At 32.2% G+C, this 63,640-nt stretch overlaps 7 protein-coding genes and 2 pseudogenes across 13 annotated transcripts; 4 read left to right on the forward strand and 5 right to left on the reverse strand.

The window, feature by feature from the left end:
* Positions 1-1,974: 1,974 nt before the first annotated feature.
* Positions 1,975-14,435, reverse strand: LOC111287771 (pre-mRNA-processing protein 40C-like; annotated as a pseudogene). Its single transcript, XR_016341794.1, has 14 exons — positions 14,293-14,435; positions 12,929-13,552; positions 12,652-12,809; positions 12,103-12,140; positions 10,771-10,849; positions 9,838-10,296; positions 9,636-9,719; positions 8,579-8,721; positions 8,363-8,487; positions 6,803-6,926; positions 6,396-6,533; positions 4,950-5,096; positions 4,044-4,166; positions 1,975-2,823 (listed from the first exon to the last, which is right to left on the reverse strand). The product of XR_016341794.1 is annotated as a pre-mRNA-processing protein 40C-like (transcript).
* Positions 14,436-17,166: 2,731 nt separating this feature from the next.
* On the forward strand, positions 17,167-20,614 carry LOC111287770 (zinc finger CCCH domain-containing protein 17-like). The gene is made up of 3 exons (XM_022878447.2): positions 17,167-17,599; positions 18,157-18,267; positions 18,351-20,614. Exons 1-3 carry the CDS (start codon positions 17,459-17,461, stop codon positions 20,298-20,300), a joined length of 2,202 nt encoding a protein of 733 aa, XP_022734182.2. The 5' UTR covers positions 17,167-17,458; the 3' UTR covers positions 20,301-20,614.
* Positions 20,615-23,122: 2,508 nt separating this feature from the next.
* LOC111287358 (protein SLOW GREEN 1, chloroplastic-like) lies at positions 23,123-24,610 on the forward strand. The gene has a single exon (XM_022877867.2). It carries the CDS (start codon positions 23,336-23,338, stop codon positions 24,338-24,340), a length of 1,005 nt encoding a protein of 334 aa, XP_022733602.2. The 5' UTR covers positions 23,123-23,335; the 3' UTR covers positions 24,341-24,610.
* A 570-nt stretch (positions 24,611-25,180) lies between these two features.
* On the reverse strand, positions 25,181-30,736 carry LOC111288146 (zinc ion binding protein). Of its 2 annotated transcripts, XR_016341795.1 has the most exons (12): positions 30,391-30,718; positions 30,170-30,283; positions 29,944-30,062; positions 29,304-29,353; positions 29,125-29,225; positions 28,547-28,631; positions 28,022-28,130; positions 27,496-27,667; positions 27,284-27,355; positions 26,993-27,106; positions 26,654-26,836; positions 25,181-26,189 (listed from the first exon to the last, which is right to left on the reverse strand). XR_016341795.1 is itself a non-coding variant. In XM_089760046.1 (11 exons), the coding sequence occupies exons 1-11, from the start codon at positions 30,490-30,492 to the stop codon at positions 26,744-26,746; spliced, it is 1,131 nt and encodes a 376-aa protein (XP_089616172.1). In that variant the 5' UTR covers positions 30,493-30,736; the 3' UTR covers positions 26,272-26,743. The 2 variants fall into 2 exon arrangements, 1 of the variants encoding a protein (XP_089616172.1); XM_089760046.1 differs by lacking the exon at positions 25,181-26,189 and having other exon boundaries at positions 26,272-26,836; positions 30,391-30,736.
* On the forward strand, positions 25,615-26,151 carry LOC111288147 (cell wall / vacuolar inhibitor of fructosidase 2-like). Its single transcript, XM_022878918.2, has one exon. It carries the CDS (start codon positions 25,615-25,617, stop codon positions 26,149-26,151), a length of 537 nt encoding a protein of 178 aa, XP_022734653.2.
* Positions 30,737-31,862: 1,126 nt separating the features above from the next.
* On the reverse strand, positions 31,863-33,553 carry LOC111287764 (lignin-forming anionic peroxidase-like; annotated as a pseudogene). Its single transcript, XR_016341288.1, has 4 exons — positions 33,019-33,553; positions 32,737-32,929; positions 32,452-32,617; positions 31,863-32,360 (listed from the first exon to the last, which is right to left on the reverse strand). The product of XR_016341288.1 is annotated as a lignin-forming anionic peroxidase-like (transcript).
* Positions 33,554-35,854: 2,301 nt separating this feature from the next.
* LOC111287608 (lignin-forming anionic peroxidase-like) lies at positions 35,855-37,344 on the reverse strand. The gene is made up of 4 exons (XM_022878261.2): positions 37,012-37,344; positions 36,732-36,923; positions 36,443-36,608; positions 35,855-36,369 (listed from the first exon to the last, which is right to left on the reverse strand). Exons 1-4 carry the CDS (start codon positions 37,246-37,248, stop codon positions 35,975-35,977), a joined length of 990 nt encoding a protein of 329 aa, XP_022733996.2. The 5' UTR covers positions 37,249-37,344; the 3' UTR covers positions 35,855-35,974.
* Positions 37,345-37,937: 593 nt separating this feature from the next.
* LOC111288057 (plant UBX domain-containing protein 7-like) lies at positions 37,938-43,012 on the reverse strand. Of its 2 annotated transcripts, none has more exons than XM_089760050.1 (10): positions 42,742-43,012; positions 42,231-42,358; positions 42,026-42,133; positions 41,587-41,782; positions 40,684-40,761; positions 40,495-40,563; positions 39,818-39,961; positions 39,544-39,646; positions 38,918-39,093; positions 37,938-38,270 (listed from the first exon to the last, which is right to left on the reverse strand). In XM_089760050.1, the coding sequence occupies exons 1-10, from the start codon at positions 42,841-42,843 to the stop codon at positions 38,106-38,108; spliced, it is 1,269 nt and encodes a 422-aa protein (XP_089616176.1). In that variant the 5' UTR covers positions 42,844-43,012; the 3' UTR covers positions 37,938-38,105. The 2 variants fall into 2 exon arrangements, with proteins under 2 accessions (XP_089616176.1, XP_089616175.1); XM_089760049.1 differs by having other exon boundaries at positions 38,918-39,183.
* Positions 43,013-44,145: 1,133 nt separating this feature from the next.
* LOC111287405 (protein CHROMATIN REMODELING 19-like) lies at positions 44,146-50,805 on the forward strand. Of its 3 annotated transcripts, none has more exons than XM_022877946.2 (12): positions 44,146-44,773; positions 45,171-45,288; positions 45,750-45,841; positions 45,921-46,171; positions 46,289-46,469; positions 47,009-47,194; positions 47,327-47,500; positions 47,601-47,753; positions 49,489-49,566; positions 49,652-49,788; positions 50,012-50,230; positions 50,368-50,805. In XM_022877946.2, the coding sequence occupies exons 1-12, from the start codon at positions 44,276-44,278 to the stop codon at positions 50,528-50,530; spliced, it is 2,250 nt and encodes a 749-aa protein (XP_022733681.1). In that variant the 5' UTR covers positions 44,146-44,275; the 3' UTR covers positions 50,531-50,805. The 3 variants fall into 3 exon arrangements, with proteins under 3 accessions (XP_022733681.1, XP_022733682.1, XP_089616173.1); XM_022877947.2 differs by having other exon boundaries at positions 45,801-45,841; XM_089760047.1 differs by having other exon boundaries at positions 45,801-45,841; positions 45,921-46,469.
* Positions 50,806-63,640: the final 12,835 nt, after the last annotated feature.

Raw genomic sequence — 63,640 nt, forward strand, 5'->3', positions numbered from 1 at the left:
ATTTATAGTCCGAGTCCAAAATCAGGCAATGCAATACAAATACTGAATGCCCATTAGAGAAATCTATATTGTCGTCATTTCTTACGTTGCCATCTAAAGGGACTAAGATTTCAATTGGAATTATTGGACATTTTGGTTAAAAAATTGTAGAGAAATCATTTTGGAATTAATTATTGTTATGTTGTTCTTAGTTCTCATTTAGATTTCATCACTCTTTCAACTTAATGTGATTAAACTCACTGCACCATCAGTTAAATGTAAATATTAATTTCAAAAATGTCAAGTTAACATAAATTTTTCATTAATTTTTTTTTCAATCACAACTATAATAATTTTTTTTAATCGCAACTACAATTATTTTTATATTTTTTTAATCCCAGCTATAATATTTTATTTTTTTAATCGTAATTATAATAATAATTTTTTTTTTTAATTTCACCGTTCATCCGAATGAAACCTTAATCATTTGGTAATTATTATTTAATTAAGCAAGCAAAAACACACCCACAACTTTACTAAACAAATCATACAAACTTTTGCTTAATTATTCTTTATTATGTAGAGTTTTTAATTATCATAAAATAATTATTATTTTATGTAATTCTCAAAAAGTATCACCTAATTTTCAGCAATATATAAATAAATATAAACACTAACTAATAAAGTTGGTTAGTGGAATTAAGACTCATGCCTAGAATTAACCCTCGCCTTTTTTTTTTTTTTATTTAAAAGTTTAGGTTGGAAAAGGCTATTTCATTAAAGTTTTAATAAGGATTTAAATTGAATTTACATATAGTCAATAAAAAAAATTACTTGCAGCAGAAATGAAGCGTAAACCTTATAACTTACGCAATCCAACCAACCCGTTCATGAATTAACCCTTACCTTTGATTAATGAGAAAATTTACAAACAGCAAAGCAATGTTGGATAGGGTTGTATATTCAACTAGTTCGATTAATTTCGAATCAAATTATTTAAAATTAAATTAATCAAATTATGTTATTTTATTTTTGTTAATCAAATAAATTTTTTTAATTTAAAAAATTGACCAATCAAAATTAATTCAATAAGTTCGGTTCTTTTTTTTCGGTTAATCGAATAATAAAACATATTAAATTTTAAATTATTACGTTCTTATATTTAAAATAAATTAAATAAAATCATTCAACAGAAATATTCAAATACCAAAGTATTAAGTTAAAACCTTTGATAACTCGAAATGAAATGGATAATTTCATATATTTTTAGTTATATATATAGGTTTAATTATATTTTGATTAAAATTTTAGTTATTTCAATTAATTCGATTTTCGAATCAAATTAACCAAAAATCAAAATTTTTTTAAAATTATTTTTGATAACTGATTGAATTTAATTCAGTGACCGATTGATTAATCAAATTAAATTAGTTCGATTAGTTAAAATCGAATTATGAACACTCCTAATGTTGGACAGAGGACAACAACTTCCACTTTGTTAGTGGACTTCTTATCTTATTGGTTTTTGTCTAATTCGCCTAATTATTGGTGAATTTTGTTATTATATCGATTGAATTCTTACCTAAAATGTTTGGAAACTATTGTCCCTAATTTGTACTTACTAATTATCAAAACTAACATGCATATACATATTTTATTCAAATTATTAGGAGAAATGAATCAAATGCTCTCCAAATCGAGAAGCAATGCTTGTTTTGGTCACTGCCATGGATCCTGTCTGCATTTTCTTTGGTTGGTTTGGTCCTCTCCTAGGCCTAGACTTGGTTTGCTTTGTGAGCCACCACCACATATCTCATTTCTTTGCTTTTTTTTTTTTTTTTTGGTGCTAGTAACCAAGGAAATTTGCAACACATTGATCACAAGATTAGAATAGTTATGGAATTATTACCAATCCCTGATCATGTTAAGGATTCATGACCCAAAGTTATTTTGCGGATTAATTGGTTAATAACTCTAAAATATTGGAACCATTGGTCTAAGAATGGATTCAAAATTTTATAGACTGATGCACGATCAGGCACATACTAGTATGATTATTTTATACATTGATAAAAAAATTCAAACATTTAAATTAAAATTAAAAAATTTCATCGTCAATGTCATAATATTAAAATGGTACGCTATGGTATATGCATTTAATGGACCATATATAATGAAGATGGGCCTTTGGATCTGATGCAGTGGGCTTGATCTGTTGTTGGCTTAATTTTTAATAGAGTAATTTGATCCATTCAAGCCGGGCTGGTGGGCCGCCGATCGATTTATAAAACCATATTTTCCGGCTACTGTGACTCAACCGAAACTAAACCATGAAAAGGCAACCCCGGTTCGTAAAGCTCTCGTTATGCATGAAGTTCGAGAAATGATCTATTGTACGTAATCTTTTTCCTTACATTTTGTGAGAGGCGTTTCGAATCCGTAACCACCAGGTCACATGGGAAAAACTAAACCATGTATACCAAAAATCAGTAAATTCTGCAAATGCCTAGTTTCCCATGAAAACAAGCTATCTTCGTTCATGAATTTTCCTTGGAACCTGATGAAAATCTTCCCAAATCACCAGAGCTTCTGCCTTTTGCATCAATGTGTCTCTTCCTCTTGATCTAATGCTGACTTCTGCTTCCGCAGCATTTCCTCAGCATATCGGCGCCACGAAGATTCCCTCTCTTTCCTCGGCATCTTGTTATACCTGGGATCAGGCTTTGGCAGACGTTTGGCTGTTGACCATGAATTAAGAACTGTTTTCCCATCTTCTGTCCCTTGAGCAGCTGCATCTTGAGTTATGACTTCAGCTAGTAGAGCTCTGAAATCATGTGCACATCTCTAGAAATGCAAAATAAAAAGGTTATGTCAGACGATTATTCAAATGCTCGTATTCATAGCTGTTGCCCTTGAAGAATAATATATAAATCACTTAAAAGTTACTAACGAATCGAAGTAATGCAATATAGTGGCCAGACTTGAGGTGGGCTACAATTAAATCACATCTTTTCATCTCTAAAATCTATTCTCTGTTGTCCGAAACCGTTTGTTCAACATCAAAAGTAGACAATGGCTATCGTACTCTTTACTCTAAATTATACCAAGAAGACAACAAAAATTGATCGAGTAAAAGGGTGATATTCTACAACAACTTAAGTTCATATCAACTTCCACACAGAAAGAGACCACAAAAAGCCAAGATTCTTTATTCTTTTACAGCCAAGTACCAGCATAAGCAGAAAACAGATGTAGCTGTGACGTAGAATGCCAGGATGAACATAAGAAAGGATAAAATTAGAACTGAATGCATTTGAGAAAAGGTGAGTAATAACACCGATACAGGACAAACGAGAGAGATAGACAAACAGCAAAGGCCTACAAGTACTCCGGTAAGAAGATGAGACTTAACAGATGATAAACATGTCAAGAGAGAAAGGTGGAAGGCTAAAGAAAATATGAGTGGAAACTATAAAAAGGACCTTGGTTTTACTAAGTTTACAGTGGATAAAGTATCGAATAAAGAAGAATGATGCATCATAATCCATAAAGCTGACCTGAAATATCATAATAATATTTCACCAAACTTAGATGACACAAATTATCAACAGATACTAGTAACCCACTTAGGAATGGATGGCTTTATGCATATCTAATAAGGAAACATGCGACCCTCAGCTTCACTGTCAACATGCATCAAAGGTGGTTGTGATTCTCAACAAACCACCAAATAACCAAAATGACTGTGTTTGGAAAAAAAAGATAATGAAAATAGATTTGGATCATACACCACAAAAAAGACAATAGTGGGAAGCTTCTTTGAAACAGCATTCCTTTAAACATCCATCTTCGTCAGACATGCTAGTTCATATATCATCATAGCACACATGCCACTCCTAGGAAAAGGCATAGTCGAAATGAGCTAATCAACATGATACTACTTTGGCCACAGGAACTAGAGCAAAAAAAGCTATCACTTAGCAGTAAATAAAAAAAGGGAGTAGCAGGATTGTATTAATTTTATAATTCATCACCATATTGAAAAGATGTAGTTGCAAAATTACCTCAAACAGCATCTTTATGTGTTCACGGAAAAGCTTCTCCATATCAGATGGATCCAAATCAGGATTCACGGCTCGTCCCTGAGGATCCTTTTCCAACTTAGGTTTTGACTCCGTCCAAGATGCCTAGAAAAATTAATAGAAGCAAGAAGTGAATAACTTGACAAATTCCAAATGAGCCAGTGAAAACCAAGCATAATATTGGTCTTAAAACATATTAGAAGCTTAAAACATAATCTTAAAACCAAAAATGTGGAAATTTTAGTTACATCTGACAGCATTGTAGATGGCAGCCTCATCTATGTTATCAGGAAATATTTTACATACACACATACACACATACATACATACACTAATGAGACCTATTCAAACTGAATATTATTGTAGTTTAGCAATGACATGATAAAAACATGACCATATAGTGGGAAAAGGCTTGGTTATTGTTATCTACTCTTACTTAAATAAAGTCCAGAATCGTTCAACATCATATCATGGCCATATTTCCTGGTATTCTAAAAATTCAGTTTTGGCTTTTCTTGACTCCTTTATCTTTTGCAATGAAACACCAATTAGGAAACTAACGGCTTCCAGACTGAGATAGTTAACTGAACAAATCAACACAGGACAAGTAATTTGAACTTACTACCTAGCACAAAGGATAAATGCTAACATTCTTGCCTATCCAAACTTCAAAATTAACTATATTTCAATTATTTATTTAGCTTATATTGCTGGCAATAAAAAATAAAATAAAAAAGTCATAAAACAGGGAAAGAAAAGCAAATGAGATTACCATAGACCTCTGACTATGGAACCATACAGATGGTTATACATATAAATAGATTCAAAACAATAGTTGTTTTTAGTCTTGTATCATCCAGAAATAAATTGTTAGAGAAAAGTATATACCTGAGGATCTTTAATTGTTTCCACAAGCAAAGCTTGAAAAGATGCAACTGCCTCCTTACTGTGAACTTTTAGACGCACCCTTTCCATTTCTTGTTCTTCTCTCTCTTTCCTTTTCCGCAACTCTCGCTCTCTTTCCTTCAGCTTCTCCTGCAAATGATTAATAAAAGGTCAAAATTTTCAAATACTTCAGGCAATGCTGGATATACATGGATGTCTTTTTTAATATTTGTCAAATACCCTATTAAAACAAATAACAATTCAAAAGTACAAGATTAACAATGACATAGCTATGTTCTAACATTGTCTATAATTACAAAAACAATAAGAATAAGAACAGCCTTCTCCTACATATAAACCGATCTTTCATTTAGGAAGCTTTTGAGGGACAAGTTGTCTAATTTCTTTTGTCTAACTTGTTAAAGTAAAAATCTGTTCTGATATTCCCCACAAACAAAATTTCACGTGGATCCATATGTTCCATGACATATTAATCCATTCTTGAAAGACATTTTAAGCGTTGCTTGGAAGAGGGTGTCAAAATTTCAAAGAAAGTTGAAATGAAGGGAATAAGATATGCAGCGAGCTAGAATTCAAGAAGTGTCTCAAAATTTTTAATTCAATTGTTTGCAGCTCAGCCACTTCATAGATTTGCACACTCATACAACATCATCTAACTGCACTTGTAAGATCATGCCAAACTTCAAACACTATTAAACAATCTCTATAATGTCGAAACAAGAAGCAAACACCACCAGCGGAGCCAAAAATAGGAAGCTACATATGTTTATGTGCAGGAAGAGAGAGAGTGTTACAGCATCAAGATAAATTGCCAAAGATGTGGTAGTGAGAATTGAATAAAAATCTACAGAGGGATAAATGGAAACGAAGCAGCAAATCTGATGTCATGGAAAATCATAGGAGTTAGAAAAGGCTTCAATAGCTTTTGGAAAGAGGACAAAACCATTACCTGGGAATGGTCTACCAAGGGCTAGAAGATCTGTGTTAGAGTTTATCTGTCCCCTTCATCCATTCTAGGACATGTTTCTATTGTTACGTGACACCGCTTTGCACATTATATCAAGTGAGGATGTGAGGTCATAAAATAACAACTCAAAATAACTTTACTAACATGCCAGTTCAATCATCGTTTTGGCTGAAAGAGAATTTGAGATATTATAATTTAAAATTCCTTTAAGAATGAAGTCTCTTCTAAGAACTTCCCAAGCCATACTCTCAATAATTTATCCATCACTCCTTTTATACATGATAAAATATCTATGAAGCAGATAAAAGAACCAATTTTTTTAGTATAAATATGGCAAAACAATTCCACACCTGAAAGAACTAATGGGTTCAAAGGGTTACAGAGAACATGCACAAGTTAAAACATCAAAACCAACTTGCAATACCAGTGTATGCCAGAAAGGAAAGATGGAGAGTCTATACCTCCTTTTTCATTTTTTCATTTCACTCTGCTTTCTCTTCTATAGCTTTTAGTTCAGATATGCACTCATTGAACAAAACCTCTCGATCCTCATGCTTAACAAATTTATACCTCGGATCATCCTTTAAAGTATCCTTAACCTGAAACAACCAAAATAAAAGGAGAGAAGTGGACCATATTTCCCATCATAACAAATAATCATAAAAGATATAACCAATATCTCTCTTTTACATATGTGCACACTCACACACAAATACGAGCAACCCAATGAAGATGCAAAAAAACTCTTCACAAAAAGGGAGGTCTGACCAACAAACTCCAATTCAATAAGACAAAAGGGAAGCAAGATGCTTAATGTTGAAGAAGAGAATAAGCAAAAACCAATAACCTAATTTAAAATTGCACATACCCTGGACCAACGGGAATTAACATTTATATCTCCTTTCTCTTTAAGCATGGACTTAAAACTAGAATCAGCAGCTGTACGTATAGCTTGAGCCTTTTCTTCAGCAGCCCTCTTCAAAAGAAGAATCCTGACAGAAGCAGAGACATTCTGTAACCAGTATGATAAAAGTATATGAAAAAAACCAAGGTATTTACCATTCAAACAAAAAGAGGCCAAGGGCTAAAGGACACACCCAAATTGAATCTGAGAATCTGGTCTCTAGCCTACTACCTGCTGACAAATGTTGCTTTCAAGGTTATGATTAGAACACTTCCTCTGTCTAGGGACAACTGAACAAGGTCAACATAAATTTCAATAAGGATTGGAGTCAAAAGCATATCTTATGCGATTGTAATAGCACAGTGAAGTCTTAACACATGTTGTGCAGGGAGATCAACACAGGAAATTGGATATGAGCAACAGATATGACTAGGTCATTTTTCTTACTTCTACAGTAAAAAGAAAGCAAAAAGGGAAAAGGAAGAAAAGAGTATGTTCTACTCTAACAAGTCTACCAAAAAATCAAAGGGTAAAAGCAAAGATAGTAGTGCAAAAAGGCTAAAAGCTTAGAGTGTCCAGGATGCTGTCCAGCTTGTGAAATGCAGTGCTGATCGATAGAGGTCTTAGATGAATAGCTCTTTCACATTAGTGCCATAGACTCTTTTACTACAGAATCACATTCCACTAATTAATTATAAGCATTATACTTATATAGTTCTAATGTTGTTCTAAATATGGATCCTCACAGCCAGTTCAGCTCAGTTCAGTTCACTACGGTCAAGCTTTTTATTAACTAGTTAACAAACCTGCCTTCTCACCTAATTGTATCTCCCTATACAACATTATCAAATCTGCTTTCTCACCTAATACTGTTCTTAGCAGGGATCTTGTTTCCCTAATTACAATGGTAGAAACACAAGTGCACAATTAGACATGTACACATCTCTCTGAGCATGCATTAGTGTCTTCAAACATGCCTGACAAAGTGTCAGTACAAAGCATTTGTGTGTGTCACATAAGTTTGTGTAAGAACACCAAGCGAGAGAGAGAGAGAGAGAGAGGAGGGGGAAATAAGAGGGACGAAGCAAGGGAGGGAGAAAAAAGCTTGACTACCAAATGTTTACCATCAAATTTGAGAGATCTAAAAGAGAAGGGAGAAAAAGAGGAGGGCAAGGCAAAGTTCAAAAAAGAAAACGGTACTGTCCATCTATATTCTACAACAAACAATTCTAATTCTTTAAGTCACATTTTTAACAAGTTGATTCTTTAAGTCAAATTTTGATAAGTTATTAAAGATTATAGTCCATTAAAACATTCATGAAGACCCAAGCACATGTCGATGCACCTTGGCTGCTATAACCAAGTAGACAGTGCAGGTGATGGCACAACTAGGCAAAGCAGCAGAAATTAAATAGAGAGAGGGAGAGAGGAAGAGAGATAGAGAATAAAACCCAACCAGTATAAACTATAAAGATAACAAGCTGACGAATAATAATGATTATGAGTCGATCTTAGTAACATTACCTTTCAGTTAATAGAAGCTCCCGATCCTTTCGATCCAAAGCCTCAAATCGAGGATCACTTCCCCATTTTCTTTTGAAAGTCTGATAATTGGTGTTGTGATCAATACCGTGTTGAGTGAAAATTGGCTTGCAAGAAATCTACAGTTCAACAATTTCAAAGAAGGATTTTTACCACAGCTAACAAATGATGACATTCTAATCTTGGCAATTAAGGAACCTCTGATGCTTCATCCAGCAACTGCTTAAATCCCTCTATTGCGGCCTTCTGAGCTGTGCTCGTATTTCTCTGCGTTCCTCCTCGGCACGTGTCTTAACATAGCATTCAAACAAGGACCTCCTAGCAGAATGACTTGGAATAGCCTGCAACAGGATGCACTTCAAACAATTAGAATTCCAAATAAACCAGCTAGTCAAAAGTTATTATTATGCTCAATAGGATGATTTCATAATGAAGCACATCAAAGAGGAAATCTTAAATCTATTACCAACTCAAAGAGTGTGACGACAAAGAGAAGGTAATAGTTAATTTAATTATTAACAGCCTAGAAAGCTATAGCGTATAATTAAGCCATCATTTTGTCATAGTTAACACTGACATATGGTTCCATGCTAGTTTGACCCCTTTTTTCTTACCAGTATTTTCATCATGATAACTTTTGCATACTACTTTATTAATCATTATTTTAATCAACCAGATCCTACCACACTCAACTTTGGTTTCACAAAATCTTTCTTCTGACCTTCCCTAGTCCATGACATCTTTTTAGAACGTTGGAATTTTCTTAAAAATTTTGCAAAGTCATTAATGATGTGCTAAAATGATACTAAGCTGATGTTTTCCTGGAAGTACTCTTTTAGTCTGTTCAACTTTTTACCATGGTGAGAAACCTAATAGAAAGGCTTTTGCTTAAACTACATTGTGTGTTTGTAGTAAAAACAAGGACCTTAACAAGGAGAACATCCTCACAAGATAAAAAAACTCCTCTAGGAAGGATCAGAGAGGCTGGTAATTCACATCAAAGAAGCCTTTCATCCAAGGAAACAAATTAAAATAGAGGTTCCATGAAGGGTACCCTCTCAAAAGTGCACTCACCAAAATAGGTCAGCCATTTGAATAGACATACAAAAAGATATATCAGAGTACAGAAATGAGTCCCCACCAAAAGTGAACAAATTCATGAATCCAAGAAATAAGATTTAAGGAATTCCAGCAGCAGGAAAAGCCCCCATAATTATCAAGAAAAAGTAATACATAATCTTTAGTCTCAACAAACCTTGAAACATGGATCAAACACTATCTTTGGCAGTTCCTTTTCCCATTTTGAGAATGGTGCCACTCCCCGTTCTTTGAGCATTTCCTGTAAATTTCACTTGCATGATAAACAAATTGACTCCAGCTACAAAATTGGATTGCAGTAATAAAACCAAGAATAACCATATTTTGGAACATGCAACAAAATATAGCACCACAGATACCTTAAATTGCATAATGCACTCTTCCTTAGAAGGCCCACTGTCTATATCCTCAGAATCTGAAGAGGAATCAGATATGTTACCATCCCCATTAGCATCTTTTAGCTTTTCTTTGCTGTTCTCACTTTGCAAGCTCTTAACATCAACTGCTCTTGAGCCATTTAATGCTTGTGCTGCTGTTACTGGCATAACTGGAACAGAAGAGGAAGAAGGAACTCCAAAGTCCTGCAACTTCTTAATTAAATCCAGGGCAGATGAGGAAACTGGCACCACTGAGGTTCTTAAAGGCATGGCATCACGGCCACCTGTGTTAAAAGCAGGAGCACTCAAACTTATTGGAGTAGATCCTTTTTCTGCTGTTACATCAATATTTGGTATTGGCACTGCATGCTCTTTAGATACATCACTATCCTGTTTCTTTCTCGACTCTGCTACTTCACTAGGGATCTGCCAACAGCTAATCTGATTGACAAAAAAAAAACAATGAAAAGATGGGGAAAATATCAAAACTAGGAAATATAAACAAGTTCAAAGAGTGTTAGCAGTGATGTTAACTATGTTCAATATTTGTTTCCTTGTAAGTTTACTCACCTCCTAAAAGGTAAAAATAAGCACAGCATCAAGAAAAGTAAACAATTTATTAATTGATAACTTTGTAATACGTGGCTTTATAAGCTAGAAAACAATATATAACCTGCCATACACATCGTAAGTGTAAAAGGGAGCTAAAATGAATATGTTATATACACATCAATCTGTCCCATTTGAAAATGCAAAAAGCTTGATGAATGTGGCAATTTATACATAAGTCACCTCATTATTTATTAAGTTTTGTCATCAGATAGCAATATATCTTCCTATTAAAGCAAATATTTTTTAGAACAAGCCCATTAGAGTAAAACAGGCTAGAGATGAGAATTAAACTAGATACAGTACCTTGGTTTTGCTGTTGTAGTAATATTTTTTGCCATCATTTGTGGTAACTAGTGCCCAATCTGTTGCTGCCAATTGCTCCCTATAAAAAGAGACTTCCTCAAAAATAGTGCAAATGAAGAAAAAGAAATCCAAACCAAAAAGAAAATTAAAACCAAGAAATATGGAAAAAGGTTTGACAGTAATATAGTGTTAAAATCCACAGCCCAGCTCAACATTTTTGTACAAGCCTCAGCCTATGAATAATGTTTGAGAGTTTGTTCACTTGTATCATATGTGATACAGCATTTCAAGAAGCCGATGATGAACTAAAAGCACTCAACAGGATACGTGCAAAAAAATGATATGGTAACCACGAGAAGCTTCAGCAATTAGAACATGACATTAAAATATTGTATACTATTTTTTTAATGTTTATAATGATTAAATAATTATACGATTTTTAATATAGTAAATGCTTAATCTATTAATAATGATTAATAAGATTCTAAAGAATAGTAGAATAATATAATATTTTCTTAAATTTCAAAAGAATACTAAAATGTATTATCATATTCTTAAATGATTATATGATATATGATATTAATAATTATTTCTAATGTAAATTATATTGATAAAATTTATACCATATTCCTTTGATAATCATAAACATAAAATACTTTACATAAAAACTAACATACAAAATACAAATATAAGATAACTAGTATAATGAGATAATACTATATATTACTAATATTTTACACTAATAATAATATTATAATTCTAAATAATGTCTAGTAATATAAGGATATATTACAATAATAGTTTAATATATTTTCATAATTACTGATATTTAATTTAGGAAATATTTACAATATTATCCAATAATAAAACAGTAATATAAACGAATATTTTAAAATCTTTATTTACTTATTTACATTTTTAATATTGATGTAATAAATTTCTTTCCCTAGAAGGAAAGAAGAAAAAGAGAGACAAAATATATAAGCAAATTGCTCTTCAAATGTGTATGAAAAAGGGAAATGGTTGAGAATAAAACTTAGAAAAAGGAATTGGAAGCGTATTCTGTAGGTACTGAAATGGAAAATTGAGGGTCCATTTTTCCCTAACAACAACGCATTAAACTGTATAGCACATTCAGCGATGTCAATGTTACAGTGCTGACATAGCCTAGCCACAAAGCAGTTGCTCAACAAGAAAAAAAAAACTAAATAATGGAAAACTGAAGTTTGAAACATCAGGAAGAATAAACATATAATCTAACAAAGCTAGAGATACCAGACAAGATGAAATGGAAAGCACATTATGGAGTGGAGGTGAAAGTAAAGAACTTACACTGAAACTGGTGTTGGCTACATGGTAACTTGGTCAGGCTGCACACATAGGTGAAAGAAAAAAGGTTAAAAATAATCTGGATTAGCATTTAAGAAGCCAACAGAAAATCCACATGCCATGACTAAAACAGTTAAAGCAAATTTTCTACAGACAAGAACTATGGAAACTGATCTTGAACTTCAAAAAGGCAACCCATGGAGAGCTTGAAATTATATCATATACCCCCACAAGTACACACAGATGCTAATATGCAAATATATGAAGTTTTATCCAATATTTCCGTAAGCGTCCAGCCAGTTAAACAACATGGAATCTTAGGATTAATTAACAAAGCATCATATAATTGATGTTTGATACTTCAAAGTTTTCTGGCTGCTTTAAGTGCAGGACATTTCCTGGGCATTATCAAAGATTGCTAATCAGCCGATATTTGGGAAATTTGTTGAATATGTATTGGTCAATTTAAGTGTTTGCAATCTAAAAATGCAAATGGCAGGCACACTAACAAAGTAACTATTGGAAACCATATGCATGCATATTCACATGTACCTCCCTCTTAAATCCGGCTGGTTTTTCATAAGTCGACACTCCTGTCAATGCATTATAGTAATAGACAATCCCCGAATCAGTCTTGTGGGCAGTCCAGACATCAGATTGTTCATTGGCAGCAGCTTCAACTCTATTTCCAACATCATGGGCAAGTTTATCTGCAGAACCCCATGTAACACGGATGAAGAAAAAATTAACTTCATGCTACAGTAATGAAGGTTAAACAGCTCTTACATTGTTAGTTGATCAGTAATCTAGCATTAAACCCTGAGCGTACCAATTCCTTGAGGAGGTAATCCTGTCTGTATTCCTAAAGTAACAAATGACTGGTTGGTTGGAGTAGCTGTAGATGGTGCAAATGGACTCGTTCCCAGAGGACTAAAACCAGGAAGTTGACAATCAGATGAGGGCGCAGGAAGATGCAAACCACTTGATGCTGAAGGAAAGGGTCCAGGATAAATACTAGGATAAGGCACAAATGAAGGCCTGACAAAGCCACCCATTGGAGGATGTTGCATCCAAAATCCATGAGGGGAAGAAGCCATAGAAGGTAAGGATGTATAGGTAGGGTATATTTGTTACTGAACAGATGGATTTAATGAAACAGGAGCACTGGGTCTAGGGACCGCAGAATAGGGAGCATCCACAGCTGCAGAAGCAGTAATCATCTGAACAAACTGTACTAACCCAGGGTTTCCAGGTGTCCTGAAGTACCAGAAGATTCAGTAGACATGGGAAAAGATGGAGTGGTGGGCATCCACGAAGTTACTGGGGCAAAATTGGGATTGGCTGATGCATTCATCGTAAAATCTGAAGAGTTATGGACGGGCAATGGGCCAGACTGAGAAATAGTTAACGCTGATGATGCTGTAAGAGCTTGTGCACTAATAGCTGGTGTATCCTGCAATCAGCAAAAAGGTTAAAATCCTAAGACATTGGCATACAAAAAACTCCATATCAAATTCATTCTGCAGATACATAAGCAATTGCTATACATCATCTTGCAAACAGTAGAGTACTGAATTGGGAACTGGATAAAATAGATTTAAAATGGAGAACATTGCACAGAACTCCAAAGTCCAAAGGCTGGACAGAAACCATGATAGAAAGTTCTGACTTAACGTTAACTAATGCCAAATTACTGCATACAGGATCCAGTCATTGAATATAGATTTGATCACGATAGATGCTGAAATTGAGGCATCCAGTTGCAACTAATTTGGGGCACCTACAAGCATGATTTTATAGACGTATCCTGGACAGTTGTTTATTGCGCTGTAACATAGTCCGAGAATTCATTTTAAGGGTGAAATCATTGCACTGCATACAGCAGCCCAAAAACATTTGTAAAAACAAAAACTTGAAAAAAATAGAATCACAGGTGGATGTTAGTTAGGACCAGGAGGGCCCAACTATTTTCAGGCATAGTTTGGTATCACCTCCTTCTCCACTTAATAAATCTTGGCTCGGCCACTGAATACATTAATTTAAAGCTTTGCAAAATTTCTAACAAAAGCATCTGCACTAACTGAAAGTCCTACTAGCAGTCAACACTTTAACGTTTGATCAAATCATTAACCAAAAATTAATGACCAGAAAAAGCTGCAAAATTATAATTCAGTACTTCTATCATTCTCTTACGGATTTAGAGGGATGCATTTGATCATTATGATTCAACTGAGGATTCGGAGTAAAAGAAAAACTTGCGGAACCCAACAAGGCTCCTTGCGAGACTGGTAAATGAGGCTGCATCATTGGTGTAAGCGCTCTAGGCAGAATTTGAACTATGATATTAAAGAGGAAACCTGGAAGAACGGGCTGGAATTGATAAAATTGCATAAATTAAATCAAAAATGAGGGAAAAAGTAAAAAAATTTCAACCTCTATCGGAAGCCAATCAAGAAATCAGAATAATTAGATTGCGTGATTATTCACTAAAAAATCTTTTTTTTTTCTTTCGGACAATAAGTATGAACATTGAACAAAACAAAAAAAAAAAGTTTCAGGGAACGTGCTTACTTAACAGGAATGCGTCTGAGACTACCGAGTAACCTTCATTTGGTCCGGGCTTTATCAGAGAGAGACTCTTAGGGTTAGGGTTACGAATTTGAAATTTTGGGACTAAACAAGGTGAATGAAAAGTAGTAAAGGGGTGTTTGGATGGGATATTTAGTGGAGGGACTTTCTTTTCAACTATGTAGTATTTTATATAAGATAATCACTTAAAAAATTATAATTATTTATGTACAGAATTATATCATTGTATTTGATAAATACTTGATGATGTGATGATGATCTTAAACCACCGCGAGTAATAAAATCATTGTATTAAAAAATAATTTAATTCTTATTTAAAATAATAATAAAAAATTTAATTAATGTAGTGACAAATAAAATTAATAATAACTATTATTATTTAAATTTGAATTTAAAACTTATTTCTTATTAAAATTATAATTATTTTATATTATAAATTTTTGTATTTTAAAATTGATATTTACTGTAATAAATTTAAAAATAATTGGTGTTTTTTTTTAATATTTTATATATAATATAATTTTTTTGTTTTCTTATTATGAATTTAATAGATTGATTTTATTTTTTAATTTAAATATTTTTTACATTATTTATATTATAAATATTTATTTATCTATCAATAAATATATTTATTAATTTAATTATTTAATTATATTTTATTATAAAATAAAATATTACTAATTTTTTACAAATTATTATTTTAAATAACATTAAAATTATAAACTTGTATAACTATTATAATATGAACAATTATTTTTGTACTTTTAACAAAATAATATTTAAAATTTAATAATATTAAACACGGTAATATAAAATTATTAAATATTAATTATTATTAATCAAATAAAATAATTTTAAATTATAAATGATAAGATCATTTTGATAATATAATTATCTAGGTGATTATATTATCAAGGTGATTTTATAAAAAAAATATCAAACATTATCTCAAAATTTTCAAAACTTCAAAAATGAATTTACTTGTTTAGCTAAAAATAAAAAAAGAAACGCAAAATTTATATAAAATTTCAAGAGAAAATTTGAGCTCTTGAAATTCTATCTAAATAGGTGAATTTTCATAATTTATCCAAATCTTTTCATTTTTTATTGTACATTAATCACCATAAATTAAAAAAATTAAAAAAATATATCATTTTATTTAATTCTAATATATATTTTTTAATTTTTACTAATATTTATATATGTTTACAAATGTAATTATACCCATATTATATATTTTATTTATAGATATATGTTTTTTAATTTTAATATCATTATTTTTTTATAAACAATATTTATTTTTCAAAAATAAAATACATACACATACATATACATAAATACATATATTTATCTATATAAATATTTCTTTGACAAAGAAAATGGTCTAGCCCTATTATTCGTTGAGAGAAGTGAAATCCGAAATACTTGGATATGTTCATTTTTCAAGAAATGTAGGAAAAATATTACTATGTTTATTTTTTTTCTTGAACCATTTTTTCATGATATTGATTATTTTTAATTTAAAAAAATTGAATCATGTGTTATTGTAGTTTGTGTTCTTCTTGACGGTCTTCTTGATATTAAGTAATAATATGTAATCGATCCAGTTTGAGTTAATATAATATTAAGTTTGAGTTTGATCTTAATTTTAAATTTGAGATTTGAAACTTGATTTGAATTCGATCGAATTTTATTTTTTTTAGTTTAAGCTTGATTTGATATAAAAATCGAGCTACTTGAGCTCGTTTGATTATGTTCGATTAATATATAAAAATAAGCTTAATTTTTATATTAGATAAAAATTTAATTATTTATGCTTGAACTCAAATTCGAATTTAAGATATTTTATCAATTAAAATAATTTAAATATAAAAATAAGATTAGATTCGTTACTAACTCGAATCGAATATAAAAATATTCAAATTAATATCAATTAATAAATTAAATTATTCGAATTCAAATTCGATTTCAATAATAATCAAATCGAATTTTATTCAAATTAAACTTGAATAATTTATAAATATAAATATACCATTTACGCTTTATTAAAAGATTTTCTCGTTCATTAGTTTGTGCTTTTGTTGTATTGGAGAACGGAGTTTCAACACATAATGTATAGAATATACATTTTATTTTTGGAAGTATTTAAATCAATATTAAAGGTAAAGGCATAAATCAACTAATTTAAATTTATACTAAATTTGATTTATTTCATAGACGATCCAAATTTATCTAATCAAGAAAGTAAATCTCATCATATGAATCTTAATCCGACAGTGAAATAATTTATCTATGTCGAATATTTGAAGTAACTAAAAAATAAAATATGAGAACCAAAAATGAAGCAACCAATTAGAAAGAAACACGTGTAGAACCAAAAATGGTTCGAGCACGGTCGGGCCGGAAGGACAGAACATAAAAAACTCAACTTAAAAATCTCGCCCCATATATATATTCACTTTTAACATATCACCACTCATCCGACATCTGGTCTGTTCCTTGCCTTTTCCATTTCCTTCCCATTTCGTAACTTATTTTCTCTTTTTTTTTTTTACTTTTTCTTTTTTTGGCCTTTAGCTTAGCCTTTTTTATTTCATTCAACCCAAATCTTCCCCTGGCGGCTCCTCCTCTTTCTGTTCTTACAGAATCTGAAATTCGTACCTTTCTCGTTCTTTAAAATTTTCGATCTAACAAAGGAATAATCTTTTCTTTTCTTTTCTTTTCTTTTTTTTTGTTTTGGGGATTTTAATATATTGTTGAAGTGCCCGCCATGGTAGCGGTTACGCAACAACAGCAACAGCAGATGCAGGCGGCGGTGGCCGGAGCTGCAAAAACATCGGCTGACGAAGAGGCCTTGAAGAGGAACACAGATTGCGTTTACTTTCTTGCTTCCCCTTTAACCTGCAAAAAGGTTCGGTTTTTTCTTAAGGTTTTTAGGGTTTCAATCAAAGGTCTTGTTCTTTCTGGGATCTTGCTTTGATACTTTGATTAGGGTTTAAGATTTACCCTTTACTCTCCTCTTTTTTTAATGGCTCTTTGTTTAGTTGTTTGTTTAACTTTGGATGAAAAAACATTAATTTTAATTGGACAAGTGAAATTTTGTTTTTTTAGCAGTTTAAAGGTTAGATCTTGACAGTTTATCTTAGTTTCTTAGCGGTAAAACCCTAGTGAATTTCATGAGGAAATATAATATAAGGAATCTTTCCCTTGATGTTCCTTTTAATGATTGCTTATGCTTCAAATGATGTGCTATTGAATGTGTATTTGTTTTTAGATATGTCTTGGTTTCTGCATCTTTTTGCTTATAAGAACCAGTTATTTTTAGATGGTGCATAAAGTCGTGTTATGATTGCTTCATACATTCTAAAATGCAGTGGACATATCTTATGTACTGCTGTGCACTTTTTTGTCATCAATGGTCGTTGGATTCTGTAACTAATATTCCTTTTCTCTTTTCCATGCCAATAGGGAAGTGAATGTGAGTATCGACATAGTGAATATGCCCGGGTTAACCCAAGGGATTGTTTTTTCTGGTTGAATGGTAATTGCATGAACCCGAAATGTGGATTTCGGCACCCTGTAAGTTTCTTATTTTCTCCTTCGCCAATATTATCAATTCTTTTTTATGCTAGCCTTACAGATTTCTGATGCTGTCTTTTCAGCCCCTTGATGGTTTGTTGGGAACCCAAGTAGCAGCACCAGCTGGTTCTACCACGTCTTCATCACACATGGCCGCAACACCAACTCCTGCTAGTGATACGCCTTACAACCAGGGTGTTTCTTACAATTCCAGAAAACAAGCAGTGCCATGTATTTTCTTCCAAAAGGGGCTTTGCTTAAAAGGCGACAGATGTGCTTTTTTGCATGGTCCAACTACAAGTAATAAAGGCCCACAGCCAACTGCAACTATCACTGCTACGGAGCCTAATTCTTTGAAAAAGGCTTTTGGTGCCCTTGAAACATCTCAGTTGCAGAAGTTTCCACCAACTAATATGTCAAAGACAGTTGGAGTACCTCCTGAAGGTAAACCCACCCAAAAAGTTGATGCTGCTTCCGCTAGGAGAGGTACTGCTACTGAGAGAAGTGTGCCACATCTGGCAGGCTTGGATGAGGAACTTCCTCGACATAAAGCAACAAATATTACTTCAGTTGTTAATGGTAGCTTTATGGGTCGTTCCAATCACTTGCATCATCTCAATGTTTCAGATGAACTGAGTTTTCATGCTGTTAAGGAGACTGACGAATTTTTGAGGGATTCTTCTCCTGGTTTTGATGTTCTTGTGGATGATGAGCTCAGAGATTCTAATTTCTTCCATGATGAAGATAGATATGGAGGTACAAGAGGACATGAGGGAAGGAATGTGAATGAATATGACATTGGTCACTCTGCTAATTATGATGCCATGGCTGATGTTGACAGAGAAATGTTTCATGATGGAAAGGGCTATGATTCATTAGACCATGTGCATGGGAATTACCAGTGGGACCAACAGAGGGCTTCGTCTGAGAGGATATCTTTGGGACCATCTAATCTGGAAAGAAGAGGTTACTCAAGAGCTGATAATCCTGATCATGTTGAGGAGTCAGATCTACGGCATCGTTTGTCTAAGCATAGGAGGGCTAATGGCCTGAGATCTGTTGTAAGTCAGAATCATACCCTAGAAAACCATGAAGGGGAGGAAAATTACCCTGGTTCTCTTAGAGACTCTTATCATTTACCTCCCCATGAGAGTTCCCTTCGTAACCATCTTCAGGGTAGAATAAAGCTTCCTGGGAGATCTCTAGTCAATGCGACTAATTTGCATTCTGAAAGAGAGACAGAAAGGGGTCGAAATTGGGGCCGACTCTCACCAGGAAAGCCACAAACCTCTTCTTACCAGGGGAGGCTTCGTGACAGAATAAAAGGAAGGTTGGAAGGGGAATACAACAATAAAGAAGGCCGAAGTTTTGGGGGTCCAAGGATTAGAAGAGAAATAATGGATGAGAAGAATGCTGATTTTGCTGGTCCAAAAAGTCTTGCTGAACTGAAAGTTGGGAAAAATACTGATAATAAGGAGCATCTTTCTCTTGGAAAGCGAAAGAGCATAGAGGATCTTCAACAAACTAGAGGTGATATTTCATTTGAAGGGCCAATGCCCCTAAGTGAGATTCTGAAGAGAAAGAGACAATCTGAAGCTGCTACTTCTGAAAGTGGTATAGTATTTGTAAGTAAAGAAGATGTTAACCAGAAACAAAGCAAGGAAAGCTTGATTGATAACTCCACTAATGCATTAATTTCATTGACACCAGAGGAGACCAACAGAAAGGAAGAATCAAAGTCTACAACTGCAGATATTGGAACAACAGAAGTTGCTCGTGGTGAATCTTCTCAACTACTCGACATACATGAGCATGAGAGTGAGCATGGGATAATTGCGGATGAGAGGATGGGAGATCATGAGCTTGAGGCAGATGACCGGAGGGATGGAGATTATTATTATGAGCAGGGTGATGAAGGGGAATATAACTATGAGGAGGGTGAAAATGTGGACCCTGAAGAGGAATACATAGAGGATGAAGATGGTGAAGATGGTGATGACTTTGCAAAGAAGCTTGGTGTCATGTTTTCATGAGTAGTTGGGAGATGGAGATGGTCAGATAGACTACTTGCAGCTTTCTCCTATGATTATTGTGGTTTTGTGGAGTACATTTGAAGCTCGTTTAGGTTGCTTCTTTCTGATCAAGAGTTAGCCATATTGGAATTTCATTGTAGAAATAGGGGTATCAAGTTTTGTTTTTGTATCAATTAAAACTTTCATCATTGTATTTAAAAACTGATTGAATGGGGATTCTTATGCTTGAGGCCTTTTCTTGTGCCCACCAGTTGAAGTTGATGATGATGTGCATGACTAGAAAAGTAGAAAGACAGTAAGAAAATTTTTGCTAATCTCCATTTCTCTATTTTATTATTCTCTGTTAAACAATCTCTCAATGACCCTCCCATCCTGTATTTTCTTATTTCTTTCTTTTTGAAACAAATCCCATCTTGTCTTTTATTTAAGTGAATGCAGCTGGTTTAGTCTATGTTCAATTTGTTTTAGCATGCATATTGGGTGCTTGAACAAACTCGTGGTTTTTTTTCTTTGGAATTCTCTTACTGAATGTGCCAGTTACCGGTCACTAATAGTATTGAAATTTGGTTGCCTGGTAGCTGATATGACCTTTAATGTAGCATGCATTTGTTAGGCTTCATTTGGATGATGGGTGGGGAGAGATTTTCATTGTATTGTCTATGATTCCTTTTCATGTAGAATCTTGAATAGCAGAATTCAGAATGGAAAACAATTTTGTTTTCTTTTTATGTAGAGAAAAAGAGAAGAAAACGCTAGCTTTCTTTGCCAAAGGTTTCAATCCCATGGCATTTGATTAGGGTTGGTAATCTAACCCGTAAATGATAGGTTTCGATCCGATCTACTCTTATAAAATATTTGTTTAATAGAGTTTCAGATGAAATCGAATAAGGTATTTTGAAAAAAAAAAAAAAAATTGAATCAAATTCGAATATTAAATTTATAAAATTAGATTGAATTAAAGATGAATAAAAATCCATCCCAATCAAACTCGTTGCCTTTTATACACTTGATAAACATAAAAATGTTCTTCAATTTTTCGTAAAAAATAAGGTCTCCAATTTTCTCTAGTTTGTTGAATAAGATTACTATTCTAAGCCCTGAATATCCAAATGAGATGGTTGTTTTTAACTTTAACAAGGATATCAAATGATCAAAATAAAGATCAATTTTCAAGAGTTGTGCATTAGGATATGAATTTTTTGGATTTGTCATTTGCATTCTACAATATCTTCAAAATTTTGAACCACAGATATAACCACTTAAATTTTTTTATTATTATTACTTACATTTAACTATGTCACAGCAATTGATATTAATTAAAAATTCCATTTCATGTAAAATTGGGTATTTTATAATTTATTTATGTATTTCACAAGTAACAAATTTGGCTTTGAAGACACAAAGTAAAAATGAAGAATCTTTCTTTGTTTTTTAATCTATGACCTTAGATCCTTGAGTCGAATCCAATATTATTAAATTAACAGCTCATTGATATGCTTAATTAATGATTGAACTTTGACAAAAGAACATTAAGTTGAGTCTTATATTTATATATATATATATATATATATCACATATCAACAGTGATGTACTGAAATGTAATAATAAATAAATAAAAAAAAAAGGAGATTTCAATGGGCTTTTACATAACACTTACACAGATAAACCAGGTTCCATCGTTCCATGGCCTATGTGGTCTATAACATAGCAGCAGCATGGGCATGTTGATGGTATTTATCTCCTTCACCCCTGAGCTGAAAGCCATTCGGGATACGACAATGTAAGTTGATCAGGTCTGGGTTGTTTTGATCTTGGATGCGAGGTAACGGCATTGGATGCAAGCTGTCGAGTGCCCTGAGTCCTTCGGAAACTCCCATAAAATCCCACTTAGGTCTAATTTAAGATACGACTAAATAATACAATATAAAACATTATATATTTAGAAAAAGTTAAAAAATATAAAAAATTATGTATTTAGAAAAAGTTAAAACAATATGTTTTATATTAATTTGTATCGATATCAATTTTGATATAACATAATTTATATTTCATGCGTATTAATATATTTAAATATATATATAAGACATAAAAAATATATTTTAAAAAATATGTCATATAAATATATTTTTAACATGATGTGATATTAAAAATAAATTTAATTTAATTTAATTATGAGTACACGTTTAATATATTAACATATTTTTTATATTTATTTTAATTTAATATAAATATATAAAAATTATCTTAATTTTTAATATTTTAATTATGATAGTTAATAAGTTTTTCAGTATAAAAATTATTTTAAATATTTAATTATAATATTTATTTAATAATTCTTATAAAATTATTTTTTATATTAATAACATAAATAAAATATAAATATTAATACTATTCTTATACATTATTATTTTATATTTTAATTTTTGGTAATTCATTATTTTGAATTTAATACTAAAAATTGATATAATTATATAATATATATTAAAATTCAAATATATATATTAAATAATATTAAATGAATATCAAATTTTTTTTATTTTTTTAATATAATAGTAATATGTCAAATTTTAAAATTATAAATGATAAATAATTTATAATTATTTATTACTTTAACTTTGTTTTTTTATATAATTATATTAATTATATCTATTCATATATTTTATATTAATTATGTTTATTCGTATATATTTATATTATTTATATTTAAATAAATTAATTATATTATGTCACGAATAATTAGTATAATAAATATATTATATTTATATTTAAAATTTAAACTATTTCATAATTCGTATCTTGTTCTACAACACGGAAAAACGAATTGGCACGGGCTGCAGGCTGCGAGCATCACCTACTCTTATCAACTCACTCACTTACTCCGTCCCACTCCCATCGACTTGTCAGATTCTTCACCTAATTCAAACTCCCAATACAAGGAAAGACCCTCTTTGTCTCAGTCTCCATTCTCCTACCTTGTGTTCTTCAGTCCTGAAGATCAGAATCCCCCCAAAAAGAAAATACTAAAAACCCTAGCCATGAATCCCACACTAGCCACATTATCATCACCATCCCCCTCTTTCCTCCATTTCAAGTCACTTTCTTCTTCTTCAGCTTCATTTCTCACTTTTCCCTCCCCCAAACCCCCCAGGCTTAGGGCTTCTTCAGCCAATCCTGATTCCATTCCCATTTCTAATCCTAACAACAATAACCAACCCATCGCTCAAAAGCTCCAATCCTTCGCCAAAACTGCTATTTTACTTGGTGCCACCACTTTGATGATTGGGAAATTGTCCCACTTCCCTGCCAGAGCTGACTCCCCACCAAAAATGACTGAACAAGAAACCACCGTTGTCGAAGAAGAGGAGCAACGGGAAGAAAAAATCCAAAACCAAAAACAAACTTCCCCACTTTCTGAGTTTCTGGAAACTAACAATGAAGCCATTGAATCACTGAAGTCCCTTTTACAACAGAAGCTCGAAAGCGGCGAAGACGAGGAAGCTCTTACTATCTTGAACCGTTTGGTTTCTGCTCAACCACAGGTAACTGATTGGAAATTCTTGTTAGCGAGGTTGTTAAAGGAAATGGGTCAAACGGAGAATGCACGTAAAGTGTTCGAGGAAATTCTTCTGTCAAATCCACTCTCTTTTGAGGCTTTGTTTGAGAATGCTTTGTTAATGGACCGTTGTGGGGAAGGAGAAGCCGTGATCAAGAGGTTAGAAGAGGCTTTAGTGATTGCCCAAGACGAGAAGAAAGTCAAAGAAGCAAGAGATGTTCGACTGATTATGGCGCAGATACATTTCTTACAAAAAAACTTGGAGAAAGCTTTGAGGAGTTACCGAGAGTTAGCCAAAGAAGACCCGACTGATTTTAGGCCGTATTTTTGTCAAGGGATGATATATAGCTTGCTTGATAGGAACGCTGAGGCTAAAGAACAGTTTGCAAAATATAGGGAGCTTTCACCAAAGAAGTTTGAGGTGGAAGGGTATTTGAGGACATCTTTATCAAGAATGAAATTGTTTGGGACTAATGAAGATAATTGAGTTTTGGGGAGCTTTTTTTTCAAAATTATCTGGCATTCAGGTGGTAATACAGCTCTTGGGATAATCGTTTGCCTTATTAGTGTTCCTATTAGGCCTTTAAACTTGATTGAAAATGGTGTTAAGTGATGTTGAAACTTTGATGTAAAAGTTTCCGAGGATACTTAGAGAAATAAGGAGATGAGAGGGTTTCTTTTCTTTTAAAGGAATCAGTTGTTTGATGACAGTTTTTGGCTTCAATATTTTGCTTAATTTGATGGTTTTTTTTTACTATTTTTTCTTGTTTCTTGTTCTCATTAATTGGATCAGTTTATGAGAATGGATGCGGTCAAATTTGGGATGATGTTATATGGTGTGTGCGAGAGACATTGGTTTTTTTTTTTTTTTTTAATCTCATTCTTTCAATGCAGATTAAGGTATGTAATCTAATAAAATATATAATCATATTAGGAAGGTTTGTTACTTTTTTTTTTTTTAATTTTTATAAAAAGGATTTTTGGACTTTATCTTAATAGATCTATCTATTCTTTCTGGATCCGGATTGATACAAGTATAGTCATGCTGATTAATGAATTTATGAAAAATTATTTTCTTATATCCTTTTTAAATAGATTCGGACCCAATCAATAAAAGAAGAAACACTTTTTTTTGCTACTTAAGCAAACCATTTGTCTGATTTTTTTTTTAATTTTTGATAAATTATCCAGTTGTAAATTTTGTTGCTTTCGACTAGCAATAAAGTTAGGAATCTATCAAGATATTCAGAGTTGAGAGGTAGCAGTTTCATACCCATTGGGCAGTTTGCTGTGAACACAATTCAAACTACTGATTCCACCATCAAGTTAAATAAAGTAGATGCAGTGGTTCATATTCAGGTCACAGCACGAAGTTCTATCATAACTTTCAAAGTATGTTATATGCAACCGCTGTGAATAAGGATAGGTAAGAACTCACCTTATGTACACTAACAATACACCCTCTACAATTTTAGCAACGCTTATCTACTTATGTTTTCCGCTACGACCCGTTGTTTTTCTTAGATTTACTGTTCCCTGCCCAGTGTGTATTTTTCATCCTCTCCCCATCCTCAAGGTGTAGGATTTTGGTTTCCGACAAGGACATGGAACGCACATGAACAACATGAATGGGACAAAAATGTGACTATCATCTTCAATATGGCCCACAGCTTTCCATCCTTATGCTAGCTGGGTCTGGATAACACTGCATATATTTTTACTATATTTTTGTAATCTTTCCAGGCTGCAAATCCAGAAGAAATGGTCAGATTTCATTTTGTGCTTATCTTTTTCCTTTGTTACATCCTCTCCCCATTACCCTCTGCAGCCACCCCAACAAATAAGCTTGTAGACAAGGTTTGCAACCAAACATCCAACTACACTTTTTGTGTTGAGGCTCTCTACTCTGATCCTCGAACCCCAGCTGCTGATGCCTATCAGCTGGCTTACGTTTCTTTTGGTCTGGCTTATCTGAACGCCAGCGCAACCCAGGACCACATTGCTGAGCTCATCAAGATCAGCAACAGCACCTCTGCCAGCCACAAACGCCTCAAGATTTGCCAACATGATTACCACAAGGCGGTTTTGGCACTTGAAGAGGCATATAATGACTTGAACTCTGAGACTTTCTTTCAATTGGCTAAGTTGGCTGCTCGTGCTGCTGCAGCTGCTGATGATTGCCAGTCTGCTTTCAGGGGAACCCATTACTCGCCATTGGCAACCATGAATGCTTATTTGAAAGCTCTTTCTGATATCTGTGTTGTCGTCTCCAAACTCTTTACTGAAGGAACCTTTTGATGTTGTCTATACGTTGTTCACCAAGTAAGTTGTTGATTCTGTAGAATATGTTGATTGTTTTTAATAAGGATTCATATCCAATCCCTAATTCTGTCACAAATCAGAACAGACAAACAATGCTAACTCTGCAGCTCAGCATAATTCTTATTCCATAATCCAAAACTGTTGGTATAATTCTTATTATCATCAAAGTTTTTCTACCATATTCCAGAGCTAGAAAATTCAATAGCCCTAGTAAATCTTTGGATCAAAGTCATCAACCTGTATTGTAAACAAGTCGAGGGTACAATCTCTGATGCTTACGATGAAAGAAAACTAAAAACATGATGTTTATGTGTTTTCAAAGAGTTGCAATTTACTTCAAGGCCCAGCATCACCAAGGATTTTATCATCACTCTAATTACATGATATGATCAAGCATTATTAAACATAATTTCTGCTGTAATACTGCGTCAGCAAATAATGTTTTATCAGCCTTGTAAAGTCAACTGTACAAGATTACCTTGGTTACATTCTCCTTTAATGTAAGAGCCGCAAATGTTTGCTTGGAGAAGATAATAAATCCATCGAATAATATTGGGAGCAAATCACTTCATATACCAAATAGGAAGCAGTTGGAATAGCAAGGAAGAATCAGGGCATTGTCTTCTACCACCATTGGCTGCCTGAATGGATTTAATTGAACCTACAGGATAGAAGCATCAAAACAAATAATTAAATTAAACAAATAAAGCTCCACAATATGTTAGAAGCTATATGGGGAAGCAGGTGGGAAGGGGCAAGGGGAGGGGGATGTTAGGAGAGGGAGGATGAGAGAGAAGAAGCAGCAATGTGAAATTACAGGAAGCCTGGGAGGCTGGCATGTCACAGTGTTTATGCAGCAAGCTGCAAGATGACAAGCTTCTTCACAATAATCAGAAAACACTGCAGGGGCATTTATCTCCTTTAGTAGCTCCTGAAACGGTCATCAGAAAACGAAAACTAATTAAGGGAAAAACTTTCTGAAATGCACAGGCAGAAAGGTCAGTATAAATATAAAAGCATTCTGTGCTAATCTACAAACATAAAAGGACACTTGTAGAGAACATTATGAATTATAAAGTGAAAAGAACTCATTATATAGAAGACGTACAATAGTTGGTAACCAACTTGAATAAGCTGCAATGCCAGCATTTGGAGCAATAACTAAATGTGGAAAGGAATTCTGTTGCAGAACATATATTCTTAAGAAACTGCAATAGTCTGAGCCAAGCAGATGAGAAATTTCCGAAAATGACAAGCTTCAAAAAGACGGAAGAAAGGGAAAGGACAAGGTAACAAACACATAGAGAAAGAAACAGAGACCTTAGATATATCTCTGAAACGATCATGATAGTATCCTCTATGGAGCTGCAGTGTCACCCTTGAAGATGTACAAGTACCTATTCCACAGCTCTTGCTCTCATTTTCATATTTGCAATTGCAATCTTTCTCAATGCAATGAGCATAGCTGTGTAAATCAATCTTATCTCCATCCCTATTCATCAAACAGAAACAGGAAGCTTCAGCAACGCCCAGCACAAGTTTGAGTTAAGCCATCAATCATAGAAAGCTGGCTCATTTAGAAGAAAAAAAAAGATCATTTCCAAAAACAACCCCTGCAGCTCCAATGAATTGCAAGAGAAAAGTTTTAACAGTTCAAAGACAAAGAGCCTATTTCTGATAAGGTAATTGGAATAAAACAACCTGATCAATCCCAAAGTCAACGTAGATATCATGACAATTAAGGACAATAAGTACCATATTATGAATTAGAATTTTATACAAGCAGATGATTGAATTGATTCCCACCCAAACCAACTAGTTTGCAACATTGAAGTGTAAGACCAACCTACGATGTGGTACTGCAGGTCCAATAAGCTCAATTTGGACAAGAACCCCAGGAAAGAGCGCACATAACTCTCCAAAGACAGCAAGTTGCAGAAGCTCTTTCTCAGGCCCTTTGAAAAGTAGAAATCACAAAAAGAAAAAAAAAACCACTAAAAATTTAGCTAAATCATATTAAGACTATAGAAAGAAACCATGAAGAAGTTTACTATTATAAACAAAAGTTCCCCATTATATAACACTAGCAGAAGATATAAAAAAGAATTAACAGCAAAAAGCCACACAAGCATGCATAAATAGACAGATTTGAAAAATTCAAGTACTTCTTTTTGATGCATCATTACTTAATTGTATTATATACTCTTTTCATTGAAAGTCCTCAGCAATAGTTTCTATTTGGCATCTATGGTCATTTCCGCCATTAAGTGCATAGTTGATTGAACACCTAGACATGCACACACAAATCAAAGGGGGATAAAGTTTCAAATCACAAATCATGGAGATTTAAAAGCTGTAGATGATAGTGTACCGAGATAGTGTATGCACAGTTTACTGATTTCAGAGGTCAAGCTTCCCAATCCAGCAATTTGTATGGCATGATACACTGTAAGTGGCTGAGACAAAAATAAGCAAATAGATATGTAATTAGTGCTAACATGAGGCAAAGTAAAAGCTGTGACAAATGACTATCTGTGTATGCTAGCCAGTAGTCAGTAACCATCTATATAATATAGCATTTACTCGAGTTTGCATTGGATTCAATGGTTCATTGATTTCCTCTAACAAGTTTCTAACTTTTATTCTTAAAAAAAATTGCATTTGGATTTCCTCAGAACAGAAGGTAGAACTGCAACCTCACAAATTTCAGAATATGGTAACAGTAAAAAGTTGTTTCATACATAGGTAGACAGATGAAAAGTGAAGCATCTCAGAAGTTGAAAGATTATTAATCATGAGTTAAAGAAACCGAAAAAAATACCATCCTCCATTTCCACCATACAAGAATAAAAGAATCACAGGTAAAAGATGTACCATAAACACCAGTTGATTAGAATGGCAAAGTATTTACTGTGAACTGATCGTTAAAGCACAACACACATCTCATACCCAGTGAAGAAGCAAAGCAACAGGTGAATGTAGCGGTATGCATCTCCATTCATAGTAATCCTTCCAACTGCACAAAGATTTTGCTATGGGAGATGCAGGCCCTGCACTATCACGTGGTCAATTCTAGCTCTAGAAACATTCAATAGACCCAAACAAATTGCTGGAAGAAAAAGTGATACCACGACATGGGCAAAGAATATTTGAGAGATTCCAGGTGTGACTTTCAGACCTGCAAACAAAGGTTTTAAAAAGACAAAAAGAAAGTGAAAAAAATTTTCAATCTGAACTGCCATAGGTTATCAACTAGCTTAATCAGAAAATTCTTCTGTTATTCAAATGTACAAATTCTCATTTAATTGTAGCTCAGGAAACTCTATAAAACTCCAAAATATACAAAAGATAAAATGCACCCACTTTTATTGTTCACGCATCCCTCTTTTCATGCTATAATCAATTTTCTGAATTGCATTAACCTTGGTATCCCCTTATTGGATTAGAACCGCTACCGTTCAGGATTAGAAACATATGACATGTCTTACCTTTCACCAAGTTTGCCTCATCCATTGAATTTCTGCTTTGACAAAGCCTTTTAATTTCAGTTAGCTTTGATTACCTGCCGTCTACCTAACAACTAAAGCTCACTCCAACAACCGATATACAATTAAATATGGAGGGAATAATAACAACACATAAAACCATTCCTCTAAGAAACTTCTTGGTATATCTACCCTACTCTCTCATTCATGCCAAGGGTCAAACTCTTTTGCAAGGCTTAAACTATCATCATTGGAGAGTTAAGAATCAAAAGATGGAAGAAACCTGGAATAATCGAAGGATGTAACTGATGCACCGCAAGAGCATTCACAAATCCACATTCCCACTTGATGAATGCCCCTCCTGCTCAGGAATGAACACCTGCTCTCTTTCTTTTCACTAATCTACCAAAACCATACCCCCAAAACAAAGCACAAAACTAAGTCAATTAAGTCTAATACAAGTTTAAATTCAATGTTTCATAACCTTTTTCAAGCAAGTTGTCAATAACCTGAATTGTAGCTTCTTGAGAAAACGTGAAAGGAAAATCATTCAACAAATCTAAGTGCTTCATTTGCTGCTCTAACCTTTCACACTCTTCTCTATGTTCCTTCCAGTGTGAAATCTAAGGGCAATTCCGTTACAGATAAAAATTATACCTTTAAAGTAGAAATAACAACATGAAAGGTAATATGTTGAGAAATTTATTCAAATACTTCGAAATTCAATCACCTGATGAGACGCAGAGCAATAAGCAACGGCTCCACACCGACCGCAGCGCTTTCTGGGCGGACCTAAGCACCGAGTTCCACTTCCCTTTCCGGCGCACTCCATTGATCTTCACCTGTTTTCTGATACTTCTCCGGTTGAGAAAACCAACGTTCACAAATCAAATGGGCAACAAATGTCGTTTTGGGCTTCTTAAAAGATTGCCCATGTCCAAAATCACTACCTGATGTATGAACCCAAACTTTCAAGTCCCACTCCCAGCCATCTACTTTGACAAAACCAGCTCCTTTTCTTTTTAGTTTTTGAGGAAAAGTTTTGAGTTTCTTCGCATGCTCCATTACCAGCGTACAAAATGTATATATTAATAATATTTTAAATATAAATTTTTAAAAATATAAGTATTATATTATGAGTATTTTTTATACATTAATAGTTTTTTTTTTTTTAATTTTATAAAAAATATTAAAATATTGTTACATTTTGTAATTTTTAATTAAAATGTAATTGTATTATTATTTTTTTAAGTTTTTAATCAAAATAACAAATCATAAATGTCATTTTACACGTCATCTTTTACGTGAGATGTTATTTATTCAATACAAATTATAATTATTCTTAAAGAACGAATTAAACATTTTAATATAATTTTAAAAGTTTGTGAATTTATTTATAGCTAAATAAAAGTTTTTAAATTTATTTAAATGTGATACAAAATCGAGAATTTATATTTATTTTGTAAGAAAAGCTTGAGGACATATTTAAGTAATAAACCTAATATTAAAAACTTGTTATCGGTTTAGATTTGGAGAAATGTTTTGGATTGGTGTCATGAAATGTTGGGTTATATCCCATGAGAAATCTGAATTTCAATTCATTTTTTATTTAGATGGGTTTTGGATCAGGACATTCTAATTTTTCAAATGTCAAATTAGTTTGTTTGTGTCACACCCTTAAACTTTATATTAAAAGTTTACAAGATCTTTTATATAATGAATATATATATATATATATATATATATATATATTAGTGCCGAGTTTCGTATTGAAAGTAAAATCTTAGAATAATCAGAGAGAGAAAGTGAGCAGTTAGAGGACAAAGGTAAGGGATACTCTATCTTTGCATTCCAATGCTCAAATCAGATTGGAATAAGGGAGATAAAAATAAGAGAAAAATAAGGTAAAATAAAAGAAAAGTCAGATGCTTCAATAATACATAGAGGTGAAGGTTTTGACGAATGAGCAACGAGATAATCGAGTTGATATGATATTAATATTGTAAATCGATGTAATATGTTAAATTGATCAAAAAATTTAAAATATTTTTGATTATCTGATGATAATTTTTAAAAAAGAAGAATGGCCAAAATGCCATTTGAACTTAAAATTATTCCTAACAAAATATATATATATATGTAAAGATTTGTATTCAATATTATAAGACATTTATTTGTGGACAGAATTTTGAGATCACTCAGTTAAAACAAATAATACTTCGATGGTGATGTCTCGGTTTTTCAATTTACAATTAATAAATTTAATTTACATGGCACACATGACATGAGGAGAAGCATCGCTGGACTCGTTGACAGTACTGCAAATCCTTCTTATTATACCAGCTGAACCTGTTAGAGGTTCAATGTCTCCTATTTTGATCATGGCAGTCGCAAAATCAGACTTGAAAGTAGAAGGATTCCTGCTATATTCGGAGACTATGTTATCTGTGAATCCACCACTAAACAGGACTTGATCTGACTCTAAGAGACCCTTCTTTTGCATCAGGTTCTTGAAGTAGTTGTTGTCAAAGGAATTGGGCGTAACCAGATCGAGTGCTGCCAAATTTCCATCATCATTACCGACACTGGCCGGGCAACGGCGCCTGCGTGTGCTAGCAAATCCAGCATCGATGTCACTTGCGTTGTTGTATATCCTGTTCCTAAATGTAACGCATTGAGCTTATCCTATGGTATGAGAACCTGAAAATGGATTCATGCTCGTTGGTCATGCATTGACGAAAGAAAATGAAGTCTGACAGGTGGATTTTGTTAAAATAATTTCTTCACAAACCTGACAAAGCAACCATGTCCCTTACACTGAGGCCCTAGCTTCCGAAGAGATCAATGAGGCTTTCAAGACTGGCTGTGAAACGAGGAAGTTGACTGGCAGCCAGACTTATGCTTGCAGTGGTAGAATCTCTTCTCCCGAGCTTAACCGTCCAAGATGGGCCACCCACCTGAGTTGTTTGAAGAGACCATATCATAATGGTGAACATTCCATATGGAAAACTGAGATGAGACGAGAGATATGATCATCAGGATTTCGGAAGGAAGGTTTTAACATTGAGTTACTTACGTATTCGGAGGCATCCCTGGCTGCAATTGCAAGAATGTCAGCACAAGATACAACTCCGGGACATATTTTCTCCATATCAGATTTTGCCTTGTCAATTACTTCGTAACCTCTCGCAGAGTCTTTTATTTTGCAGTGCATTCTTTTCGCTTGTGATTGAGGGAGCATCGTCCAGTAAGATTGAGGCATCGCATCCCTAGTAACACACAAAGAGACCCCCAAAAGATCATTCATTTGTTGGTAATATGGGCAGGATATTAAATTAAAACGATGTAATACAAGTACCTGAACAAAACAATCATGGAAATGAAGGCGGATTAGAGATGCAGCCATTCTACGCTCTCGTGCAATGGCGGTTCTGATGGCTGAGCGAATGGTCCTAAGTGCATTTGGGCATGTTTTTTCATAAAATGTAGAAGAAAGTTGCGCTTAGCAAGCACTGCTCAAAAGCAGCAGCAACACCACAACAGCAGCCCCAGTTGCCATGAATGACAAAGAATTTTTAACATCTACAATTACCATTTTTCTATTCAATCACGAATACGAAAGCTGAGTTCAGATTTGTTAAAGACACCAGCTAGCTAGATAAAAAGATTGAAGAAAGGAGGATGACAAAGGAAGCTCTAGCTTTCTTCAATATATGGGGGCATTGTATAGAAAGGAGGTCAATTTGAGTTTGTCTAAATCACCATTTTCAGACATATGAATCGATAAAATTCGAATACTTCACTTGATAAAATTCATTGTTAATAATCTGATGTGTAAATTTAGTTTAAGTTTTCTTTAAAGTCTGTAATTTCTCGTGACTCTGTAATGAACAAGTCTCCATTTATCCAAGCTTTTTTTTGGGCAAAAAGAAATCACCAATTTCCGCCATGTAGCTTTAGCAATATTCAAATTTGGAGCCGCAGACATTAATATTCTCTGTATGATTATCTGATTATGACCCATTCGCAAATGGCTTCCATTGAGTAAAGAGAAAAACTTTGACTTTGAAATTCCAAACTCTTAGACATCATTATGAACAGAAAGGCAGCCATTAACTTTTTCGTGCACTTTGGCATTTTCCATATAAGTGGGCACAAAAGATTTGGTGGTAATAATAATGATAATATATTATTTGTATATTTACAGGTGTGTTCCAAATAGCTTTTCCGAACGACTGGCAACCAAGCTGAAGCTAGCATCCTTTGAATGTTTGAGTTACGTCTCGAGTTTGATGGTGACCGCAGCCCACATTTTGAAGTAAACAGATCGTATCAAAATAAGAAGAAAAAAAATGATATTTAGTTCAAGAATGGCACATTATTTGGTTTGTGTTTGGGATAATTTTAGATCTAAAAGTTATTTTGATAATTCTTTTTATTAGAAATTGTTGTTAGCAAATTTTTGAATCTTTTAATCAATCTGACATATCATGTTGATTTATAATGTTAATATCACGTCAAATTGATTATATCATTGTTTATTTTTCAAAATTTTCACCTTTCACTTATAAATAAAATTCTTTAAGGGATTTGATTTTTTTTTTTTTTTTACTTTTATCTTCCACTCCTTTTAATTTTATCTATTTTTAGCTTGAACGTCGAAATATAAATATAATAAAATATATTATTCTCTTTGTCTTTCTAGTTATTTTAAAATTTTATTTAGAGGTGTAATCGAGTTGAATTGAATCGATACAGTGAGAAGCTCGAGCTCGACTCTCAAATCGAAACATGATACTTGATTCAAACTCGATCAAGTTTCATTTTCTTAATTTGAGTTCGATTCGTGATTGAAATCGAGTTACTCAAACTCGCTCAATTAAGCTCGATTCTTATATTCGACAAGAGTTCGATTATTTGTGCTCGAACTCGAACTATAATTTGAGATATTTTATTAATTAAAATAATAAAAAAATTTAAATATAAAAACTCGATTAGGCTCGTGAACTATTCGAACTAGGTATAAAAATATTCGAACTCGACTCGATCGATAAATCAAATTACTCGAATTCAAACTCGACTCGATAATAATTAAACCGAATTTAAGTATTATTCGAATCAAATCCGAATAACTTACAAATATTAATATATAATTTACACCTCAAATTTTACCTCAATTTAAAACTCAGCATCAACATTTAATACGTTTTTCACTTGATTTATATCTTTCTAAGCATATACTATATATATATATATATCTTATTTTATTCAAGACTCGGATTTTTTTTTTTACAGTAAATAATCTTGCTCATCAAGGTGTTTGCAAAGTTTCGTGGAGGATTTTATCTCTTTGGTCTCTAATTGGAGTTAATCAATTCAATGTAAATTATTGATACAAAATTGTTAAATTACGTAGGTCATGAGATATCGTTTTAAAGATTTATTATAATAATTTTAAATTTATTATTAATCAAAATGTAAAAAAGTGATTTTTAAAAATTTTGAATGAAATAGTTTTCAAATGATTTCTTTTCTAAACCTAATTCATTAAAACATTGATAGATTAAATCAAAATTTAAAAATGATTATAAAAAGTCAAACAATAACAGTTTTCATGAGACAAATGGATATTTCATTTGAATTATAATTTTTTTTTCATTAAAACATTTTTTTCTTTAAATCTTCGGCTAATGAAATACAAATAAAAACATTTTTTTAAAAAAAGGTTATTGAATTAAAATAAATAATCATATAAACTCTTATCATTTTATTATAATTAATCAAAATTTCAAATATCTATTTTACTAATTAAATTTTTATTAAATGAAAATTAATTAACTGTCAACACTCATTTAAAAATTTAATTAATTATAATAAAATAATATGACTTTGAATAATTATTTTTTTTATTTAAGGATTTTTTTATATTTAAGTCAAACAAGATATATATTTTATTGTTGAAATGAATTTTTTTTAAAAAAGTAATGCACAAACATCTCATGGGTCAAATTAAAAAAAAAAAAGCCAATATTTGCCCTATTTATAAATAAAATATTAAATTCTTAATTTCGATAATTAAATTTAATATCGAACAAAATATATAACATGCACCAACTGAACTGATCAAACAGAATTCTAGCCATAGATATATCTCGTCTTCGATACAGTTATTATTATTCGATTGAAAAAAATTACATACACGAAAGTACACCAAAAAATTAAACAGAAAAAAACATTGCAACTACTTTACACTTGAAAGAATAAAAGTAATTAAGAGAAAAAAGGAAACACACAAAGCTGAAGATGCATATCAACTAGTTGACAGCGCTGCAAATCCTCCTTATTATCCCTGCTGAACCTATTAGAGGTTCAATATCTCCCATTTTGATCATGGCAGTTGCAAAATCAGACTTGAAAATAGAAGGGTTCCTGCTGTATTCTGAGACAATGTTATCTGTGGATCCACCGCTGAAAAGCACTTGATCTGACTCCAAAAGACCTTTCTTTTGCAACAGGTTCTTGAAGTAGTTGTTGTCAAAGGAATTCGGAGTCACCAAATCAAGTGGAGCCAAATTCCCATTGCCGTTGGGAAAAGTAGCTGGACAATTGCGCTTGCGTGTGCTTGCAAATCCAGCGTCGATGTCACTTCCGTTACTGTATATCCTATCCCGGAATGTAACACATTGAGCCTGTCCTATTGTATGAGAACCTGCAAATTAATGGAGTAACGCTCAATATTGGTCATTGACAAGGAAAACTATGAAAATAATTTCGTCACGAACCTGACAAAGCAACCATGTCTCTTGCACTAAGCCCCTTTCTTCCGAAGAGATCAATAAGGCTTTCAAGGCTGGCTGTGAAGAGAGGAAGTTGACTGGCAGCCAGATTTGTGCTTGCAGTGGTAGAATCTCTTCTCCCGAGTTTAACCGTCCAAGATGGGCCTCCCACCTGAGTTTGTTTGAAGAGATGTTCTAAGGGTGAATATACATTCGATATGGGAAACTGGAGATGAAAAGTGAGATATGATCATCAAGATTTCGTAAAGGAAGGTTTGAATATTGAGTTACATACGTATTCTGATGCATCCCTGGCTGCAACTGCGAGAATGTCAGCACAAGATACAACTCCAGGACATATTTTCTCCACATCAGATTTTGCCTTGTCAATGACTTCATAACCTCTCGCAGAGTCTTTATTTTGCAGTGCATTCTTTTCGCTTGTGATTGAGGGGGCATCGTCTAGTAAGATTGAGGCATCACATCCCTGATAACAGCCAAAAGACCCCGTTAAGATCATTCATTTGTTGGTAATATGGGCAGGATGTTAAATTACAACGACATAATACAAGCACCTGAACAAAACAATCATGGAAATGAAGGCGAATTAAAGATGCAGCCATTCTCCGCTCCCTCGCAATGGCGGTTCTGATGGCAGTGCGAATGGTACTCAGTGCATTGGGGCATGTATTTTCATAAAATGTAGAAGAAAGCTGTGCATGGCTTCCGCTGCTCATAAAAACCAGCAGCATCACCAAAACAGCAGCTCTACTTGCTACAGATGACAAAGAATTTCTATTAGCTGTTGTCATTTTTTACGTTCTTTCACGTGAATTATTTTTTGATTAATTTTGATAACACAGGCAAGGCTGAGAAAATGAGGGATGAGTGAGAGAGCATGTAGCTCTTCTTCATATTTATAGGGCATTGTGATGGTTGGTGTTTGTCTAGGTCATTGTTTTCTGCCATTAACGCGTTGCCAAAGTTCAACGTCGGAGCAGCTGACATAATTATATGTTCTCCCTATGACCCATTCTCATTTGGCGTGCATGGTTGGAGTAAACAAGACTTGACTTTCAAGTTCCGAATCATTAAGCAATTTTACTAAAATAACACATAGTATGTGTTAATAGAGTTAGTTAGGCTGCCATCAACTTTATCCAAAACTTTGACCTTTCCTATTTAATTTAAAGTTTGTCAATTTAATTTTTTTTTTAAAGAAGTAATTAGATTTGATAATTAAAAATATAATATAATAATAAGATACAAATATATATATAAAAAAACAGGAAAATAATACAATGTAAAATTTTATCAATAACTATTATATATGAATTTAATAAAATTAAAAAAATATATTTTGTATTTTTATGTTAGTACAAATTGTGAAACAATATATGTATAAAATATGATACAAATATATAAATTTTAATATTTTACACAATATAAATACAAAAATCACTAGATTTAAAAACCTTGATAAAATAAAAAAATAGTAATATCACTTCTTAAAAATATTTATTCCAATCAACTGATCTGAATTTACACTATTATCAAATAGTTTTATTGAACGAGTTAATGACCCTCTGGCAAAAGAAATCAAAAGTATTCAAGACATAAGAGTACTGAGTATTATATACATTGAAACCCAGTGCTGACTTCACAATATTCATTCCCATGCAACTGATATCATTGAATTGGCGAGACCTGACTCGGCAAATGTTAATTTACTATCATAATCCAGAGATTTTGAAGCTCCTGGAATCGGTTGGGTCAGGCGGAATGGCTTTGATTCAGCTTCACCAAGTTGAATATAGCAGAATGACCACAGTAGCTGCAAAATGACAAAAAGAAACGAGAAACAAGTATAAACCCATCAATTAAGACAGTCCTGAGGACTGGACGTTAGTCCATCATTCTGCCTAAGAAACAATACACATTTTGTTCTAAATTTTCAAGTTAAATCTAAAGGTCCCTACACCCCAAAAGTGATAGCACAAGATATCCATCTTAAAGATGCATACTAGTTTAAACTGGTATACATGTCAGTCAACGCATCACCTGAATTCTCTTAGTTCAAATGTACAAGGTTAACTACTTTGGGAGAGAAAGAACAAGGTGTAGCGGGGGAAGGAATCTGAGGAAAGATTAGTTCAAACGATTCATTGATGCCCATGTTTAGATGCCAAGATTTGTCATCTTTGTTATGGGCCACAATATTTGCAAATCAGTTCAACACATTTTGATGGTATGCCTTCTTACAGCAAGCATAGAAAGCAAATATATATATATATATATATTTATATATATTTTTTGTTGGCCAAAAAAGCAAATATAGTTAAATATACAAATTCTTTGCTCAGACTAGGATCATTCAAGGAAATCCATAGTTAAACACAACAAACCAAATACTAAAATATATAAATGGTAACAAATCACAGTAAAGGAAAAAGAAACATAAGCTCCCAAAAGTATGCTCACCTGTACTGGATCAGTACGGAGAAAGTTTCTCTGTACCCTACGTCCATCAGGAAGACGGACTCCAACCCTACATAAGAGGTTCCTATCAGCCTTAGGTTCTTCAGGAAGAGGTGGATATGTAGGTTTCTCACTCGAGCATGGTTCCTCCTTGTCAGTAGTGGATAAAACTTTATCATCTGAAGTTTTAATAGGGTCTTTCATGTTCTCCATAGAAGCTGCTACTGCTCTTATCATTTCCTTGTCTTCATTGGTTTCATCTGTCGACACTAAAGCAAATGAACTCAAATTACATACTGAAAATACACAGATGAATCAAGACAGTTCTATAAAACAGCACATTTAATTGTGTACGAATGTTTCATTTTCCTTAAAAGTTATTCCTTTTCTTTATCCACTAATGCAGGATTATATAGAGAATTAACAAAGAAAGTAATCTCTCCCTCCCTATTGAATGTTTTGGCTGAAGCTTTCCATCTATTCCATCAAAATATTATCAACCTAAAATTATTGACTTCCTTGCACCATACACTGGAATTCAGTTAAACTTTTTATTAGTTCTCTACTAGTAAACTTTAAATTGGTGTAGGAGAGATAGATATATGATTACCTTCAACATATATGATTACCTTTAACTTTTTGTTGTGGTGTAACTGAGCTTCCTCTTGGACGTTTATGAGACAGAGTTGCATGATAATCCCTTGGGCCACCATCCATGAATTGAACGAGGTCCTACAGTTTAAAATACATTTTTTTATCAAATCACAAAAGCCATATGTTGAAAATTATCTTCAACTACTATAAATATGAGGTTTTATTAGTCTTCTTTAAAAGTAATTCATCTTCATTTTTGCTTATTTTCCTAAGGAATTGCAATGTGCAATTTCTTTTGCCAATATATACCTCCAGCAAACTCTCAGGTTGAACCATTCCACACCAGGAGTGCATTTTCTGTCCTGTGATTGGGTCAATAACAAGCACTACAGGAATCGAATCTAGCCTGTAATAGGTGCAAACTTTCCTGCCCTCACTTGAATCATCATATACCTATATCCATAAAACAGTATCAATCAAATGAAGCTTATAGGAAACAAGATACAGATTCAAATGTATACTGATATAGAGATCTGCTAAGGAAATATATGCCAATCAGTGCTTAAGAAGTTCCGGCTCCTAAGGACATATACACAATAAGATTCAGTAGTTGTCTACAAGGCTATTTTGATTTTACCATCTATGTTTGCTAATAAAAATTGCAGTATCATACCAAATTCCTATTTTAGGGGAAAAAAAAAAAGAAAATACAAATTGCAATTAGAACACATTGACAACCAATCCCTATTTCTCCTTATCAAAACACACTTCAAGACTACAATCCATATCATTTAAGAATCTTGCAAATTTAAGCACAAGCAAATTATTATGAGAGTTCATGAAACATTCCTAAAGACGCAATACCGTCTGTAAAGAAAAGAAACTAAAGCTAAAAATCCGAATAGAATATAGCCTAAAAGATTGACAGTCTATGAAGAGAGGAAACAGGCAAACAAGGCAAAGACAACTAAAAGCATCATACTAACCTGCCAGAAAATAAAGTTGCTGCTAATGGTTTGAGAAACTGCTTCATTTCCCCATGTATCTCGATTAAGCTTCAAAAAAGCAAATAACATCACAAAATTAGATTACATTTTAAGCCACTTCAAACCCAGGGAACAAAATAAATACTTCTTAGTTTTAACTAAAGCAAAAAGGGAAGACTCAAACAATACCATATGTGAGCTGAACTCCTTGGTAGATTGCAAGTTCACAAGGAGCCACTTGTCCTCAACAGATGCAGCAGCTTTTGCCTCCACCATAGACACATAACTCTTGGTTAAATTGAATTGACTTTAAAAATTGAGAAATAAATAGAAAAGGCAGTCTCAAAAACCAAGTTTTCTAGCCCACTATTAACCCGTTAAGTATCAATTTTATTTATTTCCAAAACAAGGTTATACTAAAGGCTAGTCTTGTGCTACACACTACATGGTCGAACAAGGGAGATCATGACTTATCAGATTCCATTAGGTTTGCTAAGGCAAGCCTCATAACCAGAAAATGCAAGTGCTGGTTGAATGGTAAGACATGGCAATTTTAGTCTCATCTTTCCACCTTCTTCTTTGTTAGGTTGGTGGACCCAAAACCATGACAAGCCTTCTTGAAGATAGAAACAGGGTAAGCAGGAAACAAGAAGTAAAAAGAAAGGGAAAGGAAAAATGAAAAGCAATTGCCTTAATATCATTTTTTGGCAATGGGGCTGACCTCACAGAGCTAAGAGATTCATTAGCAATTTCCTCAGTTTGAGAAAAAAGTGTTCAAAATCCTTGATTGAGACAAATTGCTGATCAAATCCTTTACTAAACATTTGAGCAAAGATCGAAACTTAATCAAGGCACTTAGATAATAAAATTAAATTATCACAAAAAAGTTTAATTTTTCTTCTTTCCACAGCTTGCACTTCAGTCAGTCTATACTCGTTAAAATCTTGAGGGATTCAATATTTTGCAACACTTATATGACTACACTTCTCAAAACGAGCCAATAAAACTTAATGCTGCTAATTCAATTAATTCAAAGATAACAAAAAATGTATAAATCATATAGAATAGAAAATGTTAAGAAAAACAATTTACCTTTTCGAATGGTCCTTGGAACAGCAGATGAAAAGGAGGACGATATAAGGTGGCAAGATTATCTTGAGGAGCATCTGCTGTGGAAGAAGCGCCTTCATCTGATTCCCAAACCCCAGGACGTTTGATTTCCTCCTCAAAATTACGGAATGCGATTAATGAACTCAACTGTTGGGGAGGATATCCCAACCTTGATGCCCTGGATGAAGATTAGAAAATGAAATTTTACCACATGATGAAGTGTTAGGAAAATAGAGAAGAATATATCTCCAAATCATACAACAGCTAAACACAATATAAGCATGCATGCATGCATGGCGGACACACAAAAAGGTAAAAGTATAACTATAAAGGATAAACCAACATACACATTTTCAACTTCACCTAAAAGAAAATAAACTGCAACCAGCAAGCTATTAGAAATAAAAAGCCTGAGACATACCTATATAGCATGGTATCATCATAAAGTGTCTCCCTTACTACAGGTAAAGGAGCGCGCACTTCGTCTCCACCAGCAGGTACAACATTATTATTTCCGGACTCCAACTCACTGAACAATTAAAGAAGCCAATAACAATAACATCAGTAAATATTTAAACAAACAATTAGGTAATAATTTAGAGTGAAAACTAATTCAGATCTCTAACCAAGAATTTTGATCAACCCAAGAATCCAAGTTTTCCATTGCTGGAGACTCTGAAGCTGATGTAAGCACACCACCTTCATTACCGACATAAAATAGTTGAATAGCTTCATCCAGATTCCAACTTGTTGCCTGTTTTCCACAAATACAAATGACTCCCAGTAACTCAGCATTATTTAAAGATTGCCTCAGCATTACCAATCGAATCCCAAATCCATTAAGAATTTAAGATCAAACTACTAAATCCAATCCACCAATTACTCAATCTTAACTATTCCTAAAAATTCTTCAGTCAAACACATAAAAACCCGACATTCGGTTAAAACCCGGAACTCAAAACCAGCATATAACTTAAAGGAAAAGAAACAAAGGAAAAAAACATAACTTAAAGGAAAAGAAACAAAGGAAAAAAACATTCACAAACTTTAACATTGTCGACAACCTTGAATATTTAAAAAAAATTCAAACTTTATATCATAAATGCAAAAAAAATAAGTTTGAGAAGAAAAGGGTACTTGTAAAAACTGCATGGCGGTCTCGGCAGTTTGACCTTCGGCAATCTCGAGAAAGGAGGAGACCATGCTCTGTTTATCACTAGCAGACAACACTCCATCCATTTGCCCTTGTTTTCGTTCCTCAAATTCCCAATCAAATCCCCAAATCCAAATCCAAAGCCCTAGGCAGCTAAATTCAGCTGAAATTCACTGTCGAATTCAAGAAAAAATCAAAGAGATAGGTGAGGGTCACATTATGGGAATTTATAGATTTACAATCCAAATCCTGTTCGGAGAAACAAAAAGGCCTTCTTTTATGTTTTTTAAATAACTCGGTGTTATCTAATTTAGAGTTCGAGAGTGAAATCACCAGTTTGTCCTCCTCAGGTGGGTTGGTAAGATCAGAAAGGTAGTGGTATTTCTGTAAACTGGATAAATAACTGGGATCGGAATGGAATATTACCGATTCCGTGAAGTAATATCTAAAACAAATGTCTTTATTGGGCTTTGATTCTTAATCCAATCCAACAAAGCCCACCAACTAAACTTTAGCCTAATCTTTTCCTTTTGGTACGTAACTTTGGCTCAATTTCATAAATTCCACTTGTAACAAATATTTTGTGGGCAAGATCATAAAAATCAGTTATTTAATTCCTTCAATCAATGAGTTGAGCAAACTATTTTTTGAAGCATGAGATTTTGAATTTTTTTTTTTTAGATAAATAATATTTTAGTAAAAAATAAGATAATTTATTATTAAATTTGATAATTTATATATTTATATTTTTAATTTTTAATTTAATAGTTAAAAGCATTTAAGAAAACATCAAATGTATAATTTCGAATCAAAATTTTTTTTTTTACTTATATTAAGATTTGGCTTTCCTAATCTAACATAAAAAAGGATAATTAATAATTTATGTATTTATTGCTTTCTAATCTAACATAAAAAAGATAATTTATAATTTATGTATTTATATTATATAAAATATTGATAATTTAAATATTTATATTATAATTTATTTAAAATTTATGTTAATATAAAAAATATATTTTTTATTTATTAAATTTATGTTTAATTTTTTATTAAATTTTAATATATATCATATTTGTTATTATTTCGCTTAATTCATATAAAAAATATAAATGGTCACTTTAATTAGATTTAATAATTAAAATATAATATAATAATATAATATAAATATGATACGATAATAAAATAAAAAATAATATAATTTAAAATTTTAATAATAATTATAAATAAATTTAATAAAATAAAAATATATTTATCACAATTTTTATATAAAATAATACGTAAATATACAAACTTTAATATTTTACTATTGAATTATCAACTCCCTCTCTCCTCTGTCTGCCTTTACGATCAATTCTCTTAAAAAGTTAGATCCTGTCTCGTCAACACTCGCCCTCTTCCCTCTCTTCATTTCGCTTCCCTTCTGTTCTCTTCTCTTCTCTTCTCTTCTCCGCACATAACACAAAAATTGTGACAAAAAAAAATGAAAAATTAAATTAAAAAGAAAATTAAAAAAAAAAAATGAAGCGTGTTTTCGACGAAATCTCAGACGAAGAATGGGAGAACCATTCTTTCAAGCCTTCACGTGTTTTAAAGAAAAACCCTAACCCTCCGCCAATTGAATCTTTCGCTTTCAGTTCCCAACCTCAGGCTAGTTTTTCCGACCAAAGCAGCGACGATTGCGTCGAAGTAGAACAAGTGGAGGACGACTCCAACTTGGAAGACGAAGATGTTGACGCCGAGGATGCCGGCCGGGTCAACCGTGCCCGTCGATTCGTGGTTGAAGACGACGACGACGATGACGACGAGAAGGACAGCGATGAAAATGGTTATGAGGAAGTGTATGATGTAGATTCGAGTGAAGAGGTGGAATTGCAAGAGGATGACGTAGTAGGGAAGGCGTTGCAGAAGTGTGCAAAAATATCGGCGGAGCTTCGGAAGGAACTCTACGGGAGTTCCAATGCTTCTTGTGAACAATACGCCGAAGTAGAAGCTTCTTCTGTGGGAATCGTTACGCAGGTGATTTTTTATTTTTTTAAGAATTGAAAACGTTTTATTTTTCTGTTTGGTTAGTGAGAAAATTGAGGCAGGAAAGGCAAGTGATCAGTCGAATTTTTGTAATTAAAAAAAAGCTCTATGAAATTGCAAAAGGTTATAGTAAGTTCAGGTGAACTTAATTTGGTGAATTTTTGTGATTATACTTTTTGTTTAAGCTGTAGTTTAATGAAAATTACAACAATAGATGCAAATTGTGTCGTTTTAAATTTCATTTGTATATTTGTTCGAGGGGAGCCAGTTGTTTTGAGATACTAGATAATGGAAATTGGGGAGTGTATAAAGGCATTGTCTTTTCCACATCAACTTTTTGCTGCCAAATAGGATTGTTTATAAATTGGAATACGTCTTACTCTTGCAGAATGATATTGATGTAGCATGTGGGGTGGTGGTTTCGGATTTTCGGCCAGTTCTCAAGCCATATCAACTGGTTGGTGTAAACTTTCTTCTTCTGTTGCATCGTAAGGGTATTGGAGGAGGTAGTTGTTCTAAGCTTTTGACACCAATGTTCTGTTAATTGTGACAAGAATTTGAAAGGGTTGGGTCTTATTGCTCCATCTGATTTTGAATAAACCAAACAAGGAATGGTTGTTTCTTTTGCTTTCCGATGCCATATACTGATACTAAAGTAGTCTGGGCCTTCCAATTTTCTTGCTGTCTTGTATCTGTTGTACATGTACATCAATACTGTTGTACATGTAGATATTTCTCTAATAATTTTGGATGCTGATTGTAAGATCTTGTTGATTTGATCCAATTCTGCAATTATTCTGCTACTCTATCTTCAATTTTTTTAGTTGTTTTTATTTCATTTGTCAAATTCATTTCCTAAGTTATTGGTGCTGCCTCTTGGGGCAGTTATGTAAGAGATTTAGGTGGGAAAATATTTAGTTAGTAACTTAAGGCTCTAATTTTATATTTGTCTATGTTTTAATTTTAGATCATTGGTGTAATTTGGAAGGATTAGTTATATCTTTTTGTATATCTGCAGCTATATTGGCAGATGAGATGGGTCTTGGGAAAACCATTCAGGTACTTAAACCCTAATTTGTTTCCCTCAATAATCCTTTCTGATTTCATTTTTATTAGACTAAATTGCTGTTCTCTACAGGCTATTACATATCTAACTTTGCTGAAACATCTGAAAAATGATCCTGGTCCTCATCTAATAGTTTGTCCTGCCTCACTTTTGGAAAACTGGGAAAGAGAACTTAAGAAGTGGTGCCCCTCTTTTTCTGTACTTCAGTATCATGGTGCTGGCCGAGCAGCTTACTCAAAAGAGTTGAGTTATTTGTCCAAAGCTGGATTACCACCTCCATTTAATGTTCTTCTTGTGTGTTATTCACTTTTTGAAAGACACAGGTATACTTTGTTGTTAACTGGGTTTTTTTGTTTATTTCCTATTCTGTTTGTTTGTGTGTGTGTGTGTGTGTGTGTGCGTGCGCGTGCGCTTGCCTTTTTTATTAGTGGTTTCTACAGTGTGCAGCAGAAGGATGATCGTAAAATTCTGAAACGTTGGCATTGGAGCTGTGTGCTAATGGATGAGGCCCATGCTTTAAAGGACAAGAACAGCTATAGGTGGAAAAATCTAATGTCAGTTGCCCGAAATGCAAACCAGCGTCTTATGCTAACAGGCACTCCTCTGCAAAATGATTTACATGTACTCTTACCTTTTTCCTCTGTCCTAAAATAATTTTAGAATCAGAAAGTGTTTTAAGTTATGATTGCTGAGCATTTTGGTCTTACGGTGCAGCTTGTGAGTGATATGGCTCACAGTTATCAATGAGAATTTAAATTTAGTGCTGAAATTTTATCAATTAAAAACTGCAGTCTTAATGAACTTGATTTTTTCAAAGATAATGAAATTTAGTAAGGGAAAAAAAAAGAGAGAAATGCTTATCCTTGCAAAGTGTGCATTATTACAACCATATTTCAACTCCATGAATCATGCATTGAATTTCTGATTTTGATAACAAAGTCTTTTGTGTCTTAATGTTTTGTATTTTTTTTGCTGCCAATGGAACTCAATTTTTGTAAGAAATGCCTGTTCTGTGATCGTAAAAGCTTCTGATAAGATTTTTTTTGTCACAATAAAATGCAGGTAATAGTAAAAGCATTAGAAGATATTTTTTCTGAACATGCTTCATAGTCTTCAATATGTTATATTGTTGTTGCTGAGTGTATTGATTTTTGTTGTAGGAGCTGTGGTCATTGTTAGAGTTCATGATGCCTGATCTTTTTGCCACTGAGGATGTAGACTTGAAGAAGCTACTAAATGCAGAAGATAGGGAGTTGATTAGTCGCATGAAGTCCATTTTGGGACCATTCATCTTGAGGCGTTTGAAATCAGATGTGATGCAGCAACTTGTCCCAAAGATACAACGGGTAGATGCTTTTTTACTTTGAGGTTTTTAATTAGATATTGAGGTTTTCTTTCTTGAGGGACTTTGATTTGAAAATTACTTTCTAGCATTAACTGTTTCAGTATACTGGAGGAGCTAAATATCACTTCTTCAGGTTGAGTATGTAATTATGGAAAAGCAACAAGATGATGCATATAGGGAAGCAATAGAGGAGTATCGTACAATTTCACGAGCACGCATAGCAAAGCTTTCAGAGTCTGACATGAATAATATTGTTGGAGTTCTTCCTCGACGTCAGATCTCAAACTATTTTGTTCAGTTTCGAAAGGTGCTTCATTTATATTCCTTATTTTTCCCTTGCCATGCAGTTAATTTGAAAAAGGGTCCCCATTGCTTAAACCTAATTTCTTTGTTTTGAAATTATCTAGATTGCAAATCATCCATTGTTAGTGAGGCGGATTTATAACGATAAGGATGTTGTTCGCTTTGCTAAAAGGTTATATTCAATGGGTGTTTTTGAATGTACCTTGGACAGAGTAATTGAGGAACTAAAGAATTACAATGATTTCTCTATTCATCAGGTAATTCTTTCCATGAAGAATTTTCCTTTTCCTGTTTTCAAGACTTCAGACTTGCTATGATTACCATTTGTCACATTTGCACGGTAGTGTTTTTTTTTTTTTTTTAATAATTGTGTTCATTCCTTGGTTCTTTTTCAAGAAACTAGAGTCATTCAATGTTTACATGTAAACACAACTTTTATGACTGCTGAAGACATTAGCTGGTGGAGACATATTTGAAATATTTTAGAATAGGAAATGGAAATGTTTTGTGAAAGTTGTATAAGAGATAGAATAGGATTAACAAGGAGACTTGTAAGTACAAGAAAAGGATTAGAATATCTGTGAATTATCAGCATTGCATGATGGTTGGCTGTTGCTCTTCATTCTATTTGCATGTTTCCTACTCAGTTTTTCCACTCGTTATGAAAACTATGTTTTAGTTTTCTTTTCTGCAATTAGCCCTATTGTTCCCTTACTTTAGTAGTAAACATATTTTATAGTTGTTTTGTAGTATAATAACACTTCCAGATTGATTCAACCTAAAAGCTTAAGTTCTGAGGTGAGTGCTTGAAATAGGGTTTAACTGCCAACGTGTTCTCTTCATGCAAGCCTGTTGGATTTGAAAGTGTGGACCAAATTGGAGCCCATCATTGACCTTATGTTGAAATCGGAATTAGCAAACTCAGGGTTTGAACGGTATTTAAGTAGTCGGTCTAAAAGCTTAATTTGCTTTGTGAGTGCTCAAGAACGTGTTTGCAATCTCTGACAATTTCAGCAATTATGTTAGACTAATGTTGTCTTTTGTCATATATGTTCTTGAGGTAGCTCTGCTCTAAGTTCATTTTGGATTTATCTGGTCTTCCAATTTGGGTCCTCTTTTCTCCTTTGAGCCATGAGGTTGAAGCACGTTAGGTCATATGATGTTGTGGAATGGATCAATTGCCAAAACTTTAGGTAGATGGATGGTGCCTCGTGATATTCACCACAGCCAAGCTTGGTCATCCATATGTATATATAGTGTAGTCATGCATATCATGTTTAGCATGCCAAGACCTACATATTTCTCAAAGATAATGAGAAGTATAGTTCTTATTATGGCACAGTTAAACAAGTTAAATGTGGAAATTAATACATACTTTATTTGCTGAGTTTTCTTTTGGATGGCTCATTTGGTTACAAATTCAATTAAGTCCTGTTTGGAAATGATGGTGTTTGTTTCAGTTCTAATCAGACCCTCATGAATCCAATGAACTGCAAAATTATTGCTGTATTGATTACCTTCTCTGATGCTATTGATCCCAAAATTTTACTCATTTTAAACCTTAATGTTGTTACCAAACGATTGCTCTGTAATTTGAAGACCCCAATGGACATTAGGCACATCTAATAAAGAAACTATTTTTGGTTCTTTCTGTGTACTCCCTCCCTTCAGCATTGAGTGCTTAGGGTGTTACATGCCACCGTTCCAGTTTTGCTGTACTTTCATTTGAAAATGCCTTTATTATGTAATCATGATATTAAGGTGGGTACAAGCATGATTGTTCGGATTTGAACTTATCTTTCCAGATAGCATGTTAGTGTACCTTTGTGTATAGATTACTATTTATTCTTCTTCTCTGCCTAATGACTACAATTTAACTGCAAGTTTATGCTGAGAATGCCCTTTTCAATTTAAAATCTAATTGTGACCAAAATCATAAATTCTCTGTTCTGGTTTGGCATTCATATATCTGTTTAAACATCCTTAATACAGCTTTTACTTCGCTATGGAATTACTGGTGGTAAAGGAACTCTTTCCGATGAACATGTTATGCTTTCAGCTAAATGCCAGGTATCTTTTATTTCCTCTCTTTCTCTCTCTTCCATCTGAATGTTATTCATTAGTTTCATTTGAGTGTGCTTTTCCGTTGGTGAAGGCATTAGCAGAGCTTCTCCCTTCACTCAAGAGAAGTGGGCATCGGGTTCTGATTTTTAGCCAGTGGACATCGATGCTTGATATCTTGGAGTGGACTTTAGATGTGATTGGGGTTACATATAGACGGCTGGATGGCAGGTGTTGCTTTACATTCGTCTTTGTTAGACTTTTCTTTTTCCTTCTTATGCGGGAAAAGTTTTGGTGTTTTCTTTTCCAAGGCTGGTTCCAGTTTTCTACTATGAGGTTTAACTGATGCAGGACTTTAGTTGGTGTTTTTACTCATTTACTAGGCTACTGTTCCATTTTTCCTTTTAGTTCTCTATTAACATCAACTGAGCAGTAAATGTATCCTACTCTGCAGTACTCGGGTGACTGATAGGCAGACTATAGTCGATGATTTCAATAATGACACTTCTATATTTGCGTGCTTGTTGTCCACGAGAGCTGGAGGGCAGGGTTTGAACTTGACAGGAGCTGATACTGTAGTTATTCATGATATGGATTTTAATCCTCAGATTGACCGACAAGCTGAAGATCGCTGCCATCGAATTGGCCAAACAAGGCCTGTTACCATATACAGGTGCTTGAAAACACCCTTCATTTCCCTCTTCTTTTCCCTCACTCCCTATGTTTTCTTCTTCTCTTCTCTCCAGCACATTGTGAAGTTCTAGCTGCAAAATTTACATGCTTTAGTGAATATGCTCTAATCATTTGCAGGCTGGTTACGAAAGGTACAGTTGATGAGAATGTTTATGAGATTGCAAAACGGAAGTTGACTCTGGATGCTGCAGTGCTAGAGTCTGGAATTGATGTAGACGATGAAGGTGACGCATCTGAAAAAACGATGGGACAGATACTGTCATCCCTACTGATGAGCTAGAACTACAAGAGTATGATCGATTTTTGTGTTATTATTATTATTTTTTTGGATTTTTACTTTTGCAGATTCTTTTTATGTAACACTACTGTTGTTTCAGTTAGTATTCAAAGAGAAAAGTATCTTGATCTTTTAGTTAGGGTCATTTGAGGGAAAAATCAACCTTTATAATTGTTAGGCCTTGTCATACATGGGTATTAATTACCCAACAACATCAATGTAGCAGAATATCAATGAGAAATTTTTGGCAATCAGCAATCGAGTTGCATCGGAGTCTAGGGAATTTGAGTAAGTAGATCGTTTGAACTTATTATTCTGATGTTACATTTTCCTTGAAAGGTTCTCTTGTTTGGATGTTGGAAAAGTTGTGGAAAACAAATTTCCAGGACAATAAATTAGATACAAAAAAGAAAAATGCACAAGAATAACGTGTCTATATGGGACTCCAACATTTAAAATTTTTTTTTGATATTTGAGATTATCAATCATTGAAATTAAGAATTTAATATTTTATTGAATGATCATTCAATTGTAGATAAAAAATTTTCATCGAACAATTCAACTGTCGATCAGAATTTTTCATGCCATCGAACAATTTTATGCTTTTAAATCGTGTAATTGGCATATAGTAAGTAGTACATGGTAAGTTTGGGTAGGGTGGAACCAGGGTAGATTCTGGACACGAGGGAGGGAATATTTAGGGATAGGCATAGATTAATACCCCATATGGACGGCTGGAGGCGGAGTAGGGGTGGGACGAAGCAAGAGGCAGAGCCACCGGCCACCTCAGGTTGGGGCGTCCTACAGCAATTACTTCCCGTAGCCCTGTCAGATATCAGTTGCCATCTCCATGGACCGTACTACCATATCTATACCGAGGCATTTCATGTCGCCTTTCTATTCTTTTCAAGTCATTCGATAGCTCCTCATTTAATGTCTATTCTAACCAATCAATAAAAATAATTCCTATGTTTGAGAAAAATATTCAACGATTAAAACTTGATATTTTAATTTTAAGTTTTCGAGTTTGAATTTCAAAACGAAAGATATAGTTTTATAAGATAAGATATGAATTATTTTATTATATAATAATGTAAGATGATACGTAATTAAAAACCATTGGTCCAATACTCCATAACTATAGTCGCATGCACGAATTGAAACTTGAGAGTCCGTGAATCTTGACTGGGTGTGGAGTGGACAATCAAGGAAATCATGGGAAAAACATATGCAAAAGTTGTTAGTTGGTATGTCGTGTGTTGATCGTAATTCCACTTCTAAGATAAGTCTTGGATCACCCGTCTAAACGACAATCTTTCCTTCTTCTCTCTCGTTAGTGAATCTTTCCTATGGTTTCGATGATGATCGATTAAGAAATTTGGCTGCCAGTGATGCCTTCTCTTTCTCTCTCACAATGTTAGAGGTATTTTTCAGTTAAAAAAGTAAATTGATCATTTTGTTTTTATCAAAGATTATCAACATATGATATACAATGACACGTCAACTCAATTATGTTACTATTTTATTCAATAAACTTCTCACATTTTATTTATAAATAAAATCATTCAAGTATTATTTATCTATTTTATTTTTTTATATTTTTTTTATTTCCTATTCATTTTTCAACTTTTTACCGTCGACCTTTTATTTAAATATAAGAATGTAAACGTAATAAATACTCTTGCCATTGACCTTAAGTGCTTTATTTTTTTATGTGATTTCAGAATTTTCAACCGCAACTAGGAGGCCGGCCATCAACATAGAAAAAAAAAAAAGGTGGTTTCTTTTGCTATTTGTGCTCATAAAAAAGTAAGTTGGGTCTGAAGCAATAAATATAATTATACAAAAGTAATATATCGTAATAAATTCACAATAATAGATAATAATTAATAATTAACAACGTAAAAAAAATAAAGCACACTAAAATTTATATGAAAAACATTTTAATGTAGAAAGAAAAAATTATAGACCACCAAAAAAATCTTTACTATCAATTAATGGATATACAAAGTTTTTTTTCTAACTAAAACTAGAGCTAATGAACAACTAAAGAGATAATTAGAGAAATCTCACCAAATAAATAACTCAACAAATACATCAAAGATTTGTTTATGAAAAGTTTCAAACCCAATTTTTATCGTTCAAAATGTAAAACTCTTAATCATAAATTTGCTAATAAAATTTCAGTTCAATTGGATTATGAATCAATTTCAATCAACTTTCTATTATCCCTTTTCTCTCTATTTTTTTGGCTGTTTTTCTTTCTATTTGACGTATTTTCTCTTTATTTCTTTTCATGCCAAAAATTGCCCCCATTTTATTTATTATCTAGGGCTCAATAGAAAAAAAAACTAAAGCCTATAGCCTTTAATTGATCTAAAATAATGGGGTTGGACCTCGTATTTGTAACAATTGCTTAAGTGATGTTTAATATATATGTATGAGCTCTCTGTTGTGTTTTCATTGGATCCAAATGTGGTAAATATTTTCTCAACAATCGATATAAGAGCCAATGTTATGGGTTCGAGTTTAAGTGGTGTGACTGAGGAAAAGATTATTGGCAGATCGAAAGTTAATCACATTTATTAACTCTATGTGTTTGAATGTCGATATCAGAGTAAAAAAATTTGACTTGGATGCAATAAGTGTGCAAAACAAAACACTCAAGTGAATAATGTATTGAGTCAAACTAGAATATAAACTTAAGAGACACTAAAATAACTTAAATTGTAAGATTGAGTGATGTGACTAAGAATACATTAGACTTAAGAATATAATAGTTTAAATTTTTAAACTTAAATAATATCCGATATAGATATATATATATATATATATATAAGCTTTCTTACGTACTCTCGTGAACTTCAAATTAGACAAATATCTCCTCAGCAGGGCGATCTTCCCCTTCCTATTTCCCTTTAACAACAGGCACTGGGGTTCCCTTCTCGCAGTGATCGTCAAAAACATATCTACTTTAATGCTTGAAGCCAAGAGAAAACCAGAGTGGCAAAAAAAGTGTCCTTCCATTGTCACATCAGCTCACATGCATATCAAAGCAGGCAAATCACATGTTCCTGTGTTTTTGGTGTCTCTCCTATCCCTCTCATTCTTGTAAGTATTCCATGCCCACTTTCGCTTTTGCCTCTTGCAATTTCACTTTTCAAAAACAATGACAAAACAAAATCCCATGCCCCATCTCCCTTTCTCTACATTGTTGTAAAAAACAAATATGAAACCAACATAGAAACAATGTGACAAAAGCCGTTAGGAAAATGACTAAACTACTCTCACCGCTCGGAAGCTTTTCAAGTAGACGACCGTTAATGGTGTCAGTAAAAGGTATATCAATGTTCAAAAGGTAAATTGTGCTTCCGCCGTTCTTGAAGTTCTCGGGGGGTAATTTTCGCAGATGAAATGTACTTTCACTACTTTGACAGAGAAACCCTAAAAGAGTCAAAGTTGGTTTTATTTTCAATGCTCCCAAAATATATTAGATGAGTAATATTATTTTTATTAAAAAGATCACTTTATTATTTACTTGAAATTTCGGTTTTTTTTTTTTCTCTTTGATAGAAAAAAAGGTTTAGAAATAAGAGAGGATATCCTATTTCTAAAGTCAAGATAAACCGACATATAAAAAAATGTATGAATACTTTTTTTATATATTTTTAGTATTTTTCAGACAAATTATCTATCAAAAAAATCATAAGATGTTCGAATTTGAGTGTTTTACATTTAAACTCTAAACCTTGAGAAATATCAGTTGACTCCTATATTTTGTTGATGTCTTATCATAAGAAAAAACAAAATTCAGTGAAGGTTGTAAATCAGCCATTGAAGTTTGGATCGACATGCGCAAGAAGGTGCAGACCAAATGAGACAATTGTGAAAGAGAGACGCACCATTAAATTCATGGACAAAAAGGACAAAATTTTTGTTTGGACTATGAGAAAATTGATTGCTAGGCATGTGTTGCATGGGTTGGCTTGCATCATTCTCAGCCTTAAACTCCACCTGTTTATCAGTTTCAAGGGCCTACTGTCAGCCTAATTTGTTATCCTTGCAGGAAATAGATTCTGAAGAAATTTGACAGAGAGCAGTTATTATGAAATTGCTAAAGATTCAAAAGTTTGAAATTTTTAGAAAAAATAAGAGGTTATAAAAATTCATGTTTTTCCAGAAAGCTGCTAATATTGGCGTGAGAAATTCAACTTTCAAGCAATTGGGAAAGACCACCAAATTAAGGCACACATCCACATTCGATATGGTTTGGAATTATTAACCCTAATTATCGAGTAATTAATAAAGTTGAAAGCTAAAGGGCACCAATTAGCTTTAATTAGAATAATTTTCATTAAAATAAATTATCGACTAACCATTTGATTAAGTTGGGAAAAATTTAAAATTAATTTTTTTAATAAGAAAGATTTTTAGGTCCTTTTCATCTTTTTTTTAATCAATCCAAACAAATTTATTTACGTCGAACTTAATAAATTTTATAAAAAAAATTTATCTTCTCAATTAGAATCAAAACATATAAAAAAGGAATAAATTCTTATAATTTTTACCAACATTCATAGATAAATCTAATATAATTTTGACATTTTATACAAATTAATAAAGAGCCTTAATCTTAATGTTTCAATACGTGCCTTTTATTAATTGGACTAGTTGCTTTCTAAACATAAAAAGCTGGGAAAATCTCGCCTTGATTGGTGGGGGGGAAAAGAAAAGTATTTTTCTAATTGGGTTATTAAATAATGCAATTTGGGCCTAGCCTTTTTTAGAGTTTAGAGTTTGAATAGAAAATGCTTAAGTTTTCACATAAGGACACATAGACTCACTCAAATTATTTCAATGGAAGTAGAAAAAAAAAACAAAATTTTAATCAATAATTATGCTCTATTCACATCATTGATACACTTAATAAAAGTCATCAAATATCCAAGAAATTTTTTTTTCTTTTTTTGCATAAAAAAAATCATCGAGCTTTTAGCTCAGCAATAAGTACACATATTCTCTTACTAAAAAAAATTAAATTCGATTTTTTTTTAAATTAAGAAAAATGGACTCATATATGTTCCAAGATATCCAATTTGCAACTGAAAGTAGGCCTTGAAAGGTGATATTCCCTTATTTTAAAAGATAGTTTTAAATTTAGACGAAATTTAATTTGTCGTTTTTTTTTAATAAAGAAAAGAAAAGATTTTTTTTATTTATTGTTAGTTTATCTAATAAAATATAAACTTAATAATTCATATATTTAATATTGGAATTCTATATTTATATTGTATTTTATATAAAAATTCAATGTCATAATTTGTGTCAATATAAATATATAATTTTTTTATTTTATTAAATTTATATATAATAATTATTAAAATTTTAAATTATATTAATTTTTATTATATATTATATTATATTTTTATTATGTTATCGTATTATATTTTAAATTATTAAATCAAATAAAATATAAAAAGAATTAGCAGCCGACTGCTGACTAAAGGCTGTGGCAAGGCGGCAACCCTTTTGACTAATGGCAGAAACTTTTGTGTCATACAGATATAGAAAAGTCACATGTTGATGTATATGGAGTGAACGTTACTCTCCATTAAATGAAAGTAGTTGTAAGCCTTTCTCTTTTATTTTTTTAATTTATGAAACTGAATGTTATAACACATAATATTATTTTAACATCTCTGGATCCATGTACCATTATAACAATTTTTGAGTTTAAACCATATAATTTTTTTATGGAATGGAACAATACTGTTAATGTAAAAATTATTAAATTGTATCCATTATAAAGTAGCTCAACACATTATAATATATTTAAATTAATAACACATAATCTTCAAAAATTTATGTTTAAATTGCTAGTAATAATTGAGTTGAACCTTAATCAAATCCCATTATTCGTATTAGGAGTATAATTAAATTGAGTAGAGTCGATATAATGAGAAACTCAAACTCGAACTCAACTTGAAATTCATTGTTCGAAATTCGGTTCGAACTAAATCGAATTTTAATTTTCAAACTCGAACTCAACTTAAGATAAAAATTAAATTATTCAAACTCGTTTAATTAAATCCTATTTTAAATTTTTTAATCTTTTATCCAATACCTTCTCAATTAAGCTCTATTTTCTCTAAAAGTTTTAATATGGCATGTGTATTACAATTATAATAATTTTTGTTGAGGTTTAAAAATATATAGGCATTGTAAATACATTGCACTTTTTCAAAATAAAAGTGGGAAATTGTAATCTAGGGTGGAAAGTTAAGGATTTTGTTAACGAGTGTTTTTAGGTCATTTTTTTAAATTATATATAGTTAATATATTAGTTATAATAATTTTATATTAAATGTAATATTTGACAATTTCATTCATAATCTTTAATGCATTGGATAAAATATTAATCCCTCCGTCCTTTTTTTTTTGTTCATTTTTTTTGAGATGTCCAAATATTTTTTTTTAAGCATCTAAAAGTTTTACTTATTATATTTTAAAATATTTTTATGATTTTTTTAAATTTTTTGACATTAAAAGTCATGAAATTTTAATTTTATAAATTTTTTTAATTTTAATATTAAATACATTAAAGTTAAAGTTGTTTTCTTAAATTCCATGACAATCCATACTGCTCAAATAATTTGGGATGGTGGGAGTACTTTATAATAACAATAATTTTAAAGAAAATGGAGAACTAATTAACATGCACCAAAAAAAAATACTAATTCATTTACTTAATGGTAAGAAGGGGAGAAGGAAGGAAGTAAATAACATAGGAAAAGGAATATGGGGGAAAAGGGACAAAGGAAAGGGGGAGGAAAAAAATGGTTGTCTTTTATGGTGTCCTTAAGAAGAAGCTATGTCATTTCATTGGGGGCTCACTTTCATTGTCACCTTCACTGTGGGACAGAGGGAATCCCTTCAAACCTCTAAAAGTCTCTTCTTATAAAGATAGAGATGACCCACTTCTTGATTTTTCTTTAATTCTTTACTATTAATTGTTTATTTATATATATTCACATTATTTTATTACATTTAAATTTGGGTTCTTTTTGAGTTGCAATGTTTCTTTTATTTTAATAAACCTTTAAATCATAGGAAAAAAATTATATAATGTGGAGTGTATCCTTGAAAGAAGATTTCAAGACCCCCTTGAATTGTCCTTTTGGTGCTTTTATAATCCAAAACTTAATTTGATGTGTAAAAATATTTTTTTTTGACATGATAATTTAATATTATTATAAGTAGTTTATAATAACTTCAAGTACAAGTATATGTTAATCATGGTTTAATATTATGTATTCTTAATAAGTATAAAAAAAAAGTACATTAGATTTGCAATTTGGAACCATGATAGAATTCATGTTTCCTTCAGCAGTGTGTGTGTGTGTGTGTGTATATATATATATATATATATATATTTATAGTTATATATATACATAGCTAGTCTTACCAGTACTGACCAGATGAATTATAATTCTTTGGTTAAAAGTGGGTGAATTAATTTTGCATATCAATTATGATTCATGAATGACCATGACCGTGCAGGTACTCAGCCATGCATGGACCTTAAAATAAGTTTTGAGAAACACCAGTACTGACCAGATGAATTATAATTCTTTGGTTAAAAGTGGATGAATTATTTTTGCATATCAATTATGATTCATGAATGACCATGACCGTGCAGGTACTCAGCCATGCATGGACCTTAAAATAAGTTTTGATGTGTTTCTCATGTCACTGTTTCCGACAAATAATGGCGTAGGGCTTTAGCAAGCAGCAGCAGCAATGGCGGTGGTGTGTTTTTGCAGATCAGAAGAATAACTGTCTTGGATGCTGCTAAGCAAAAAGCTAGAAGTGCATGTTAGTCGCGGCCCAATTGCATTGCTCTCGCCATTCTTTTCATACCCTTTGGGGTGGCAATTATGAAGCAAAATATATGGTAGCTGGATATATACAGTGGTTATGTACACATGAATCTTTTTGACTATAAATCAAGTGTCCCATCAATCACACGTCAATTAGTAAAATATTCTTCAAATCCTTAATCGTTTGATCAGATATTTCCACGCATTCATACATATATCTATGTAAAGAGAATTACATGATTCGGTCATGGAGGTTGCCAGAGGAAAGACGAAGTTAAAGAATTTGGCCTTCTATCATATACCAACCACATTGCCTTTGTCGCATAGAAATAGTCGTACTCGAGAGAATGACTAGAAACATACTCGTCACTTTAGGGGGATCGAGGAGGAGAAAGCATAAAGCAGCTCGATGAAGTTTCCTTTGCATGTGAGAACAAACTAGCTAACTCTCTCAAACCACATTGTAACAAAGAACTTAAGGAAAGGGAAAAGTGTGATTTTGAAGCATTCTTGCATTGTCATTTTGTTTTCATGTCTTCTATCAATGCCTCACCATTGTCTTAATTTCTTTCGTCCTAACCACGCAACCTTAGGATTGGCATTGGGAATTAAATTTTATTTACTCAGCACCACAGATATGAATAGGAAGCAACCTTCGAAAGTAACATGAGATATCACTTATCCATGAATCTCTACGGTTTGGGTAAAGAGTAATTACCCGTCACAATATATGACTCGAGTCCGTGATCAATTCTATAAGAACAACAATTGTCTTGGAAGCTAGCCAAACAGCTTTTTTTTTATCCTCTCATATGCGGAACCCTTGATCACATTGAAATGTATTTGGCATGCATATATATAACAGTCCAAAGGACGACCAAATGAGCTGAAGATTTTCCAATTAAAAAAAAAAGAAACAAAGTGAAAGAGCTGAAAATATTATTAGGTGCATGTTTGATGATATAAAATTGGATCAATCCTGCTATTCTCCCGACCTAACAGGGAAACAATTTGTCAATTAGTAACGCATTAATTAATGTCACACAATATTAATTTTCCGTCACTAAATGATTTTAGTGATGAAAATTTTACTGTTATCATATTTTTATACCGTGGCTAAAAATCAAATGTGACCATTCCGTGATTTTGTCACCTATTTATAACACTATGGTGACAAGATTACAAAACGTCACCTTCATGCTAATCTTTTGTGACAAGTATTTTCGTCAATAAAAGATATATCTATTGTCACTAAATAATAGGAGTTAAATTTTCAAATATTAGTTACAACACCAAAATGGTCACACGATAGGTGATCATTCATTCGTCATCTATGGTAATACAATATCGTCTTAAATAAAATGTCAAATGTCACTAAAAATGGATAAAATTTTAATTATAAAGGACAAAAGTATATTCATCACAAAAAAATATATTTAATGACATTTATATGTACATGAAAATTTTAACAAGTTCATCATTAATAAATTATTTTAATATCACAAAATATTCTCATAAAATATGTGACGAAGTTCAACTGTCATGTTGTCGATTTTATTCAAAGCTTTTTGTGACATATTGTCGATTAAACATGTTCAAAGATCGAGCTATCAACTCAAACTTAAGAGGTCGTTTGAAATTTGAGAAGGCTTGAACATAACTTTTTAAGCTTGTTAAATAGGCCTGGACTTGAATTTCAAGACTGTTTAAAAAAATGAGTTGAGCCTTGAAAATAAAGTTCAAGGTTTCAACCTAACCTAGCCCGAATAACTATTACATGTTTTTTTATTTATATTTATATTACATAAAAATAAATAAATAGATAATTAAATAATATATATGAATATATTAATATCCTATGTTTACATATACTAAACACATTCAAACACTTAATTAAATTAATAAAGTTTTTTGTTTCGATTTTATTTTGTTAATTATTTGTTTTTTCATAGTTAATATTTATTATAATATTTTTACTTTTTTATTTGAAAAATTAAAATATAGGAGAACTTGGGTAGAGTCTTTTAAAAATGGATCTTATATTTCAAGCCAGTTCGAGCTTGGACAAACTTGAAACTTGTTTATACGCTGTCTAACCTGATTCGATCCACGGACAGGTCTATTATCGATTTTTCATGACCTATTTTAAGACATTTGGTTGTATACCTTAAATGATCCTACAGAGCAATAATTGGGGCAAAAATAAAACATCACTACACATTTAGTGTTTTAATTTGTTGGATCCAAAAAATCCCAACGATTAATAACTTGATTAATTTTAATTTGGAAGTCTTTTCCAAAGTAATTAGGTTACACATCAATTAAGTTCCTTTCCTCAGCTACTTACCAATTTACTTTTCATTAATTATAGGGAAATATTGTGTGTGTTTATTCGTATTGATTAAAGTAATATTTAGGAAAATAATTATGTAATTATGCAATTTCTTAATTCCTCATATAAAACTAAAAATTTTCACTGTCAGTGTATAGAAAACGAACTCTTAATAATGATAGTGTGCATTATGGACCTTTTATCATTTCTATCTTGTATTATTGTTGTGCCATTGTTCACTATAGGAACCAATCTTGTGTTCTGTCAAAGTTAAGTTGCTAAGCCCCCGATTAGCCAGAATGGATGGAGCAATGTCATGTCCATGTAATATTAATGTAATATTCAAGATAATCTGTCTCAACTCAATACCTCTTGCTTCTTTGAGAGCCTATATCAACCTGTAATATTATTTATAATTACATTTATTTTTTCCTAAGTTTACTTATTAATTACAAGCATTAATAGTTGATTATTATTTAGAAAACTACAAAATAAGTTGAGAAGAGAGACTTCAAGTGGTTTTCCTAGATAAAGAATATTTTCTTTGGATTTTGTGATTGAACTTTGAATGGTAGGCTAGATATTCACTATCATGCACATATATGGGATAGATTCCTTCCAAAATGCCTATCAAATTTCGATGCTTTTTGGTGAAGATATTGACACATACAACCTTATTTATGAATTTGGAAAATTACCAATAAATGCTAGTAATTTAAAAGAAATTTATTTGCTATGAATTACCCCTTCTAAACAAAGTAATTTGAATTTATAAGGCACTTTTCAAGTCAACTATACTTGCACCTCAGATTAAAGGTCAATTATTTTACGGGAAAAGGTTATATATACATAAAAACATATATATACACAAATACATAACTGATTTTTCTCATATTAATTTTTTAATTTAATAAAAAAAACCATTTTATTTTTCATTTTTAAAAATGTCATCACAAAACAATTATGTACATATAAATATATGCTTCTTGTATGCATATAATTATTGGAGAAAACTGAATTGAAATATAGTGGGATCATATTTGGATTTGACTCAAGTGGTAAAGAAGTGACGGATTTTGCTAGAAAACATATGTTCGAGTCTTATGCTATGTTTGGTGGGAAGCATGCATGGGAAAGGATGAATAAAACAATTTTTTTTAATTTAGTGATTGAAATTGATAATATGTGTTATTTTATAATTCAATCGTTAGATTATATAACTTAATCAACTGTTGAGGCAAGTGACAAAGAATTTATTAGGAAAAGCAAAAGACCCACAGGTTTGGTTACAAAAAGGTCAACTTGGTTTAATGGCTGAGGTAATAACTAATTAGTGAGTGCTTGTATAAGAATGTATATGATAAATTAAATATGGTTCGTGTACGTGGTTTAAAAGAAATCTATGCCAAAGGTCAAATAAAACGTGTAATTATGTATTAAAAAAAAATTACGATATGCAAGAATGTATAACCACCCTAAAATTTCAAATATGAGTCTTCTTGAATGTAATTTAACTTATTGTTCAATTATATTATAAGAGTCGTTTTTTTCTCTTAATGAAATTAAGGCTTCGTTTGGTGGTGGGGTGAAATGGGTGTACCGTGTCTAAGAGTAAGAAAAAAAATTTTAAAAACCAAAAGCTAATTCAAAATTGTATTATTTGGTTCAATTTGGATTGTTTTTTTCTTTTTGAATTTGGATCAAAGTTGGATATTAAATGTATATATTAAGTTCGGATTTGAATTTTGGATCAGGATGTGAAAAATAAAAAAAGAAACAAACCGAACTAAATTATATATTTTTATTAGTTTTTATATATATTTTAAATTTTTATAAAATAAAAATATTATTTTATTTATAAATCTATTTAAATATATTAAAAATCCTATTAAACTAATATTTAAAAAATAAAAAATTTAAAAATTCATTAATTAAACCAAACTGAACTTGTAAAATTTGATTCGGATTGAATCGATTTTAAAATAAAGTCAGTTTAGATTAAAGTTGAATATTAAATGTATATATTAAATTCGAATCAAATTTTGGATCAAAATTTGAAAAATCAAAAAAATCGAACCGAATCAAATTTTATATTTTTATTAGTTTTTATATATATTTTAAATTTTTATAAAATAAAAATAATTATTTTATATATAAATTTATTTAAATATATTAAAATCCTATTAAACTAATATTTAAAAAATAAAAAATTTAAAAATCGATGAATCGAATTAAAGCGAACTAATAAAATTCAGCTTGAATCAGATCAATTTCAAATAAGATTGGTTTAGATTTAGATTTAAAAAATTTATAACACTATATATTATCCAAAAATAAAAAAATCAAATCTGATTCGATCCAAACTTTTATTATCCCTTGACTAAATCGTTATCACCTGTAATCTTACTAGTGTGGCAAAATACACCATTTACTCTAATTGACAACAAATAATTATTGGTTTAATTGCAATGCTTATTGTGAATTTTTTTTAAAAAGGAAAACTATATTATTGTTGAAATTCTTGATTGCTAATGAATTGATAATCATATCTTTAAATTTATCCTATAATTATTTGGTACAATATTTGGGACGAAGTGATGATAGATTTTACTTCAATATTAATGATTCCTTCATTTTAATCAATAGATTTATGAGTAATAAATTAGCATGTTTTTGCCTAATTTTATTAAATTAGTCCAAAGAACACTATTTATGATGACAGATGGAATTAAATTGTCACTTAAAAAAAATCCAAGTGCAAGTTGCATTATTAAATTTTTATAATATTTTATTTTCATCCCTGACTTCAAAATTTTATTGAATTTCTTAATCCCTAACATGTGAAATTTGTTCGAAATTTATTCACTAGTTAGAATATAAATAAAATATATCATGTAATAG

This window comes from Durio zibethinus, chromosome 4 (assembly GCF_047325235.1).
Source record: "Durio zibethinus cultivar Kanyao isolate XHJ-2024 chromosome 4, ASM4732523v1, whole genome shotgun sequence".
NCBI lineage: Eukaryota > Viridiplantae > Streptophyta > Magnoliopsida > Malvales > Malvaceae > Durio > Durio zibethinus.

Bases quoted from the DNA above. Each gene is read 5' to 3' on its own strand.
- LOC111287770 (XM_022878447.2), top strand. From the start codon at position 17,459: ATGGTAGCGGTTACGCAACAACAGCAACAGCAGATGCAGGCGGCGGTG. The intron at 17,600-18,156 runs GTTCGGTTTTTT...CCATGCCAATAG, and splicing joins CCCCTTTAACCTGCAAAAAG to GGAAGTGAATGTGAGTATCG. The intron at 18,268-18,350 runs GTAAGTTTCTTA...CTGTCTTTTCAG, and splicing joins AATGTGGATTTCGGCACCCT to CCCCTTGATGGTTTGTTGGG.
- LOC111287358 (XM_022877867.2), top strand. From the start codon at position 23,336: ATGAATCCCACACTAGCCACATTATCATCACCATCCCCCTCTTTCCTC.
- LOC111288147 (XM_022878918.2), top strand. From the start codon at position 25,615: ATGGTCAGATTTCATTTTGTGCTTATCTTTTTCCTTTGTTACATCCTC.
- LOC111288146 (XM_089760046.1), bottom strand. From the start codon at position 30,492: ATGGAGTGCGCCGGAAAGGGAAGTGGAACTCGGTGCTTAGGTCCGCCC. The intron at 30,063-30,169 runs GTTATTGACAAC...TGGTTTTGGTAG, and splicing joins CTCAAGAAGCTACAATTCAG to ATTAGTGAAAAGAAAGAGAG. The intron at 26,837-26,992 runs GTAATTTCACAT...TCTATCCTGTAG, and splicing joins GCCAGCCTCCCAGGCTTCCT to GTTCAATTAAATCCATTCAG.
- LOC111287608 (XM_022878261.2), bottom strand. From the start codon at position 37,248: ATGACAACAGCTAATAGAAATTCTTTGTCATCTGTAGCAAGTAGAGCT. The intron at 36,609-36,731 runs GTATGTAACTCA...AAACAAACTCAG, and splicing joins CCAGGGATGCATCAGAATAC to GTGGGAGGCCCATCTTGGAC. The intron at 36,370-36,442 runs GTTCGTGACGAA...ATTAATTTGCAG, and splicing joins AGACATGGTTGCTTTGTCAG to GTTCTCATACAATAGGACAG.
- LOC111288057 (XM_089760049.1), bottom strand. From the start codon at position 42,843: ATGGATGGAGTGTTGTCTGCTAGTGATAAACAGAGCATGGTCTCCTCC. The intron at 40,762-41,586 runs GTAAATTGTTTT...TCTATGGTGGAG, and splicing joins TCCAAGGACCATTCGAAAAG to GCAAAAGCTGCTGCATCTGT. The intron at 40,564-40,683 runs GTATTGTTTGAG...GCTTTTTTGAAG, and splicing joins AGGAGTTCAGCTCACATATG to CTTAATCGAGATACATGGGG.
- LOC111287405 (XM_089760047.1), top strand. From the start codon at position 44,276: ATGAAGCGTGTTTTCGACGAAATCTCAGACGAAGAATGGGAGAACCAT. The intron at 46,470-47,008 runs GTACTCTTACCT...TTTTTGTTGTAG, and splicing joins CTCTGCAAAATGATTTACAT to GAGCTGTGGTCATTGTTAGA. The intron at 49,567-49,651 runs GTATCTTTTATT...CCGTTGGTGAAG, and splicing joins TGCTTTCAGCTAAATGCCAG to GCATTAGCAGAGCTTCTCCC.